The 60,948-nt window shown below is 32.1% G+C and overlaps 5 protein-coding genes and 2 pseudogenes across 8 annotated transcripts; 3 read left to right on the top strand and 4 right to left on the bottom strand.

Annotated features, from left to right (window-relative positions):
* The first annotated feature begins 7,780 nt into the window (after nt 1-7,780).
* LOC123196683 (integrin-linked protein kinase 1-like) lies at nt 7,781-15,246 on the top strand. 2 transcript variants are annotated; one of them, XM_044610752.1, is made up of 12 exons: nt 7,782-8,468; nt 8,888-8,962; nt 9,079-9,183; nt 9,977-10,062; nt 11,199-11,319; nt 12,132-12,211; nt 12,387-12,449; nt 12,565-12,686; nt 13,444-13,529; nt 14,017-14,141; nt 14,262-14,393; nt 14,857-15,246. In XM_044610752.1, the coding sequence occupies exons 1-12, from the start codon at nt 8,049-8,051 to the stop codon at nt 14,861-14,863; spliced, it is 1,422 nt and encodes a 473-aa protein (XP_044466687.1). In that variant the 5' UTR covers nt 7,782-8,048; the 3' UTR covers nt 14,864-15,246. The 2 variants fall into 2 exon arrangements, with proteins under 2 accessions (XP_044466688.1, XP_044466687.1); XM_044610753.1 differs by lacking the exon at nt 9,079-9,183 and having other exon boundaries at nt 7,781-8,468.
* Nucleotides 15,247-17,370: 2,124 nt separating this feature from the next.
* LOC123196665 (mitochondrial proton/calcium exchanger protein-like) lies at nt 17,371-26,235 on the top strand. 3 transcript variants are annotated; one of them, XM_044610729.1, is made up of 15 exons: nt 17,371-17,497; nt 19,902-20,564; nt 20,669-20,981; nt 21,584-21,730; nt 21,825-21,913; nt 22,051-22,143; nt 22,420-22,546; nt 23,443-23,507; nt 23,608-23,782; nt 23,990-24,184; nt 24,322-24,369; nt 24,488-24,634; nt 24,810-24,892; nt 25,311-25,426; nt 25,695-26,235. In XM_044610729.1, the coding sequence occupies exons 2-15, from the start codon at nt 19,972-19,974 to the stop codon at nt 25,772-25,774; spliced, it is 2,271 nt and encodes a 756-aa protein (XP_044466664.1). In that variant the 5' UTR covers nt 17,371-17,497; nt 19,902-19,971; the 3' UTR covers nt 25,775-26,235. The 3 variants fall into 3 exon arrangements, with proteins under 3 accessions (XP_044466664.1, XP_044466665.1, XP_044466666.1); XM_044610730.1 differs by having other exon boundaries at nt 17,376-17,501; XM_044610731.1 differs by lacking the exon at nt 17,371-17,497 and adding an exon at nt 17,669-17,687.
* A 22-nt stretch (nt 26,236-26,257) lies between these two features.
* Nucleotides 26,258-28,017, bottom strand: LOC123195688 (annotated as a pseudogene).
* A 14-nt stretch (nt 28,018-28,031) lies between these two features.
* Nucleotides 28,032-30,309, bottom strand: LOC123195460 (mogroside IE synthase-like). The gene is made up of 2 exons (XM_044609158.1): nt 29,545-30,309; nt 28,032-28,923 (listed from the first exon to the last, which is right to left on the bottom strand). The coding sequence occupies exons 1-2, from the start codon at nt 30,235-30,237 to the stop codon at nt 28,195-28,197; spliced, it is 1,422 nt and encodes a 473-aa protein (XP_044465093.1). The 5' UTR covers nt 30,238-30,309; the 3' UTR covers nt 28,032-28,194.
* Nucleotides 30,310-49,715: 19,406 nt separating this feature from the next.
* On the bottom strand, nt 49,716-53,570 carry LOC123195962 (UDP-glycosyltransferase 74E2-like). The gene is made up of 2 exons (XM_044609842.1): nt 52,858-53,570; nt 49,716-50,536 (listed from the first exon to the last, which is right to left on the bottom strand). Exons 1-2 carry the CDS (start codon nt 53,503-53,505, stop codon nt 49,814-49,816), a joined length of 1,371 nt encoding a protein of 456 aa, XP_044465777.1. The 5' UTR covers nt 53,506-53,570; the 3' UTR covers nt 49,716-49,813.
* A 1,789-nt stretch (nt 53,571-55,359) lies between these two features.
* Nucleotides 55,360-55,866, bottom strand: LOC123195687 (annotated as a pseudogene).
* A 4,500-nt stretch (nt 55,867-60,366) lies between these two features.
* On the top strand, nt 60,367-60,861 carry LOC123195686. The gene has a single exon (XM_044609500.1). It carries the CDS (start codon nt 60,367-60,369, stop codon nt 60,859-60,861), a length of 495 nt encoding a protein of 164 aa, XP_044465435.1.
* Nucleotides 60,862-60,948: the final 87 nt, after the last annotated feature.

Raw genomic sequence — 60,948 nt, 5'->3', positions numbered from 1 at the left:
CCAACAAAAATTGTTTTGGTTTAAATTCAATTTGTTTGCGCTAAACAAGAAGTCGAGCTTGAATCAATTTGGATCGAATTCACCCCTTAACAATCACTGCAATCATTAGTGGTAAGAATTTTACATATTTTAGTAGAGTTCTTTTTTAATTAAGTAATGTTATATATATATATCTATTTTTAAATACATAAATGAGTATACATATTTTATGTAATCATGTGATTAGATGTTACTTTATTATTAATTCAAAATTATTCAATCATTTGATGATATTTATGAAATGTATACTTATTTATGTATTTCAAATAGATATAACTAATTTTATTGTTTTAATTATGATAATTTATAGTCACAATATTTCTTTTATTGAATCTTAATCGGAACTGATATTCAAAATTATTTTTATATTATTTTTTAATTTAATTTAAATTTTACAATTAAAAATTCTCATATGCTAAAAATAAACCTTTAATATTTATAAAGTATCATGAAATTTGTAACATAGTAAGTCTATGTAGATAGGGATAGATTTGACCAGGTCGAGCTTAAACAAGATTTAGATCAAGAGTAGTTTGAAAATTCTTTAATTTTAAATTCAATCCAAATCCATTTGAATTTGAATATTTAAATTGTTTAAACTCAATGCATTTTAGAAAATAAGTTTAATTCTTAATTCAAATTCAGTTTGTTGAATCCAAACTTAAATTTGAGCTTCAATAGCTCAGATCGAATCTAACGCTACTATAGAAAATTAAATTTATCATAAATGTTTGCTATAAATCATGAAATTTTTTTTTTATAAAATAAATTGCTAGGTTATTGTTTTAATTTTTTTCATTGAATAATATGTGATTAATTTGATTGAATTAAAAAAAAGAATGACAAATTGACAACATCAATGGAACAGTTAGATTAAAATATTTGTTGGTATTCTTTTAACATAGTCTTCAAATTTTAGGGTTAGGTCTTTTGAGTATAAAAATAAAAGTGAACTCATGATTATTAGTATCATATGATACATAAAAGGTAAGTTACAATATGATACAGATAAAACAATCAATAATATTATGTGTACCTATTTTTAATACACAATTTATGTACACAATGATGTGTCATCATGTAATTAGGTAATTTTAAAACATGTGTCATTATATGATAAAGAAACATTCAATCACATGATAACACTTTATCTGTGTATATAAATTGTATACTAAAAATGAGTATACATAGTTTTATTGTAAAACAATACATATTATAAGATATATCGAATTAATACGATATAGTAAACGTATCGTGTAATACATTACAACATATATTATCGATATGAATCAATACACATTTTTAGAAAGCATGATGATGCAGTAGAGATGTATATAAAAATTTTAAATTTTTAAGACTATTTGTGAATTTTTCAAAATTATGTCATGTTAAGAGCATAATAATATTTTTACTCTTAACCCTAACTGAGAATTGTAACAAAAAATAAATATTAAGTGAATATTTAAATTTTTAAAAGTTAACAGATATGAGTTTAGATATATATTAAACCTTTGGTGGGAATAAGTCTTTTGGTCTTTATCTCATGGATATGACTTTTGAGTATAACTTAATTGGGTTTTAACAACATTTAAATAACTATATTGAAATTGGGGATATTGATTAAAATAATTTTGTATATATATTGTCACTTTTTTTATTTTTTATATATAGTTTAAAATATAAAATGTTTAAAATATCTTTAAAGTTTGTATTTACCTAGCTAAGACTCACTCAATCAAGCATAAATTCACTCCATTAAGATATAAAACTTATTCATTTATTTAATTAAGACTAAAATATGAGACAAAATAAAATAAAAATATAAAAATTTTTGATGACTTTGACAGTAGAAAGATTATTCAGTCGGTCAGGCACCCAATCAATCAATTTATTTTTAGAAAATTGGTTGTCTATCCAATTAATTTTTAAAAATTGATTGGTTGGGTGGTTGGCCAACGGCCAATCATTCGGCTAACCTTAAATCTCATAATCTTCTTTTTTTAAAAACAAAATCAATTTAAAAAATGATTATATTTGTATAATAGATAAAAAATAGCTATATATATATAAGGCAAAATAAATTACTATTTTACTTTGTATCTCTTGAAATTGCACATTTAAAATGATTGAAGTCTGATCTATAAATTTTTAGATTTTTTAAAATTAATTGAAGATAAAATTAATATTTTGCCTTTACATCATTATTTTTTTAAAAAGAGTTTGATTTTGAATGAAAAAGTATTGTTTATTTTGGGATGAAAAAGTGTTTTTAAGCCAAACATTTGGTGGAAAATGTAATTTACTCTTATATGATATGTTGCTAAACATATTATTAAACAATAAGACTATATACATGTAGTCTTGATTACTCAATTTAATATTTAAATGATTTGTCATTATGTGATTTATTAATTTTAAATTAATAATTAAGTAACACATAATCACATTATAATATATCATTTGAGTATTCAAAACTAAGTGTATAAATATTATCAATAGTTTTAAATATATGCTCGGACATATTATAATATAATTCTAATTTCCTCTATCCATACATGCAATAAAGTGATTTAGTTTTTCCACACGTATAAATCATATTTTACCATCTAAAACCGAGCTCTGTTCATGGAAAATAATTATTACACACTCTCGGAAAGTTAAATTATTAAATTATTTTTAACTATTCTACAATTTTAAACTATTACCCCAAATTAATAAAATTTGAAAATAGTCTTTTGTATATCAAATTTGTCATTAACATGATCTTCTTTCTTTTTCACTTTTGCCTTTTTCTTTCTTGCATATGGTTTTAGTGCATTTGGGTTTAGGTTTAGGTTTGGGTGGATGGTGGTTCCAATGGATTAAAGATTGATTGTGTTATGTGTGGCAATTTTGGGTTTGGATGGGTGATGGTTGTGGTAGCTAAGGGTTTCAAACATAAATGGAAAAGATTAAATTGCAAGTTTTTAAACTTTTAGAAAGGTCAAACAATTATCTTGGGGGATTTCAATGGGTTTAGGTAAATATCGAACTTGATGCATTGGAGCTTGGGTGGGTGACGGATCTAGTAGGTTTAGGTTTGGGTCTAGATAGGCGGTAGTTATGGTAGCTACAAACTTGAATTATAAGGATTGAATTATAAATTTTCAAATTTGTAAAAACACTAAATTGTCGTGTTTACAACATTAAGGTGAGTTCTATAAAGAAACTATTCTTTTAAATTATTTTTATATATTTTTTATAGTGAGATTATTATTTGCCCTTGCAATGATTTTTTTTTTTTAAAGGAAGAGTTTTAAACCCAAACCTTGGATGAGAAAATGTAAATTACTCTTATATATAATAAAACTAAGTGTATTTATTTTAGATATATAAATATGAATATAGTTATATATATCATTATATGATTGAGTAATTTTAAATTAAAGATAAAATAATATTTAATCATGTGATGACACATATAAGTATAGATACATAAAATATGTATAAAAAATATGTATGAATAGTATTGCTCATATATAATAAAACTTTTTATATAATTAGGACTAGAGTCAAACTGAGTTTGTATGAGTTCAAATGTGATTTGAAAGAGGCCGAAAGGAGTTCAACTCAAGTGATATCGAGTTTGGGTCTGAAAGTTCAATATTTTCAAGTTCAATTTGAACTTTAAGAGTATTCAACTTGTAAAACTCACTAATATAAAAAATTCGATATAAATTAATTAAAACGATGTTGTTTTGATCAATATACATCAAAATAATATCATTTTGGTATCAAACTGAATACAAAACTCGATTCAAATTTAAATTTGAATTTAATTCTTCTCAAATTAGTTAAATTTAAATACTTTTAAAATGAGATCAAATTTGAGATAAGAAGAGATTAGATATATATAATATTACTTATCATTAAATTTAATCAAATATTTAAAATTAGGTTGGCGTAATATTATTTATTTTTTATCACCTCAAACGCTTTAAATGGGTCCTACATAATTTTCTTTATTCTACTTTTTATATTTTGTATGGTAGAAGACAAAAGTAGAGAGACAAAACTTCGTCGACTCATTCCACCGATTGCTTTCGTGACACACTGTTCACAACCCATTATAAAATGTCGGTAATAACAATTTTCAGCCTTTTAAATTTTAAAAAACTATATTCCTTACCTATCATTTTCTTATCTTAGCCAATCTCATTGAATGAAATGACAAAAGTATCTTTTCATATAAAATTTATTATTCTCTTTTATTTTTTTTGTTTTCTTTATTTTATCAAATTTCTTAATAATAAAAAAAAATATAAAAAATATATTATTATATAATTAAATTTTTTATATATTCAAATTATATAAAAAATGTGTACACCAAATTTTTCCTTTTTTAATTTTCCTTTATCAACACTTTATAAGATAAATTACAATTTTTTTGAAAAATATCAAGAATATTAATAAAAATTTTAAAAAGGTTTCCAAAAATTAAAAAAAAAGTTTATATGTGTTTTTAAAAATTTTAATTTTTAATATATACATCAATAGTTTCAAAAATCATAATTATATTTAAAAAATTAACTAAAACACAATATTCTAAAATTGGTTAGAGTTTTAATATATTTTAAAAATCTAAGTAATAAATTTTAAATTGGTAATGATATATTGGTAATTTGACATTTATATCAAGTATTAATAATATTTTTGTAATTTTAATAAAAAGATAAAACAATTATTTAAAAAAAATCAAACGAAATATAATATTAATAATGTGTATTACTCTTACCTCCCCTAAGGTTTTAATTTATCAATAAGATCCCATAAGTATTAGAAATCAACAAGAACCTCTTCTTGCATTTAAGAAAGTCATTATATATACCTTCATTGATTATGTTAATTTTTATCAATAGATTTGGAGTTTATAGTTGAGAAAAAGCTATTAATAATAAATTTAGAAAGATCAACTCAACATCAATTTAAATTTAAAAAAGTTAGTTTAAAATTGATGAGTTACGTTTTTTTTAATTGTTTGAGCTCATCTTGATTTGTAAAACAAATTTGAATTTGACTCAAATGTAAATTGATCTTCATCTTGATCTAAGTTGAATCCAAATTCAAATGTTCGAGTCAATTCTAACTTCACATAAATGAGCTTAATCCTTAGCTTACCTCGAATTAAACTAGTCTATTCAAACTTGAACTTACCTTGCTTAATTCGAATTATAAATCAAATTTGAGTTAATTTGGATCACATCTAACATTAAAGGTAGACCCTAAGGCAAATGTTTGATATTTTGAAAGACAAAGTATTGCTTATTTAGATACATATCATGTATAAGAATAGACACACTTAACCAAGAATTCCTAATAAATAATCACTGTTTTCCTTCCTAATTATGTTAAGGCCAAAGGACTTATTCCCACCCAAGTTTTGATGCATTTCTAAAGTTATGCGTATGGAGTTTGAAAAATTTAAAGTCTCATACATGAGTCAACTGTCATTAAAATTTTTTATTAGAAACGGGGATAAAATTGTTATTTTACTAATAATATTAAAAAAAATAAAAGCTTATTAAAATTTCTCCCTAAATTTTAAAAACTAACAATTTCATCCTACCTAAAGTTAACATTTCCCCCCCAAAACCTAAGGTTTATTTTCATTCCCTCTCCGACCACTGATGATGTCACTTCAACACCCTACCTTTGCTGACAACAAGCAACCGGGATGATGAAGGCTTCGTTGTCCCAATTGTCTCGTGACCGACGAAGGTAGGATGCTGTTTTCTAATGTCTACGATGGAGGAAGAATCGAAGCTAGTCATCAGAAAATGGAAGAGGATTTTGAGACCCTTGGGTGGCAAAGTGATTTGTTAAAACTTAATTATGAAGGAAAATTGTTAGTTTTTCAAATTAAGAAGAAAAAATGATATAAATTTTTAAAATTTCAAGATTTATTAATAAAATAATGATTTTATCCTTATTTCTAATAAAAAATTTTAATAATAATTAACTTATAAATAAGATTTAAAATTTTTTAAATATAATTTTGAAAAAACATCTAAACTTGCTTGGGAAATAGTCCTTTGGCCTTAAGTTAATTTAGATGTTAGATTTCACTCTTAAGGAGGTCTTTGATAGGTCTTTAAACTTCAACGCTGAAAGAGAAAAATAACGTCTAAATAAAATAAGAAGTCCCAGTTGGCCATTGGCAACGTGACATTGAAGACATAGAAGAAAGGAGCGGGAAAAAGTTAAATGGGGGCCCACTTCCCATCACATCATGCTAAATAAATTATTGATGGGCCTGCCAGGCTCATTTCCTGTAAATGGGCTCCACCCAACCCATCTCCACCGATTAACTTGTATGGATCACTCTTTAGTCAGAGATTTAACTCGGAATTTCAAGTTAAAATGGAATCAGTCATTTATTTTTAACCTTGTATACCATTTTAAATAAATTTAAATTTAAATTATTATAAGTTTGATTTGATGTTGAACCATTTTTAAATTCAGTTCGTTTTAAATTTATTTTATTTATATATTTTTATATAAATATTAATAAAGTTATATATAGAGTATTGAGTTTTTAATTTAAAATTTAATAATATATTATTTAAATATTTAAAAGAATTGTATTACAAGGTGGCAAATATTCTAGATGATGGTGACTTAGAGGTCGGCCATAAGAAATTTGATCATAAAAGTTAAAAAGGTTATTATAATCAATAATGGTGTTTTGTTGTTAGTCAAGAACAACAAAGTTTGTTACTTTAAATTTAATAATTAATTCCTTTGATAATTCAAGGTTGATTGAATGTCGTGCCTTATGAAAAGGGTTAAAGTTTACAAGTCAATAATAAATGATTATATACACATATTATATTATCGAGTTTGATTCTGCAACCATGACGAAAGCAACCATCAGGGTAAGCCAAAATAAAAAAAATTAATTTCAATTTAACTCAAATACAAAAGAGTCCACGAATTTGAGCTCAAATTCTTTGAAGTTGGTGTTGAATTTTTGAATAAAAATAAGCATTATCAAAAATGAATTAAAAAAAAAAAGAAAAGACAAATATGTCTCAATTGCGTATGAAAAATAAACGGAAAGAAAAAATTGTCAATGACTTGACAAAATTTTGTTGAAATTATTCTAATTTAAAATTAAAATTATTTAAATTAAATTTAAGTTAGTTTTGCCCTAATCTACCATTAGTAACAAGTATAAATAATATACTAATTTAGGTGGTTTTACAAAACATTTAAATAGAGTATAATAATTGAAACTATAATTATTTGTATTAGATAATATATAATATGATATAAATAAAAAATAATTTATATTTTAAAATATATTAAATTAATATAATATAATAAAAATATCATACTATATAATATATATTATATAATATAATATATATTATTAATATAAATTAATATATATTTTAGATAAATAATAATATAAAATTAGTATATCGGACAAATTTTAAAATTTTAAAATATATTTTACTTTTTAAAAATAATAATATAATAATTATAATTTTTTACTATATTATTAACATTAATATTAAAAAAAAGGGGAAAGTTTTAATACATATATTATACGCTATTCGACTAAGGTTAATAGCTGCCAAAATCAAATAAAAACAAAAGCGAAATGACCGAAAAACCTAAGTCGTTGCCGCGTAATGTACGCCTGAAGTTAACGTTCTATTTAACTAAAAAACGAAATTTTCCGCGAAAAAATCTGTGCCAAAAGAAATAAAGTATCCAAATTCCCCTGTTTCTCTTTATTTATTCAATTCTCATCCAACTGTTGCTTCCCTCCCATCTTTCTCTCTTTCCTCTCCTTTCTTCTCTCTCCACCGCTCACCGGTCCTTGCCATGTGGACGCGACTCTAACCGATTCGTCGTCGTTTTTGATCAATCAACTCAAACTATATATCACAATAAACTAAATTAATTAATCAAGGAGAAATTTAATTATTAATCAGTTAATTAATTAATTAGCAAAAGCTTACATGGATAACATTGCGGCGCATCTGAAGCGCGGAATCTCACGGCAGTTCTCGATGGGATCGATGAGGCGGAGTCTGACGCGACAGATAACGCGGCAGTCGTCGTTAGATCCGCGGCGGAACAACATGCGGTTCAGCTTCGGGAGACAGTCGTCAATGGATCCGATACGGCGGAGTCCGGTATCAGACAAGTTGACGGTGCCGGAGAACCTCGACTCGACGATGCAGTTGTTGTTTATGGCGAGTAGAGGCGACGTGAAGGGAGTCGAGGAGTTGCTCGACGAAGGTATTGATGTGAATAGTATCGATCTCGACGGACGGACGGCGTTGCATATAGCGGCTTGTGAAGGGCACGAGGAGGTCGTTAAGCTGTTACTTCAGAGGAAAGCTAATATGGAGGCTCGTGATCGTTGGGGCAGTACGGTACGGTACATTATCTCTCTCGTTAGAAATTCCGGTAATGTAGCCAATTGCACTAAAAAATAATTTTTTCAAGAACTAAGTTTCAGTTAATGTCAATTTTTTTAATGTTTTGAAATTTTGTGTGCCTTTGGTTTAAGATCCGAGGGCTGACATTTTTCGTTTTAAATATTAAAAAAAAAAGAATTTGTTCGGTGCTGGGGCTGTGGAGACAGTTTCATCGAGAAAACATGAGTTGTTTGTATGAGAAATAAGAGTTTATTTTTATTTATTTATTTGTTTTTAGTTTTCTGATATTTTACGGTAAAAAATTAAAAAATTTACTTATTTATTTTTGGGAAAAATTAGTTGGAAATGAAGTAATTGTGTGGATAATTGAAGAACTGTGGTGCCTTGTAATGAAATGGTATTTATTTGGACAGGCAGCTGCTGATGCCAAGTACTATGGAAATGTAGAAGTTTACAATATTTTGAAGGCCCGTGGAGCCAAAGTTCCGGTAAAATATGAACTAAACCCAATTTGAATAGAAAATTGTTTTCTTTTTTGTTTGTCATTGAGAGTTATAATGTCTTTTAGAGTTGTAATTTACACACGCTTTATTTTTCAATTTAGAAATCCAGGAAAACACCCATGACTGTGGCACATCCTCGAGAAATTCCTGAGTATGAGCTTAATCCACTAGAACTTCGGGTTCGGAAGTCTGATGGTATTGCAAAGGCAAGGTTCTGTTCTATTTAGACCATTATAAATACGGTGGAATTGATAGAAGTCTCTGAAATTTTGTTTAATTGAGAATCTAGCTAATAGAAATGAAAAGAAATTGCAAACTCTTATCAATGCATAAATAATGCACTAAGTTAAGGAGTGGATATTAGGTCTGCCTTTAGGCCATCAATTGACTATTTTTAATGGTTTAAAATCTAAGATTTCTGATGTTATGCTAATATTGACTCTGTATTTCTGTCAGCTGATTGTAAGGAGAAACATTTTCCTCTAGCCTCCTATATAGACCTACTTCTCATTTTAGTGAGTAGTGCTTTTCTGGAGGCAGGGTTATACATGTATGCAAATATTATAATTACATACTTCCTTCACAGGCATTAGCAATGGTCTCTTTCATATAATATGCTTTTGATGCATTAACTTCTATATGCATGCATGTTTTCGCTGGATATACTTTATTATTAGTAAGAGACTGTATCGGATTCTGGAGTAATTGGGAACATAATAGTTGGAGAACTGTTTTAATTTAATGACTATGCTCAGTTTAATGTGGAGAGTGACATTTATGAATTTATCATTTATTAAAGATTGTGGATCAATTTTGCTTTTGTTTTGAATGAATCTTCTTGCTTAATTCCTTCATGATTTCCAAATAATGTGTACTTCACTCCCATATGATTTCCCGTGAATATATATTGAACTGTTGGTCCATAAAAATTTCTTATTATTTCAATTTTTTTTGTTCATATAGACTGTTAATAGTTTTCTTCCCAATACCTCTTAGCAGGGCTCATATCAAGTAGCAAAATGGAATGGTACTAAGGTTTCTGTAAAGATACTTCATAAAGAGAGCCTTTCTGATCCTGACACCATGTATGTGGCCAACCCATCCTTTTTGTATGTCAGTTTGATTTATATGTCAACTTAACATTGCAAGTTATGTGTTTCAATTAAATTTGTGAACATTTCTGCTTCCTGCACTTCCTAAATTTCATTTTGGTACCAAAAAAAAAATCAAAAGCCCATCAATACACGGTGGTTCTTTTCCGTATATCCTTATCTCACTGTATTTGATTCTACATATTGTTATAGCGGTTGGGAAATTTCTTCTTCTTTTTATTCCTTAATTTCTTTGGTGCCTCATGAGTCTCTTACAAGAGGGATCATGCTGTGCCAGTATACACATTAGTGGCTTACTCCTAGAGTTAGGAATTATAGAGACAGAACACTCTTGTACTTTCTTCAGTCTTCAGTTATGCCTTTATAAATTAATCAAAGAATAAAAATCAGGGGTTATATTGGAATAAATGCTGTAAAATCCTTTTTTTTTTTTGGTAAGTTGTAAAACAATGATTCCCCCTTGCCTAAATATCATACAACCTTGATGAAATAGCAAATTCTGTGAGGGTTAGCATGGAAACTTATCAACCATGCATTCATAAAACCATGGACTATGTTACCTTAACCTCCATTTCTGTTGCTATAAGGAGTTTAAAATGAAGCATTTTGTTCTTTGGTTTAATATAAAAGAAAGAAATGGAGTTTTCGGCCCAACCTTAAATTTTTCACTCTAAACCTTAATTGGTTGTTAAGTATACGAATTAGGAGGTAGGTCTCAAGGCCACCTCGTTAGTATTAATATCCCAAGAGTTTTCTAGTTGCCAATGCACACACCAAGGGATTTATGAGTTCAAAAAATGTTCTTTATTATAAATTCTCTGGTATACTCCAGGCCTGCAAGCATGTTCAAGTTCAATATAATTTTTTTTAAGCAAATAGATAAATATTTTATCTTTCCTTTCCATTTTATGCACCATCTCTGTTTTATTAATTGCTAAAGTGTGGATATTTTCATAAGGTATCACCTTGTAAACGTGTTATTAGCAAACTATAATAGTTGATCAAATGCTTTACATTAATTATATAATAATTTGTAAACATTTCAAATCTCCATCTTCTATATGGTATCTGACACAGACTCTTATCTAATTTCTATCTTTTTCAAACAGAGATGCCTTCAAGCATGAACTTACTATACTGGAAAAGGTCCGGCATCCTAATGTGATTCAATTTGTTGGAGCAGTGACCCAAAATTTACCCATGATGATTGTTTTAGAGTATCATCCAAAAGTAAGCTCATTTATCATTCTTTTCTCTATTTTTCCTTACAAACACAAAGACAGGCACACATATAACAATTTTTGTATGTCCATATAGTGATTTCTAGATTTCTGAACTCCTAGTTCAGTTGAAGATAAACATGCCAGGCCAACGTATAATATGTTGCAAAAGGATGTACTCTGTCTTCTTTCTTTACTTCTTTTCCCACTCCGTGTTCTACTGAAAGAATATTTGGAGAGTTAAGTGCAGTATCCTCTCTCAATTTTACTTGTCTCTCCACTTTAAGTTGTGTGATTTTATGAGAGGATGCTGTGGCTAGTGCACATTGATGGAACTTAGGGGATGAATGCTCGTTTTTAGATCAAAATGCTTATGCAATCTTATTGATAGAAGAAGCTATTACGATATTATTGGTTAAAAAAAAAAAAAAAACTATTAAAATATGATTGATTGGAAAAAATAAATAAAAGGAGAGTGGAAAAACTTTTTATAAAAAGTTAATGATCCATCTAAAGAATCATAACAAGATATAGACAGCATAAATTGATCAGCTCAATGTGAAGCTATGGCGATTCAAAAATCAATGTCAATAGCACAGAGATGCTCAGGAAATCAATTAAACTCTGTGTTTGTGTCTACATTTTTTTGAAATACGAGTTTTAGAATTGCTACCTAAAGCTTCTCTGTGATTTGCTACAATGTGGTTTTTATCCTCTATCCTCTGAGCCTGTTTTTAGCATGATTCATTGACTGTGTTTTATATTTATTCAATCAGTTTAAATTAAAACTCTAACACTGTTTATTTTAATGGTATTTTGCAGGGTGACTTCGGAAGCTACCTTCAACGGAAAGGACGTCTATCTCCATCAAAAGTTCTTAGATTTTCTCTTGATATTGCTAGGCAAGTGCAGTTTATATCTACAAAATTGCCTATATCATAGCACTTAATTGAAAATTCACCGATCTGTGGTGCATGCATCTATTATTGTGTTTCTTGTCCTAATGGATTAGCTTGTTTTGTCTAAAAATGTATGGAGGGGCTTGTTATGACATCTTGTTCAATTTCTTGTTATCAGGGGCATGAATTATCTTCATGAATGTAAACCAGATCCAATCATTCATGGTGATTTAAGGCCAAAGTAAGACAAAAAATGCAGAAGCTTTCCTTATATGTATAGAAGTTTCAGATTGAAATTTGATATTTTCTCTTGGGGTGCACTGTTTTTAACATTTAAAATTTTCGTAAGGTGCCAGAAATATTTTGCTGGATAGTGGAGGTCAGTTGAAGTTGACTGGATTTGGATTGGTACATTCATCAAAAATTTCACCTGGTATATCACCAGCAGAGCAGCCAGCAGTTCGTATGGAGTCTGCAAGTAAGAGCTCTTAACCCTGCTGCACTTGTTTCTTATGTTAACTTCAACTATATCATATACTCAGAAATGGCATTGCCTTTTGTGTTGTATGGAAACTTGAAATACATAAAATAGTGAACTCCAATATATGATGCTTCCATCTTCTTGGCGCCACTTCTTAGACCAGAACTTCCTTTTCATCCCATTTCATTCTTCATGTATCTTGATCTTTGAAAGTGACTTTGGCTAGTACCTTTAGTTGAATAACAGGAAGCTCCAAGTATATGGAGTTGGAAATATAGTTTCCAAAGAGTTTTTTGGTTTTGAACTTGTGCCAAAAGTTGGGCTCTTGCAAGAGTCACATTTTTGAAGTTTAAAAAATGGTGAACCAGCAGATGTACCTAATGGTTAATATGTTAATGTTTGGCTTCTTAAATATGTGTTGTTTGAGTAATTCTTACCCATAATGGTGCACAAATAAATTTGTTCTCGGACTTACATGTATGCAATGTTTGATGCAATCCTTTTATTATTATTATTTTTTTGTGAGAAACATTAAAACTATATAAAAAAAAACAATACTGAGGTAGGCACATTAGTGGATTAGAGATCTACAAAGAGAAAAAGTTCCAGGGGTAACAAATGATGGTAATTGTAGTGTATGATGTATACCCTTATGAATGAAAAGATTATTCATTAATGATTTACCTTGGTGAGAAGATATCAATGCTAATTACAAATTAGGGGTTATATTGATGATTTTACTTACTGTTTGTAGATTTTTATATGGCACCTGAGGTGTATAAAGGTGAAATGTATGACAGATGTGCGGATGCTTACTCTTTCGGAGTCATATTATATGAGGTATCTTTTGACTTGGAATTTTTGATACATTAACTACTATAACTTATTCTAATTTTTTAATCTATTTTAATTGAACACAGAAATGTTCTACCACTCAACTTACTCAATGATCAAGTCCAGGCAACATTTGATGATTATTATTTGAGTTTATGGCTATGTTACTCATAATATGTGTTCAAATTATTTAATTCAATATGCTAGCATTCTTTAACTGTGATTGTCACATTTCTTGGAAACATTCTTTCCCTATTAGAAATGACTTTCTTTTTTCATGTATGTGTAAATGTGGGTTTAATGTGTAATAAGTAAATCTTAGTTTCTGATTTGAAGACTTCTGATTATGATTGTCGCCATGTCTCTGCAGCAGCCACTTCATTATCAGTTTCTTATTTTTGTTTCAATCCGATCATTATATCAGTGTTTCATATTAGTCAAACTCAAGCCATCAATTTGTTTCTCTAATTCTTTTTCCCGTATGAACTCTCAGATGATTGAGGGAGTACATCCTTTCCATCCCAAAAGCCCTGAAGAGGTTGTAAAACTTATGTGTTGTGAAGGAAAGAGACCACCATTCAAAGTAAAAGCACGAAGTTATCCTCCGGATTTAAGAGAGTAAGTACTGTATTTGATATAAGATAAACCTTAATTTCTTATTGTTTCAAGTCGCTGAAATCCTGCCTTAATGTATAAATTGTTATTTAATTTCATAATAACGATAGTTGATTTATGCAGGTTGATTGATGAATGTTGGAATCCCAAACCTTTAGTTAGGCCAACTTTTTCTGAGATCATTGTAAGGTTGGACAAGATAGCTTCTCATGGCTCGAAATACGGTTGGTGGAAAGACACTTTCAAGTTTCCTTGGTATGCTTTTGTTATTCGATCTATCCAAAGATGCATACTATTTTACATGTTTACAAATATTAGATCAACATCAAAGTGTGTTACAAATTGTACAAATTGATGTAGCATAATTTGGCATATTTATGTGTATGTATGTATGTATGTGGGTGTGTGTGTGTATATATATATATATATATTTATATATATATATGGGGACTCCTAATTACATGATAACACATTAGTTTGTTTGTATCTGTTAATATTTACCATTTGTACACGAAGCATTATTGTATTTATGTATTCTCTTTTGATGGGAACAAATTAATGAACCGACTTTCAATTATCAACCCTCAAACAGATACAAAAATAATTTGCCCTAAGAAGGATTTGCAAGAAATTGTCCATTGGGCTGCAATTGATAAGAGGAGGCACTCAAACTGTTCAACTTTCTTTCTGTCTAACATTAAATGTGGAATGTATGCAGGAGATAGGAGGAGGCAGTCGGTTTCTTCACGAAAAGGAAATCGGATTAAGGTTCGGAAACTGATTGGTTTCAGTCAAGAGAGGTATGGAGATCTTATCTTCTACTAGAATTACGCTGGAAACAATAATGAGAGGATTTTTGTGTCGAAAATTGAATCGAGTTTCTTAAACACACCACAAAAAAGAAAATGAACAAATCGATCTTCTTCACTTGTCGTCTGTACTCTAATGGGCTGGAACAGTTCCGTTTCTGTTGTGTTGCTTAAATGTGTGATAAAGATTTTGCTTTAGATCAAATTGTAAGTTACACATAGATTAAAGCAAAATGAATGCTGTACTATCTAATGTATCATTAGCCTAAGTTTAATGCTAGTTGAACAAATTTAGATCACATAATCTCAATTCTTTGCTTGTATAGTAAGAATATTCAATTTGAGTTGCTTGAGTTTGGATCAAACAGTTTAAGTTTTAAGTAAATGTTTGAGCTTATTTTCATAAACGAGTCAAATTTGGGTCAAATCAAACATTCGAATTAAGATTGGATCTAAATCGGGTTGACTTTATCTCAATTTGATGTTTGATTCAAAACGAGTTGAATTCAAGCGGGGTAGTTTTAGATTTAGTTCTGATTGAGTTGGTTCGAATCTAGTGAGTTGTCAAAAAGTTTTTGGAGAATTTATCTTAATTGACAAATTTATCTTTTTTAGCAATTTTTCATCCTTTTTTTATTATTCTTTTTCTTTACTATGGTTCTTCTTCGTCATCTTTAAAGATTTTTTTTTTGGATGATTTCTTAATCAAGTTTGAGTTGGGTTATATAGATTTGAACAAAGCTCCAGTCTACCCATAATCAGGCTCACTTGATTCCACCCCTAATTCTATTTTTAAGGCAGCGTGTAAAAGTTAATATTTTTCCAGTTGGGTTTCAGTTTTAATTTATTGATTTCTTGGATTCAAGCAAAACATATGCCACAATGGCTGTAGTTGGAAATCTTACCCACCAACGGATTTAGCAGCAGTTTGGCCGTTGACCTGTAATGAATTTTTGACGTTAACTTGAAAACATCCAACACCTCTATATTTTTAAAAATTATCAAATGCCTCCCTTTTTATACTTAATCAAATAATCAAAGATAAAAAAGTATTCAAGATTTCGTACTGTTGTTACATACTTATATCAATATATTATCAGATATATGACATTATTGCTTATTTCTAAATTTATAAAGTAGTAATAAAATGTAAACTAGAATGCTGTATGATAACATTGTCCCGCAATATGACTTTCTCCGTACAAGCCTTACTCCGACGGCCGGCGCTCTTCATAGTGGCCCCTTTCTTTAATTCTTCCGTCAAGCAATGCTTATTGAATATGAAGAACACAATTTATTTTAACTTTGTTGTAGTTCGTAATCATTTTGTAGGATAGGATGTTTTTAAGCAATCTACAATGGGAACAAACGCACGGGAAAAAAAAAAAAGCTTAGAAAAATAACCTTCAAACAATATTTTAAAATATAAATTAGATTAATTAGTTCAAATGAGAATCAATAATCAACCTTGTTTGTCTCAAGTCTTAAATTGATTTGATAATTATGTTGATATCAATACAAATTGATATTGAGGATGAAAAGATTCGAGCCTCTATTTTAAGACATATTATTTATTTTAAGACATATTATTTAGGCCATGCTATATTACCACTTAAGATTTAAAATATTATTTAATAAATATATTTAAATAAAATTTTTAATTATATTATGCTATATTACCACTCATGATATAAGTGGTAATTTCACTCATCAATTAGGTCTAGTGTAAAAAACATTGCTATCAAATATATAGGGTTGGATATGAGCCGAGTCGAGCCCGAACAGGGTCTAGCTCGTTTTCAGTGAGCCCAAGCTCAGACTCGGGTTTGAGTTTGTTGAGCTCGCTAAACATATGTTCGTGTTCGACTCGTTTCATAATTTTAGTGTTCAGGCTCAGCTCGCACTTAGCTCGGATTCGCTTTGGGCTCTCATTTTAGTCTTGACAGTTCGATTTCAAGGAACAAACGGTGTTATTTGTTCCAAGTTAAATGTTTTTTCATTTGAGTGAAAAGCTAACGAGTCGAGCTCAACTCACTTAACGAGTGTTCGGATTCGCTCTCGTATTCATTTTTTGTTTAAAATTTAGGCTCGCGTTCGTATTCAAGCTCGTTCAAGGTAAGCTCGGGCTCAAGCTCGTTCGAGCAAAACTTGTTTCGAGCTCGAACAAGCTTATTTTGTATCCAATCCTACAAATATATACATACTAATTTCATTTTTTTGGTTGACGAAAAGTCAAAGGATCTTTCTGATTATTTTAAAACATCAAGGAAATTGGGAAATAATCTAAAATTCTGGGGATGCAACCATTAGATGACACGTAGTCCACTCCAATCCAATCAACGAGCAGATGATGTGTCGTTACTATCTAACTGTATACCGCGTCACACTGTAACTTATTCTATGGGCAGCACTCATATACCTCCCCTAAACCCTTGTCCTCCATTCTGTGTTTTAATCTCCGTGATTGTCTCTCCGACTCTCTCTCTTTATAATTAAAAATTAGAAAATTAAAAATTAAAATTAGAGTTCTACCGATTACTCTGCGTCACTGTAAGTACGCCACAGCCTTCATTGTCGCCGCTTCCAATTTATATATTTATTTTTAAATTGAATTTCTGAATATGACTGTTTGTTATTTAAATTTGAATTAGAAACATTATTCTCTATTTAGTTTTGTCTGTTTCTGTTTGGCAGCTCTGAAACTGTAGGAAAGCAAGAGAAAATAAATACAGATAATTTTGTTCGTTTCAATAGCTCATTCTGTTTTGGTTTTCTTTTCTTTTTTTCAAATTAATTAGGTTTAATTCATGTTTTCTATATGTTATACTTCAAGTTAATCGACAATCTGTATGCTGTAGGTTTTAAAAAAAAAAAATTATAATTGTTATTAATATCTTAATTTAGGAGAACAACATATTTAATTTTGAATAAATTTATTTTTTTATTTTAATTTTTATTTGGTTCCGGTTATACCTGTTTGGTAGGTCAGAAACTCTAGGAAAACAAGAGAAAACGTAGATAATTTTGTCCATTTCAACGGCTCTTACTGATATTTTTTTTCAAATTAATTATGTTTAAGTCATGTTTTTCATACGTTATGCTTTTAATTAATCGATAATCTGGATGCTGTAGACTGTAGAATTTTTTTAAGAATTACTATTGCTATTGATGTGTTAATTTAGGATAACAACATGTTTAATTTTGAATCAAACTTATTTTTTTCATTTTAATTTTCTATTTAGTTCTGGCTGTATCTGTTTGGCAGCTCGGAAACTGTAGGAAAACAAGAGAAAATACAGATATTTTTGTTCGCGTCAACACCTCATTCTGTTTTGGTTTTCTTTATTTTTTTTTTAATTTCAAATTAATTAGGTTTTAGTCATGTTTTCTATATGTTAGGCTTCAAGTTAAGTTATTTAATCAATAATCTGGATGCTGTTGATTTTATTCTTTTTCTTTTAAAATTATTATATTATTAATGTGTTAATTTAGGAAAACAACATATTTAATTTGAAAAAAAAAAAATTTTTATTTTAATTTTCTATTTAGTTCTGGCTGTATCTGTTTGGTAGCTCAGAAACCGTAAGAAAGCAAGAGAGAATACTGATAATTTTGTTTGTTTCAACAGCTCATTCTGTTTTGGTTATCTTTTCTTTTCTTTTTTTCAAATTAATTAGGTTTAAGTCATGTTTTCTATACCTTATGCTTCAAGTTAAGTTATTTAATCATTAATCTGGACACTTTAGTTTTTTTTTTTTTTAAATAAATATTATTGTTATTAATGTGTTAATGTAGGAGAATAACATATTTAATTTTGAATAAAATATATTTTTTATTTTAATTTTCTACTTCTGGCGGTTTCTGTTTGGGTTCTCAGAAACTGTAGAAGAATAGAGGGAAAGAGAATTTTTTTTGGGTACAACAGCTCATTCTTTTTTTAATTAGTAGGTTTATAATATATATATATATTTGTCATTGTCTTTAGCTATTCTAGTTTTTAAATCCATTCTTCTATAAATCCAACTTCCAAGTCTTTGTTTAATTGATATTTTAGACAATGTGTTTGTGTAGATTTTTTTAGATGAATGTTTAGAATTGTGTATTTTTTTAAGGTTTATTTTTAAGGAAAATATTGATTGGTATTTTTGTGAATGTTTTCTCAATTAGCTTAATTGAGTGGTACTAGTAAACACTATAAGTTAGTCAAGCTAAGGTTAGCAAGAAGACTCTTTATGAAGATGAGAGCTTATAGAGGTTGGTTCAAGATTAATCAGGAGTCACCTTGTGTGCCCATTCATAATAATTTGAAGAGCTTGAGTTGAGACTTGAGTTTGGAAATTAAACTTAGTTCATCCTCAAAGTTTTTTTTCTCTGTGTAAATTTCAATTTTTAGATTTCTGATTGCAAATATCAAAATTATTGAATGCTTAAAAACCATTTCAGTAGGCATGTTAATTTTCAATTTTTAACGTGTAATGGTTTGTAGAATGATGGGATAAAGGATTGTGATAATACACAATGGTTTAAGATTGTCAGTTCATACCGATTACAGTTAGCTGCCCGGATTCAAGGATTAGTTACTCTTGTTAATGTTTTTATTTATTTATCAAGTCATGTTTTATGTTTTATGTGTTTGTTGTATCTATGCATTTATTGGTTCTTATTGAGTCAAGTGAAATTTGTCCCAGCCTGACTAGCAAAAATACCAGTCTTAAAAGAGGTTTTGGCTCAGAAATATAATGCATGAGTGAGCTCTATACAAGTTGAACATGAGTTGCGCTTGAGCAGTATGATACAGGGTTTGGTTTATGGTTGTGAATTTATGCAGCCTGATTATAGGAGTTTTTACGTTTTGGTGTGTCTTATGAATATTATATGCGAGCTTTTTAGTAATTAGGCCCTTTTGTATTTGTCTACAGTGATTTTAATGGGTGTATTTTGAATGCTGTTGCAGCTAGCTTAATTGAGCAACTTTTTCTACGAAATGTGAATGTGCTCCTCTTCATAAGGAGAAATATTTGATAATGGCTTCTAGAGCTATATTAAGAAGGAAGAGATTTATCACTGATTATCTGAATGCCTCCACACGGTTGATCCAAAGCTTCCAATATATTAGGCATGTTGTTCAGAGTCATGATTTATGTGATTATAGCTCCTGTGCAAGCCACGCCTGTGTAGATTTTAATCATGCAGACAAGTCAAATACTTTTTCAGTGACAAGAGGAGAATTGCAGGGATTCTCTGGGTTCAGATGCTCTGGACTTAAACATCATGGAATCATGGTTTTGGGTCTTGGGAATGGAAAATCAGAATTCATCCCACCAATGGGGTTCACTTTGATGTCCCATTTGGTGCGAAATGGTTCCACAGCTACTGCAAAGAAACATGAAATGGTCAGTGATGATGAGGAAAATGAAGAGCTGGTTAGTAAAAAGAGGAAGCAAGCATCCCCAGAAGAATGTGATCAAGCGGTTGAAGGTTTGAGTACTGCAAAAGCCAAAGCTAATGCAAAAAAATTGCAGGAAACTCAAAAGCTTGCTAATTCTGTTTTACAGAGATCATGGGCCATGCTCCTGGGGATTGGTCCTGCTTTGAGAGCAGTAGCTTCTATGAGCAGGTTAAATTAGTCTCTTGAATGTGCTATTTTATTCTTTTATGAGCTTTATAGATTAAGAGGATCTGAAATGTGTTGCTTATCTGGTTTGCTCCATCTTCCTTCAGGGAGGATTGGGCTAAGAAACTTGTTCACTGGAAGCAGGAATTTGTATCAGCATTACAACACTATTGGTTGGGTTTAAAGCTATTGTGGGTTGATGTGAGGATCAGTTCAAGATTGCTGTTAAAACTTGCTGGTGGGAAGAGTCTTTCTAGGAGGGAGAGGCAACAGCTAACTCGAACGACAGCAGATATTTTTAGGCTAGTTCCTTTTGCAGTTTTTATCATTGTTCCTTTCATGGAATTTTTGTTGCCTGTGTTCCTTAAATTGTTCCCAAATATGTTGCCATCGACCTTCCAAGACAAGATGAAAGAACAGGTACAAATTGTAGTGGCCTATAATTAAACGTTTCTATCAGGAAGATTTTCTGGGTATCAATGAACGTGCTGCAAAGGAATATTTTTTTCTGGATACATGCATGCTGAATCTATGAAGATTATGTTTAAACCTTGGTTTCTTGAGTAGAAAGTTCGGCAAATACTGTTTATTGAGATGGTCATACCAGGAGCAATAATGCCTGTGCATTTTTTTATGTGTAGTCGTATTTTTAAGTTTCAAAATATATCTTGTAGGATGTTGGTCTTTGTAGATATATCCATTTCTTCGTGATAACAAAAAAGAAGGTGACGTAGTCATGTTTATGACACTTTGACTTAGTCTTTTGTAGGAAGTGGAATTGTTGTTTGGTCGGTTTGTCTTTATACTTATTCAGTAGGTTCTTGTTTTAAAGCTTCATTTAGCTCTTTTGCTTTACATGTTTGAATCCTCTGCTCATTTGCATTAAAATGTACTCTGGAATATTGTGTAACAACAAACGACACAACTAATAAAATGCATATGTAATGAAAGAGTTTGTAAGAAAAGGAAATTTTTTGGGTCCTGCAGCATGTTTAAAGTCATCTTAATTGGTTTTTGTGTAGGAAGCTCTGAAAAGGAAGCTGAATGCTAGAATAGAATATGCCAAGTTTCTTCAGGACACAGTCAAAGAAATGGCAAAAGAAGCCCAAAACTCACGAAGTGGGGAAATTCGGAAAACTGCAAGGGATCTTGATGAATTTTTAAATAGGGTAAGGGTTCAATCACTGCCATTGATATATTGTTTGTTCTTCTCTTTTCTTCTCTACTATTTACTTTTTACCCATACATTCTAATATTATGCAGGTTAGAAGGGGTGCTGGTGTCTCTAATGAGGAGATTTTGGGCTTTGCTAAGTTGTTTAATGATGAACTTACTCTGGATAATATCAACAGGTTGTCTTCTGTTCCATTTAATTTGCCATTTCATTTCAGTGCATTCGAATATCAAGTGTAGCTTTTATTTTTTTGCGCTTTTTGGGGGAGATTGCTTGACTAACATTTTCATTTCTGCTTTATTTCACTCTTCTTAGGCCTCGATTGGTGAATATGTGCAAATATATGGGCATCAGTCCTTTTGGAACAGATGCATATTTGCGTTTTATGCTCCGGAAAAGACTACAATGGTATGATGCTTCTTATCCATTTTATTAATGTACTTTCTATCTTCTTTTAATTTACAAAACAAAGGCTAAAATGAAATGGTTGGATTGACCTTTGAGGAGAGTTTGATTACTGACTGGCTCATTTGGCTCAGCTCTTCTTGGAGACAAGTACCACAAGATGTTTGGCTTTCTGTGTTAAAAATAGGTTTTTTACTTTGTATAACATTCATAGTTAATTGATAAATGCTAGTTCATCACATTTGTTTTTGTTTTTATTCATTTCTTTGTGCTTTACAGGATTAAGAATGATGATATGTTGATTAAAGCCGAGGGTGTGGAGTCTCTTTCAGAAGCTGAACTTCGTGAAGATTGTAGGGAGAGAGGCATGCTTGGATTGCTGTCAGTTGAAGAAATGCGCCAACAGGTTGCTTCATTAACCTCTGGCACATCTCTTTTCCTTGTGTCAATTAAGCATATACTCTTATGTTACTGCTTTGGCTAATATAAATATAGAATTATATGTGCAATAGAATTATAATGTATAAATGATGGATACAAGTAAATTGCAATGGTTTGTGTTGATGTTATTTCTAGATTGCACATTATTTGCTTTGGGACGACTTCATATTTTGCTTGTCAGTATTATTTTGAGGCACAATGGTTTCCTGTTTAGGAGGTTATTTCTAGAGTTAGATATTTATTCTCTTTGTAACAACTTCATGTTTCACTTGTTAATGTAGCAACATGATATGCTTTGGACAATTTTGATTATGCTGATTGGAGGAAACAAAAGGCTTAAATGAATTTTGAAAGTGTCAGGTGGATGCAGGAACCTTTAAGTCCAAATAAAAGGAAGAATGTTTGATTGTTGAATAGTTTATACATAGTGAACAAATATATTTATGATGCAACTTCAATGTACTAACATGTAGGAAAGTTGATTTTTACGGGCTGCAATGCACTCTGTTTTTATCATATGCATCACTTCATATTTTGTTTCGGTTTATTTTAGTTCAATTTAGCTTGTTCTGTTTGTTAAAGAAATATATTTCTTCTAAATTTCTTATATTTTTATTCTGTATTTTACTTGGTGGTGGTAATGAAATGGACAAAGTCATCCCATACTGAAAGGTCCTAGCACGGTATTGCATTTGATTTCCATAAGCCTTATAACCATGACATGAAAATATGTGCTATTAAGCATGAGAACCAAGATTAGTGTCAAATGTTGGAAGAAATTGTGCACATTAGCTTTGGAAAGTTCATTGATTTGGCAATTGTCAAATAGAAGTGTGGTTTAAGATTGTTACTTCTCTGCAGCTCCATGATTGGTTGGATTTGTCTCTTAATCACTCAGTCCCTTCTTCCCTTTTGATCCTTTCGAGGTAATTGTAAAGCTCCCTACATCATTCCTTTTTAATCCATTCTTATGCTTGCATTGGTCCATCTTCTAATGTATAATTACTCTCTTTGTTAACTAATCAGGTCTTTCACTGTGTCTGGAAAGCTGAGACCTGAGGAAGCTGTTCAAGCTACACTGTCTTCTCTCCCTGATGAGGTTGTGGGTACTGTTGGTGTTACATCTTTGCCATCTGAAGATTCTGTTTCAGGAAGGAGAAGGAAGCTGGAGTACCTTGCTATGCAGGAAGAATTGATCAAGGTGAAATTAGATAATGTTTCAGTTTATGTTCAGATTTCAATAAAGTTTGATTAACAGATGTGGTTAGAAATTCAAAAACATTATCGGAGCTCTGAATTAAAGAGATGTCTTGCACCCTTTAAGCTTTAGTCTTCGAAATTGAGCCTTGGAGCATCTTAATAAGCCCTAAGGTCTTCTATTGAATATGTTCAATTAATCATTTTGTAGGAGGAGGAAGAAAAAGATGAAAAAGATCTGGTGAGGATGAAGGAAAATCTAGTTAGCGAGGAGGATGTTGCATTGAAAGAGATGACTATAGCAACAGCAAGTGAAGCGCACAAACAAGCTAGAGTAAGAACATTGGAAAAGCAGGAGCAGCTCTGTAAGCTTAGTCAAGCGTTGGCTGTTTTAGCTTCAGCATCTGTAAGGACTGGATATTGAAACTTCTAAGTTAAAATAAGTGGCTGCTTGTTTTCTTTTTTCACCTACAAACACCTTCTAACTTTTTTAGTTGTTATCCTCTTCAATTTATTTTGATTTGAACTTCTCTAATCTTGCAGTCAGTGAGTCATGAGCGTGAAGAATTCCTGGGCCTGGTCAATAAGGAGGTATATGTAAACCTTGGATTTGCACGAATATACAGCAAAAAAATTTACTAAGAAATGTTTTAAATCTCTTGGCATACACATTACCTTTCCCCCCTTCTGATCAACTTAATATTTGCAGATAGAACTTTACAACAGTATGGTGGACAAAGAGGGCACTGACAGTGCGAAAGATGCCATAAAGGCTTATAAAGCAGCTAGAGAAGAAACGGACCATTCTGATGAAGTTGCTGAAAGGGATGAGGTTTCTTCAGTGCTTAGAGAAAAGGTTAGGCTCATTAGATGGTCCTCTTTTCCCATCACGTGCATTTTAGATATCATGAAAGGTTATTTTCTGGGAATCCTCTGGGGTTATCCTATTATTGTCCTCAGAGTCAGAACTAATTGAGGGCGGCTGATGTTTAGCCTGTGGTAACTGATTTGATTCCCTGTTCATGCTTCAGGTTGATGCTATGCTTCAAAATCTTGAGAAGGAAATTGATGATGTTGATGCTAAAATTGGTGATCGGTGGCAACTACTTGACAGGTTTTTCATCATTTTCTGTAATAATTGCATTTTTAAATAGTAATGAAAATGATCTTGGTAATAGGAACTGGTATGGCTCATATCTTAGCTACCAAAGTGGCAAATCTGCCAGGTTTATGTGTTACCATTAGTATAATGTTTGAGAAAGACTTAGACGGAATGAAAATTATATTATGTGGACCCTTGGTTGAAAATCAGCTTCACCTGAGCCATTGTTACCCTAGTCTATATTCTTGAGATACTACTATCCATTAAGATTCAAATTGTTTTGATTTACTGGACTTTAAGTTTGCCTTCTGTTTCCTCTGGCTGTTATCTGTTCCTCACAAAATTTTTTTACAGTTACTTAGTATAGTTCCAATACAACCTTCAACTCAAATTTTTTATGCATGTAGTAAAATATGCTGCATATGTGTAGGGATCTTGATGGGAAAGTTACTCCTGAAGAAGTGGCTGGTGCTGCTTTGTTCTTGAAGGATACATTAGGGAAACAGGGTGTTGAAGAACTCATTAGCAGTCTCTCCAAAGATAGAGGTAAGCCAGAGTCTTTTTCAATTTGTGGCACGGTTTCTGTTACATTATGTTACATTATGTATAATGCTTTTTGGTGATGCTTTTCAAATAGATATAATTTTACTTTCAATGAAGCCAAGGAAACTCTTTTGGGCAGTTTTATGGTAGAAGGAACTTGAATTATTTTAATAATTAACATTATCTTAAGAGTTATGTTTTTGTTTTCAAATAATTATGTTTGACTGTGATGGTTGATGGAAATTATCTCCTGTGTTGCTAATTGGAGCAGATGGGAAGATCCTTGTGGAAGACATCGTCAAATTGGGCAGTTGGACAGAAAATTCGAATTCAGCAGAACATAGAGGATAAATGGCTGGTTTGACCTTCTATTTCTCTTGACATCTTGATATTTCCCAGTTAGCTCTTCAGTTGGCAGATAATATGGCTTGAACTCTGATATGGTCCGGCTTCATCTTAGTTGCAGCTTGGCAATTTCTCGACTTTTCAGGTTCCAACGGTACCCTTTTTTTTTGAATACACGTTGGCTCTTATAATTTATAGACTACACCTAGGTAGTTTCTTTTTGTTATACATATAGAAGTAGTATTCTTATTCCTTTGCGCCTTTGATAAAAGAGGCAGACTTGCTAGCAATTAAAAAAGGCAAAATAAAAATAAAAATTCTGGGCTAGATAAAAGCAACTTTTATGTATACAGAAAAATAATGTTGTTGTTCTATCCATTGCATTTTAGTTCAAAATGCTGTTCCTGATATTGCCAAGTTTAAGCTGTTGAATGACAGATGTATCTAGCTTTTTATTACTGTCTTCAGATTTGATCATTCTCAAATTTTCCTGGATGTGTTGTGTTGTTAATGGAAGTTGAAAACTTGGATTGGAAAATTCTCAACCATGTTGTTGTAATTTCACACAATTAAAATAATAAATTTTAAAAAACAGATTTACTTAAGATGCCAACTCATAATGCTAGGTAATAGAGTAGATTTTGTTGTACTTTGAGATATCACTCAACAAATTTAGAACTTTAGCAACAAACTCTTTAATGTTCTTATCAGAATTTCCACCTTCATCTACAGCCTGTTTAGCCAATTCCTTCGACTTCTCTAAATTCCTTATGATATCCTTTCCCTCTTTCTCTATCCATGGTTTGCCTTATACAAGCCTCAATCTCTTCTCTTGTCACAATCCCTTATCCGTTCTTGCCCTCAACCTAATTCCCCACACATCCTCAATAAAATTGGCATTTGTCGTTTGATCCACATATTGTGGCATTGCCACCATTGGTACTCCCAGGCTTGCTGCCTCGGGTGTTGAGTTCCACCTGCAATGTGTTAGGAAACACCGAACTGATGGGTGAGCCAGAACTTCTAACTGATTACATCAATTCACAACCAAACCTTTGTCTGATGTTTCTTTGGAGAAATTTTTTGGAAGTTTATTGGTTTCGGTTTCCTTGACTACCCACAAGAAGAAGGTGCCGCTATTCTTTAGGCCTCATGCGATTTCCTCCGTCTGGTCTTTTGTTAGGGCCGCCAGAGTGAGACGTAAACGATTCAATTAACTATTATTATTTTTTAATAATAATTCTAGGTTTTATTATTACTATTATTATTTTTTAAGATTCAAGCTTTGGACTTGCTCATTCAAACTTCAGATTTTATGTTCAAATACGATTCAATTAACTATATCAGGATCCCCTGAGTAGAACCAAAAAAAAGAGAAAGATAATAAATTAAAGTGAACTTGCTGAGTTCGTTTTCCCTATGACTTATCTAAGTCTATAACCATCTACAGAATTTGATTTTCAGCTCTTGGAAAATCTCTTAGCCTCTAATTAACCCCTCCACATATCGGAGAGTATTATATTAATCTATGCCTTAACAACATATGGTGAAGAAATCTCTCAACAGTGAAAATATATTAATGAAAATATTGCATGATTGAAGGCGTTACTGATGAACTACTAGTTTGGTTTTTATGTTGGATTAGATGTTGATCCAATGATGAGGTTGCTTCTAAGTCTATCGATGATTAGATTGATGAATTATTTAAATAAATATTAAAAATGATTTTGATTATTTAATCATTAAATATAATCCAAATTTTAATTATATAAAAATGAATTTGGTTTAATGACTCATTATATTTTTTGATTAATAAAATTATGTATATAAATAAAATACACAAATAATAACATATTAAAACTATTTAATCGTATGATGATATATTATTATTTGTATATAAAATTATACATATAATACTATTTTTAATTAATAAAGTGTTTGGTACATTTTTTACAAAAACCAAACAAACATAGACATTATATATATACCAAATTACTGAAACACATTATTGATTTGTCCGTATTAATTTTTAAAGTAATAATTTAATTTTAATAATACTAAAAGATTATTTAAATCAAACATATTTTTATTGCAACTAGTGATAAAGGGATTTTAAAATAATATATATTATACTAAACATAACCATATTTTGGGTGAACAAACTTGAATAGATCGTACATGATTTAATTGTTTGTTTTATTTATTGTTTTCTTAGAATCTTAACAAACTCTTTGCCATATGGTCTCCATCTAGCTAATAGGAATAATAATTAATTATGTGGAAGCCTTTATTTCAGATATATTCTTAAGCTGACCGAAGAGAAGCCAGCAAAAGAATTTATTATTACAAGTTCATTTAAGATCATGAACATGATCTATATGCTTCAATAGACAATTAACAACTTATATTACGATGTAGAGTCATCATCACAAGCTGCTGCACATGATTTTTGCAACAAATTCTTCAATATTCCTATCCGAGCTTCCCCCTTCATCCACAGCCTCTTTGGCCAATTCCTTCCACTTCTCAGAATTCCTTCTCAAATCCTCCGATTTCTCTCCTTCCATGACTTCCCTGATACACACCTCAATCTCCTCTCTTGTCACAATTCCTTTCTCATTAACTCTTACTCTAACCCCTACCTGCCACACATCTTCAACAATCTTAGAATTAGTTGGTTGATCCGACCATTGTGGCATCGCCACCATTGGCACTCCCAGGCACAGGGCCTCAAGCGTCGAGTTCCATCCGCAATGTGTCATGAAACACCCCACTGACTTGTGAGTCAGAACTTCAAGTTGAGGACACCAACTCACAATCAATCCCTTCTCAGAAGTTTCATCAGAGAAATTTTTAGGAAGCTTTTCGGTTTCTGTTTCCCTCACCACCCACAAGAAGTTGCAGTTGCTCCTCTTAAGCCCCCATGCCACTTCCTCCATTTGCTCTTGTTCTAAGGATGCCAAGCTTCCAAATGATACGTAGACTACAGAGCCAGTCTCCTTGGAGTCTAGCCATGTCATGCAAGTGTCGGTGCTTGGTTTGAAGAGGCTGAGGCCATAATCTATGTCATTCTGTAGTCTCTTGTCTAAGTACATTGATGGAAGGGTTGGCCCAATATTCTTGACTGGGAATTTGCTTGCCATCCATTTCACTACCTGATAGAACTCAGCAAAACATCTTTTAAATAGCTAGCATACTAGAAAAATGTACAAGATAAATTATCTTTGAGATGGCAACTTAATTAACATGGTATTAATTTGAGAGCCAAAAGTTTTAGAGTTCAAATCTCACTTTTCAATGAGACAAAAGGAAAAGGAAAAGGAACAAATATCTAAATTTTATGTGAGAGAGTCTTTTGTAAGGTTAGATCCGAACCCAACCAGCTATGTGTTTGTCTCGATTTGAGCTAAAATTATAGCTTGGTAGCTTGATATGAATCCCCTAAGGTGATACTATATATTTCACTAGTGATATTATTCATCTCTTTATTATACTGTTCACATTGTCAATAATCATTTGACAAAATCTCTAACTCGAACGAGTTTCAACTAACCATTATAGATTTTAGCAGAGCTTAAGTCAGCCCATGTCTGGATATGAACCCAACCGTGGTCTCTTGGACTAATATAATTTTGAACCCTCACAAACAAGTAGTTTTTAGGTGGAATGCCAATTTGACAAGAAATATGCAAATATGAGCAATAAATAAAAATGCTATGAGTTTAATTATAAAGCTACCAATGATTATACAGATCTGTGTGTCAAATTAAAGTTACCTCGTCTTCAAGCTTATCAAAAGTGTTACAAAAGAGCCACTTGGGTTGTTCAATGTTAGAAAATTGACTCAAAACCAACTTCAACAGAGTAGGGTAGGAGTCAGTTCCATCAAGGAATGACGGTAGATCATTGAGCTTTAGTGGTGGCATCCCAGGAATCGACACTACTGCAGTTTCTTCCAAAGGAATTTTGAATCTCCCTTGACATAAATGATAGTAAATCGAATTAACAGCCCAAGATTGAGTGAAAAATGGAGCAGAATCTATACCAAATCTTTTAGCTACATCGAAACACCATGGGCTAACAGAGTCATAAACGAGGAAGTTCGGTGGATAGTCAGAAGTAAGTTGTTTCTGGATGAACTCAGATAGGCTTTGTGGAGCAAAAATATTGTAACATTCATAATAATCATCAGGATATGATGTTGCTGCTGATATTTTTTTGCCTTCTTCGATCCCATCAGAAATGATGGTGACGTTAATGGAGGAAGTGGCTTGTGTTTGGATGAAATTGGGAGTGGTTGTGGTAGATGAAGTGGTGGTGACTAGGGTGACCTTGAGGCCTTTAGAGGCCAAGCGCTTGCAGAATTGAAGAATTGGGTTCAAGTGACCTTGTACATGAAAGCTAAAACATAAGATGCGAGGCTGATCATGATCCTTTTGTATTCTATCCTCTCTTTGCTTGGCCTCCATTTTTCCTCTCTCTATCTCCCTCAGTTAATAATACACATTAAAGTGCCAGGGAAGAACATTTATTTTGATGAGATTTATATGCTAAAGTAGCGTTGATACGGACCACATAATTAATTGACATGCGTATTCCTATCAAATGAAGGATGAACAATGATCTAAGAAATGTATCCGCTCAAAGTTAATATTTCTTTCGAGTATGGGCATATAAAAGTTTTTTCAATGTTATTTGACATCAACCACCACGTGAAATAAAATAAATATAGTGAATGTTAATATGGTTTAACATGCTGTTTAAGAGCCTTTTTGGGAAATGAATTACGATGTTACTTTATAGAGTTTAAATTCAAGTGATGTCTTTAGAAATCCGGTATATTAGAGATAAGATAATGACCCAAAATTAATAAAATAATAAGTTAATGTATTTTATCGTATGCAAATGAAAACAAAAGGGCTGCTAATTAATAAATTGCTTTACCAGGAATGTCTATCCGTAGGTCGATATCCAGACTGTTGCTCTATAACTAGTTATATTATTATATGTATAAATAAATTATACAAACTTATCTATATAAATTAAGATGACAATTTATAATTCGATGATGTGATTGTTTATTTTTTTCTTATTTCAAAATAATTTAATTATATGTCAACACATCAAATTGTATGAATAAGTTGACATAATTTATTGATATATATAACATTACTCAAAACAATATATATAAACAAATTATACAAACTTATCTATATAAACTAAGATGACAATTTATAATTCGATGATGTGATTGTTTATTTTTTTCTTATTTCAAAATAATTTAATTATATATCAACACATCAAATTGTATAAATAAATTGACATAATTTATTTATATATATAACATTACTCAAAAACAATATATCTTTAAAATTGTTACAAAGCCAGGTGGCTTCCCACCAAAGCAAGTAAAAAAAAAGGTGGTGGGAAATCATTTATAGCAAGAAGAAAATGTTGAGGCTGACGCAGGAGAAGCAAAGAAAAAGGGTTGTTAGTCAATGTATTAGGTAAAAAGGGAGGCGGCAAACTGCCATATAAACCCCCCCTTTCTCTATCATTTTACACACAAATTTTCTCTTATCTTCTCTGCATCCGGTTCATATATAAAAGCATTCTCTCAATACTTTCTTACTTCCTTCCATCAATTCTTCTTTAATTTCTTCATCTGTCATATTGATTAAGTTAATTTTATAACACGTTATCAGCACGATCAGCTCAGGTATATTATATCTTTATATTATGTCGTTATACTGCTTAAATATTATAAATACAGATATCCTAGTTGTGATGTCCCAGTTAACTTTTAATTTCTGTTATATTTTTGCTTAATTTTTCTTTATAATTATACAATATTTGCAACCCGAAGTTTACAAAATTGTAAATCTGGACCTGAAGTTCTGAAACTCTTGAATCTAGACCTGAAGTCTGGAATATCATAAATCTGAACCTAAAGTTCTGAATCCTATTTGTAACTTGAAGTTTACAAAATTATGAATCTGGACCTGCAGTCCTGAATATCATGAATCTGGATCTAAAATCCTGAATATCATTCGTAACCCAAAGTTTACGAAATTATAAATTTGTGACCTGAAGTCATAAATATTATTTGTAACCTGAAGCTTACAAAACTAAGAATCTAGACCAGAAGTCCTGATATTATTTAAATATTTATTTTTATTGTATTCCATTTATTTGAATATTTATTTATTCGCATATTTATTTATTTGAATCTTTATTTTTATTTATATCCGATTTATAACCTGAAGTTTGTAAAATCAAGAGAATACATGTATATGGGCCAGAAGTCCCAAGTTTCATCAAAGTCTTTATTTTAGAATAATAATATCACCTTTGCAACCTGAAGTTTGCATAAAGTGTGAAAAATATGGACTTGAAGTCCAAAACATAATCAAAATACGTATTATAATATTCTGAAAACTAATTACAAAACCAGAAGTTTTGTATATATGGGATAATATATGGACCTGAAGCTTCCAAAATTAATCCCAATATTTCTCCTACAAAATTAGCTGTTTTGTAAATATGAAATAATATTTGAACATGAAATTTCAAAGATTAACTCATATATATTGTTTACAAAACCAGAAGTTTTGTAAATATGACAATAATTGAACCTGAAGTTCCTAAAATTGGATGGATAATATTAAATGGGCTTTTTGCATGAGTCTCCACCTAGAATTTATGAGCCTGGAAAACTAACTAAATAAAATGTCCTAGAAGGACAAATACAAGACTATTATTTTTCGGCGTTATATCCCTGAAGGATTGTAATCCGAAATATGGATATAATGATAAATCCATTAAATTTGTAGAGAAATTTGAAAGTTAGATTTGAACATCAAATTTAAAAATACTCCAAATAACTCTATATTTAGTATAACTTTGTAATATTCAGAATCTTTTTTTGAATGTGGAAGATAAAATATTTTCCACATTTTATTTTATGCTCCTGTAGTAGCAATATCGGAAAAGAAAATTCTAAATTAATATTTTCTCGTTATATATCATTCCCTGAAGTGAACGCAACTACCAGAAGTAGTTATTATGAGTATGAAATGCCCAAAATTTTTATAATTAAATCCATCATATATATTTATTTTGGAGTCATGCATATTATTTTGTATTTTATTGTCATGTTCTCTTCCTTTCAATATTTTGTGTACGTTATAACTAACGTAATTTTTAAATGAAAGGAAATGGACTCCAAAATTGAAACGTTGACTTCAAAAGCTGATGTGAGAGACATATGTTTGGTGGATAGTGTAACAACGCACACAATTCTTAAGGAAAAGAAAATTTTCTTATCTTTAGCATTAATTGAAACTAAAGTAACTACCATATCAGGATCAATTGATCTGATAGAAGGCTCCGGAAGAGCCACAATTATGTTAAACAATGAGACCAAATTAAGCATCAATGATGCATTATATTCAAGTAGATCCATAAGAAATCTACTGAGTTTTAAAGATATAAGAAAAAATGGTTATCATATTGAAACCATGAGTGAAAATGGTGCAGAATTCATCTGTATAACTAGTAATGCCTCTGGAAGAAGGCTTCTATTAGAAAAATTGCCTGATTTATCATCTGGATTGTATTATACAATCATAAAGACAATTGAAACCTATGCAGTATCGAACCAGAAGTTCGTTGATTCAAAAGAATTTATGCTTTGGCATGATCGTTTAGGCCACCCAGGATCTACAATGATGCGTAGGATTATTGAAAATTCACATAGACATACATTACAGAATCATAAAATTTTATTGTCTAGTGAACAATTCTGCACTGCCTGTACTCAAGACAAATTAGTAATAAGACCATCTCCCTCCGAAATTGGAGGTGAATCCCCATCATTTCTGCAAAGGATTCAAAGGGATATATGTGGACCCATTCATCCACCAAGTGGGCTATTTCGTTATTTTATGGTCTTAATTGATGCATCTGCACGATGGCCTCATGTTTGTTTATTGCCTACTCGAAATGTTGCATTTGTTAAACTGTTAGCACAAATTATCAAATTAAAAGCACATTTCACAGATTATTCAGTCAAGTTAATACGGCTAGATAATGCTGGTGAATTTACATCCAAAACATTTGATGATTATTGCATGTCAATGGGGATTGAGGTTGAACATCCAGTCCTACATGTCTACACACAGAATGGATTAGCTGAGTCTTTTATCAAACGACTCCAGGTAATTGCACGCACTTTATTATTAAAAAGTCAATTACCTACTTCTATGTGGGGACATGCTATATTACATGCTGCAGCATTAATTCGCTTGCGACCTTCTTCTTATCATCAATATTCTCCCCTACAATTGGTTCTTGGTTACCAACCTAATGTATCTCATTTGAGAATATTTGGTTGTGATGTATATGTCCCTATTGTGTCCCCTCAAAGCACAAAAATGAGACCCTAACGTCGTTTGAGAATATATGTTGGATATAATTCACCATCCATTATCAGGTATCTGGAACCATTAACAAGTGATCTTTTTACTGCACGATTTACAGATTATCACTTTGATGAGACAACTTTCCCATCTTTAGGGGAAAAGAAAATGCCTCATGAAGTTAGACATGAACTTACTTGGTATGCATCTACCATGTCTCATTTGGATCCTCGCATATCCCAAAGTGAAACTGAAGTGCAAAGGATAGTGCGATTACAAATTATTGCTAACCAAATGCTTGATGCATTTGTTGATATGGCAAAAGTGACAAGATCACATGTTCCAATTGTTAATGCACCAGCAGGAATCAATGTGACTGTTGAACAGTTCATTCGAGCCGTGATTGATCCATCTATCTCACACCAGAAGCGTGGTAGACCTGTTGGACCGAAGGACACTGTTCCTCGAAAAAGAAAGGCAAATAATCAAACAAATATTCCTCCAGAAGAGGTTATGGTCCCTGAAGAGACTCAAGCCCCTGAAGTGGCACAAGCCCCTGAAGTGGCACAAGCCCCTGAAGTGGCACAAACCCCTGAAGAACAAGAAAATGAGAATATTGAAATATCTTTAAATTATGTTCATACACGAGAAGTGTGGAATCGTGAAACATTTATAATTGATGACATATTCTTATTTGCAGTAGCTACTGAAATTCTGAATGATGATGATTTTGAACCACATACTGTGGCTGAATGTAAACAAAGACATGATTGGCCTAAATGGGAAGAAGCAATTCAAGCAGAATTAGCTTCTTTAGCAAAACGTCAAGTGTTTGGGCCTGTAGTTCTAACACCTCAAGACGTACAACTCATTGGATATAAATGGGTATTTGTGAGAAAAAGAAATAAGAAAAATGAAATTGCTAGATATAAAGCCAGACTTGTAGCCCAAGGCTTTTCCCAAATGCCCGGTATAGACTTTGATGAAACATATGCACTTGTAATGGATATAATCACATTCAGATATTTTATCAGTTTAACAGTCTCTGAAAGACTGGATATGCGTCTAATGGACGTAGTTACTGCTTATTTGTATGAAAATTTAGATACTGAAATTTATATGAAACTCCTTAAAGGATACAAATTGCCTGAAGCAAAAAGGGTCAATTCAAGAGGCTTGTACTCAATTAAATTACAATGATCATTGTACGGATTAAAACAATCTGGACGTATGTAGTACAATCGCCTTAGTAAATATTTGAAAATAGAAGGCTATGTAAATGACCCTATATGTCCATGTGTCTTTATCAAAAGGTCAGAATCGAGATTTGCTATTGTAGCAGTTTATGTTGATGATATGAATTTAATTGGGACTCCTGAAGAGCTCTAAAAAATTGCTAAATATCTGAAAAAAGAATTTGAAATAAAGGATTTGGGGAAAACAAAATATTGTCTCGGCTTGCAGATCGAGCACAATTCAAATGAAATACTTATCCATCAATCAGCGTATATTGAAAAATTATTAAAACGCTTTAATATGGATAAGACTTATCCTTTGAGCACCCTAATGGTTGTTCGGTCTTTTGATCCAAAAAAGGATTCATTTCGTCCTAAAGAAGAAGATGAAAAGATACTTGGTCCTGAAGTACCATATCATAATGCCATTAGAGCCTTATTATATTTGACCCAATGCATGAGACCGGATATATCCTTTGTAGTTAATTTATTGGCCCGATTTAGCTCTGAACCAACCCGTCGCCACTGGAACGGAATCAAACATATACTTTGTTACCTATGTGGAACTAGAAATTTGGGATTATTCTATTCTGTCAAATCCCCTAAAAATCCTAGTTTGGTTGGATATGCAGATGCTGGTCATCTTTCTGACCCCCATAAGGCCCGTTCACAGATGGGATATGTTTTCACTTATAATGACATAGCTATATCATGGCGTTCCACCAAGCAGACCTTAGTTGCAACTTCTTCAACTTATTCAGAAATTTTAGCTCTCCATGAAGCCAACAAAGAATGTATATGGTTACAGTCTGTCATCCATCATATCCAAAATGCATGCAATCTTCCTTCTACAACAAACACTCCTTCCATATTATATGAAAACAATGCAGCATGTATAGCCCAGATTAAAGATGGATACATCAAAGGAGACATAAGCAAACATATCTCACCGAAGTTCTTTTACACTCATAAGCTCCAGCAGAGTAAAAGGATTGATGTCAAGCAAATCAGATCCAGTGAGAATCTTGTAGATTTGTTCACTGAGACACTACCAACATCAACATTTGAGAAGTTAGTGTATAACATCGGTATACGGTGGCTCAACACTCAACCAAGTTAATCCTATTACAAAGAGGGGGAGCGTTCATCAGGGGGAGCATTCATCAGACAAAATTTTGAAGTTTATCAAATATTGGACAAAAGGTGCACTGTACTCTTTTTCCCTTCACTAGATTTTGTCCCACTGGGTTTTTCTAGTAAGGTTTTTAATGAGGCAGTTTAAGCACGTCCAACGCCAACTTACAGGATATTTAATAATTATGTCCTTTACTTTGGTTTTTATCCCATTGGGTTTTTCCTTAGCAAGGTTATTATAATTATCTATAAATGGTGGAAATCCAAGGGGGAGTGTTACAAAGTCAGGTGGCTTTCCACCAAAGCAAGTAAAAAAAAAAGGCGGTGGGAAATCATTTATAGCAAGAAGAAAATGTTGAGGCTGACGCAGGAGAAGCAAAGAAAAGGGCTGTTAGTCAATGTATTAGGTAAAAAGGGAGGTGGCAAACTGCTATATAAACCCCCCATTTCTCTATCATTTTACACACAATTTTTCTCTTATCTTCTCTGCATCCGGTTCATATATAAAAGCATTCTCTCAATACTTTCTTACTTCCTTCCATCAATTCTTCTTTAATTTCTTCATCTGTCATATTGATTAAGTTAATTTTATAACAAAAATAACATATAAATCAAAGGAAGGGCAATGCGATTTGACTGGCAGCCAGCTAACGGTCAAGCAACTTCAAAATTTTTCACAAGCACATGCATTTTGTCTTCTTAGCCTTTTTAGATGACAGAGGTCTTGGTTCGGGTAAATTCATTGTACTTTGACGAATTGGGATCATCTTCTAATCTCAATTAAGCGTTGACGAATTTTGTAACACATGTACAATTTAACCAATGTGACTTGAATCTGTGTATCTCTGCTTGCGTTCATTTTCGTTTACTAATAATCATAAGCTTATATTTGCATGGGCAAATGCTGAATCAGAGAGGATTCTCATTCTAATACATGCTGTGGGGATCATTAAAAAATTTTTGAAAGATCCATTGTCACTTTGCTTGTGGCTATAAGACACTATATTGACGCATACAAGGGTGTCTTGTTGTTTGACCGGTGGGCAGGGACCTCGCTCCTCATATTGGGGGCAAGGAGTAACACCCCCTGAGCTTATAAGTAACAGTTTGAACTTAACTATGAAGAACCGCTATAAGATTTCTCTTAAAAATAAGAATATAGTTGATTTTGTCTTAAGAATAAGAATTATAGTTGTATTTATCTTAGGAATAGGAAATCTAATAGATTTTTTTTTTTTTTCAAATTAAAAATCTTATTATGTAAACATAATATTTTCTTGTATGAGTTATATAACAATTTATTAATAAATACATTTATTATAATGAGAGAAGTGAATAATATTATAATAAATAGGCAAAATTTTTTCCGCGTAAACGTTTTTAAGCAAACGCACAGTAGTTTTACTTTTATAAGTAAATCTTTTTGTAATTTCAAAAATACCCTCCCAGCCCTGTATGCGTAGGCGTTGGAAGGAAGGCTTGAGTGCGCGGTGCGTGTGGTGCGTGAGCAGTGCACGCACCCTTTCTTATATATATATATATATATATACATATTAAATAATATAATATAATATTTAAAAAATATAATATATATATATATTAAATATTATAATATTTAATATATATATATTAATTATTTAATATATATATATAAGAAAGGGTGTGTGCGCACTCTGTTTATATATATTAATGAGGGTGCGCACACTGCTCACGTACCACGCGCACTGTGTACACATTGCGCTCACCACGTGCACTCCGCACGTACTCACGCACTCAAGCCTTCTTTTGAGCGCCTACGCATATAAGACTGGAAGGGTATTTTTGGAGTTACAAAAAAATTTGCTTATAAAAGTAAAACTACTATAGGTTTGTCTAAAAAGGTTTAAGCGGAAAATTTTTTGCCTATTTTAATTAATATCCAACTTTATTATACATAATTATGTTTTACTTAAACCAAGATAAATCACACGTACATTTTCTTTACTGTGTGGTTGTATAAGATTCCACACACTATCCACGAAAAGACCTATTTTGATAGTAAAACAAAGACCTACTTTGACAGTAAAGAATGATTATGGGGCTTATTGAGAAGTCAAGTTGTTTCATCAAATCAATAATCTAAAAACACAATTACCTCTATTTATCATACTTGTCCCCTCACACAATTAGTCTATAGGTATAACTACTATAAATAAGGTAATAACAGAATGGTAGAAGATAATATGTCAAGCCATAAATTTACAAGTACCTAATTTTGAATATTTAATTAAGTATCTAGATGGTATATCATCATATGATTGAGTGTCATATCATCTGAGTATCTAATTAGATATTCAAAATTGAGTATATATAACATTGCCCTATGTCAAATGTTAAAAGAGTATCAAACTAATAGAGTGATGGAAAGTGAAGGGAGAATAAAGAAAAAAAAATTAGAGATTTCTCTCTTTGATTTAGTATATAAACTAAGAGTGGTACCAGGGTTTTAGGGTTTCAAGGTGGAGTGATATAAAGGTTCAAAAGGTTAACATAAACAATAAGCTTGTGTTAATTATCTATTAATGATTTATAATTCATAGAGATATACTCATTTTCTTGAATCACATTAAATTAATACGTGATAGTATTATTGTTATTTTTTAATTTTTTTTAAATCAAGACTAGGAGTGGATTCAAGCTAAGTTGTTAGACTCGAAATCATATTTGGCTTAATAAGTTGAACTCAAACTGGACTTTGAGGGTTTACCAGTGATTCATATTTCTCATGTTAATGTTCACCTCTTTGACATTGTTATTCACCTTTCTGATGTTATTAGCCTCTATTCGAGTTTGGTTTGAATCTATCCTGTAGCACCCACAAGAAAGTCTAAAGGTATTTTGGTCTTTTCCCTTGCATTAATTTGAGTTGAATAATGAGTTTTCAGTGAGGTGCATGCCTGTGTATATTGTATAAAAGCATACATCATCAGTATAGTTTGAATTTAAGATAAAATAAGAATAACGGTAAAATCAAAAACTACCTTAGTTATATAACGCCAAACACACAAGTGTATATCATATAAATGCTCGTGTATCATGTTCAGTAGTGAAAACAAAAAAGGTGTTTAACCTAATTTGCATTATTTTACCCACTTAGGTCGTACACCAGAATAGAGAGGAGAGAGAAAAGAGTTTTTGGATATTGAGAGGCAGTTGTTGTCCATAAAAAAAACCATAGTTGCATAAATATTAGGTTAATTGTTAGAGGACAAGTGTAGTGACTTTTCAATTGAATTTCTTGAGGAATCATGCTACATGATGTTTGAGTGATTGCGATTGAGATGTTGAACCTACTGTAATGAATATTAGCTTAATTATAATGAGATTTATCTATTGAATATATGAATATTTGATCTTTTACATGTGTGAATATAGTGATTGAATGGAAATATGTTGATGAACTTAATGTTAAATGCCATGACCTGTTATTATAAGTGAATATATATAAGTTTTTGGTTATGAAATGAACAATAGGATGTATAAAGACTTGTTAAAGAACTTTTGTATATGAATGGATCATCAAAATTAGGTTGGAAAAGAGTAGAAAATAGTAAGTTGCGATCTCTAGATCTTGATACAATATCGTGTATAGTATCATACAGGTATACTGTAATACCCTTAGGTATGTTCCAAGGGTATTTATGTATTTTGATTCTGTTTTGAGATATTTCCAATTTTAAATATATATAACATAATTACAAAAAGATAAAGATAAAAAGATAGATATGCATATAAAGAGAGAAAAAATAAAAAAGGAAACTTCAAGCCTTTTTCCATCATCTTCTCCCATCCATTTTAGCAATCAGCCTTCTTCATGCTGTTTTCTTTTGTTTTGTGAAGAAAAAGAAAGGAATTGAAAGGGTTTTGGAAGACAAAATAAGAAGAGAAAAAAAGAAAACACTTTGGAAGCCTTGATGGTTTTGGTGATAAAGGAAGCAAGACAAAGAGGAGGGAGCCAACTTGCAAAGATTGACTTGAAACAAGGTAAGAGGTGTTATCCTTGGTATGTTTCATATTTTATGCTTTTGGTTCCTTGGTTCTATGTTATAAATGATGTTTTTGAAGTTGAGCAATATTGTTTTGCCATTTGGGGTATCTATGTGTGTTAGTTTGTTCATGGTAGAGAGTTGGATGATATTTATCATTTTGCCATTAAATTAATCCCACGTTTTAGTTACCTTATCTGATAAATCATGAGCACTATTATAGCTTGTTGGAAAGCGCTTTGAATCCTCTTTTCAATGATATATAACTTGTATGAGTTAGGGATTGTTTGGACTGTTAAATTGCATGAATAAAAAGACTATCTTACCAAATAAACAATGAATACAGTTTTTTGCCACTGATTTCATCCTACGTTTTGAATGCCTTATTTGATGAATCATGAGTGCTACTATAGTTTTTTGGAAAGCTCTTTGAATCCTCTTTTCAATGATATATAGCTTGTATAAATTAGAGACTGTTTGGACTATTAGATTGCATGAAGAAAAAGATTGCTCTAACAAGTGAACAATGATTTACAGTTTTGGAAAGAATGAAAGAAAGAGAAGGAGGAGAAAAAGAAAAGGGAGAAGAAAGAAAGGAAAGGAAAGAAAAAAGAGAAAAAGAAAATAAAGAAAAACAAGAAAAGGAATTCGGGGCTCAAGATTCAGGGGTCGTCCCAAGAGTATAGTCTGGTGGGTTATGGATAGATTTAGATGAAGGCAAGATTAGTCAGAGATAAGCACGCATGCATGCTATGAACTATGGGGGGGTATTTTACACTACACCGCCCGTAGTAGGGCACGTCTGTAATAGGACACATTTGTAGTAAGACATAGACTCGTAGTAGAGTCCACTTACAATAGAACATGCTTGTAGTAGAACACAATTCAAATTCAGAAATTATGTAGTGAGAAAAAAGAAAAGAGGTCGAGCTTAGAAAAGTGTCAAATTCTTATAGTCAGCTTCCAAAAAGTATCAAATGAACATCAGATGGGACAAAGTATGATCTAAATAGTAAAGAATGAAATATATTATCCTCTCGATTTCTTATAGAGGTTATGATGTGAGGTTGAGTTCTAGGAGTAAGTTAGAATAGGAAATGAGATAGTTTACTTAATTCTTTCCCCTTATTGAGTGTTCTTATCTCTCATTTCCTTTTCTTTCATGATTGCAGGTACAAGTGATCATAGTAGCTATAAGGTAGGATCAAGTCAGCGAAGATAGATCTAGTTAGAGCAAGTTATCTTTAGTTTATGTTACATGTATGCAGTCGCATGTCTTATTGACTTTTGACCTTCTTGAGATGGTTGTACAGTTGTTTATGATTACTTCATGTTTTTAGATGCTTTCAGATGAGTTTTTATATGGGATATATATATCTTTTGTTTGCTTCCAGATTTTTAGTTTTCTTAGAATAATTTCTAAACACTTTTAGTAATGAGGTTAGTTTAAAGTAGTTTTTTTTTTAAATAATAAATGCTCTGAATATTAATTCGTAACATTTCTCTTTCGGAGGGTAGTAATTCTTAGGAGGGATGTTACATATATATATCCTTTGCATGGAAAAGAAAATATAGGTTGCAATGCATTCGTCCAAAAAGGAAACATGCGCAGTCTTGTGGTATGGGACACATATGCCCGTGTATGTCTTCTTTAATGGTGGACGTCGTGTTAGAAATTTAACACACCCGTGTATAGGTGTTAGTGAGCACATAAGGGTGCAACTAGCGCAACATGTTCGTGTGTATATAAGTAGAGGAATATAGAAATGTATCTCCTATACACACCCATGTACGTACTAAGAAATAAAAAAGACTATTTTATCCCTATGTTATGTGCCAGAAAAGGAAGGAGGAAATGAAGAGAATAAGAAGATTTTAACAAGGAAACAAAAGTTAGTTAGCCATAGAATAGTGTTCGATTATATGGATGACAACATTGACCCCAACTGAGTCAAATCTAAGTAAAAAATAAAGAAAGTTAAGGAAATTAAGAGATACGTGAAAGTAATAGGGTTTTAAAAGAGATAGATATCTATGAGATACATCATGCACTTGACACCAAATTAGTCATATAGCTCAGTTTAGTTTAGGTGTGGATGGTAAGGGACTGTGGCCTTTTATTTAGTTTGTCATGTGGTTAGTAGAATGGATCATGTACGTACTCGTGGTTGTGGTTATCCGAGGATGGTTTTTAGATAACAGTCTTATAGTTAAACATATATGGTAAATGAGGGATTGCAACTAGATTCCCCATGTGACTAGAGTATCATAGTTCGTCAACCTAACAAGTCGTATGATATGTGTGTAAGACATAATAGTTAGTAGACATGCAAAGTGTTAATTGTTTTTACTAAGACATTAGATGTGTCGAGATCAGTTTAGACCTTAACAGTCTTTGTTAATGGCCTATGTTTAGAGCACACATTTGTTTATGAAATTTAATAAATTGAGGTATTTCGGTTAATTTTTTATTGTAGCTTTTTTGCACGTATTTAATGAAGCATTCAATATCATGCATTTAAATTCCATCATTTTCGTTAAGAGATTAAGTAATGCACACCTCTTTGGACTATATTCCGTGTAAGGGTATATTCCTATAAAGGGTTGTTACCTATCAGTAATCAAAAGAGAGAAATAATATTAAAAAAAGGGAAGTTTTTTTTCTTAATAATTGGGAAACCTTGCCCAACTTGGTCAGCTAGGTAAATTTTGAGATACAACGTTTGCTTCCCCTGGCCATCTTCGATTTCTTCCTATTGCTCGCAACTCTGGGAAAAGTCTGGGTTCGGCAGAACTTGGTGATCCTTATAGAGCTGAATTGATTTGTCCCTTGCATTTAGATGGGCTATAGATGTTGCTTGTTCTACCTTTTTGTTTTTTATAATTTGGGCCTCCTTCGGCTTTTGATTAGAATTGAGCTTAATTTAAGTTGTTGGACATTGTGTCGGGTTGTTTTCATATGACATCCCTGTTAGAATATTCCCTAAAAACCAATCGCTTTAATTGGTTTTAAGGATTGTATATCTTGCATATACATTATTAATAAAAGAAAAGTTCTGTCATACTTCACATGTTTTCGACGTCACTTATATATATATATATATATATATATATATATATATATATATATATATATATATATATATGTTGTAGTTGTATATTACATCCATATTAACTACATGCATACGACATGTGAAAGGTCCTGATGAGTTTTAATAAACGTCATCAAATCGTTCCCTGCATAGGCAATCTGTTTGGGCAATAGTATTACATAGTGGGTGTGTGCTATATCACCACAGTATATCAATGGATGATATTATACATGATGGATATACACATGGGTAAACAATGAAACCATTTGATGGTTAGAGAACTGATCAAAGGTTATTCTATTATATTGTTTATCGAACGTGACCGCTGAACGATGATCACATGGGTATTAATATGTAGTCAATGATACATCGTGAATCATACTAGTGTATAGATCCTTTGACTTGAGATATCACAATTGTGCTTCATTCCGGAACATATGGTTCATACGGTGTATACCACGAGGCTAATCATGTCTCGTTCAGAAGCCGTTTTGATCATATGTTACTTGAACGAGAGGACAAGTGATGATCATACAAGGATCCGTCAGCTCGACTACTCCCGAGTTCCCATACGAATATCAAGAAACATGAAAATCTAAGACATTAGCCAGTGTAGATAAAAGATCACAAGAAAAGAGTTTCGATATAACACGTTATGATGTATTACTTGATATTTGAAAAGATTAAATATTGAATTTTGACATTCCATGAATCCAAGTTTAATCGGGATGTAATGACGGTGGGATTGGACTACATGGTAAGTGTGAGTAAGAAAGGTTCATTTGATATTATGTGAAACTTGTATTTCATTGTGATGTAGGGGTCATGAGACATTGCTAGATGATACCACATGATCAGTGGGAGCTTCATTTTGTAGCAGAAAATGAAGTATATCGGTTAACGATAGTTTTAGGTTATATAATGATATAATGAAACGTATCGTCCGATATGGGACCCACGGTTACGTCATTATGAACCTTGAAGGTCACACCTATATTTCAAGGAAGAAAATGGTGTTATGAAGCTGAAAATATTTATCCACGGTTGGCTAGCACTTTCCGAGGATAAAAGTTGTATTTTTCGAATAAGATTCGGAAAAGGGGCAAAATTGTTATTTTTCATCTTTTAAATTGTTTAGAAAGTTAAAATGATTAATTTTGGGCACAAATGAATTAACATGTGTCAAATTCTCATTTCTCTTATGTATCCACCAATGAGAATTAAACATATATTTTAACTTGATAATTATCAAGTTTTAATACAATAAATGTGAGAGAAAATAAAAAAAAAATACACATTTTTCTTTTCTTCTTCTTCTTTGCCGGGAAAGGCTTCTCCTTTCTTCCATTTTTCTTCCTTGAATGGTGTAAGTTAAGAGATCACTTATTTAAGTGATTCAAGCTTCCAAACTTCAAATTAAATTACAAGGTTATAAGTGATTCAAGCTTCCAAACTTCAAATCAAATTACAAGGTACAGGGTAATTTACATGTTTCTATGTTTTATTTCTTGAAAAATCATGTAAACTTTTCAATACCATTGTTACATATGATGTGAACATAAATTAAAAATTTTAATTTTGTTGCCAAAATCCTTCAATCCCATTTATCACTAGAGTTTTGTTATCCCTTTTGTTTAAGATGAGCTTAGGCTGTATGCCTTCGAGCTCTAGTGGTTGTGTGCAATGTATATATTTACCTTTATTTAAAAAAAAAAAATCTAACATGGAAATTGTAATACCAAAGGTTTATAGTGTAAATTTCCTTTTTCAACTTGACAAAATAAAATTTAAAAAACTAGTAGTTTTTAGGTGGAATGCCAATTTGACATGAAATATGCAAATACAAGCAAAAATAAACAAAAATGCTAAGTTGACGTTAGTTTAATTATACAGCTAACAATGATTATACAAATTCTGAGTCAAATTAATTTTACCTCATCTTCAAGCCTATCAAAAGTGTTACAGAAGACCCATTTGGGTTGTTCAATATTAGAAAACTGACTCAAAACCCATTTCAACAAAGAAGGGTAGGAGTCAGTTCCATCAAGGAATGCTGGTAAATCATTGAGCTTTAGGGGGGACATCGAAGACAGTGACACTACTGCAGTTTCTTCCAATGTTTTTGAATGCCCCTTTGACGAAAATGATAGTAAATGGAAATAACAGCCCAAGGTTGAGTGAAAAAAAAGAGCACTATCTATACCAAATCTTCTAGCTACATCGAAACTCCATGGGAGAACAGAGTCGTAAGCGAGGAAGCTAGGTGGATATTCAGAAGTTGTTTCTTCATGAACTCAGATAGGCTTCGAGGAGCAAAAATGTTGTAACATTCATAATAATCATCAGGATATGATGTTGCTGATCTTTTTTGGCCTTCTTCGACCCCATCAGAAATGATGTTGATGTTAATGGAGGAACTGGCTTGTGTTTGGATGAAACTGGCAGTGGTTGCGGTGGATGAAGTGGTGGTGACTAGGGTGACCTTGAGTTGAGAACTTTAGAGGCCAAGCACTTAAAGAATTGAAGAATTGGGTTCAAGTGACCTTGTACATGAAAGCTAAAATATAAGATGAGAGGTTGATCATGATCCTTTTGTATTCTATCCTCTATTTGCTTGGCCTCCATTTTCCCTCTCTCTATCTCCCTCAGTCAATAATACACATTGAAGTACCAGTGAAGAACATATATGCTGATCGCTATGGTAGTGTCGGTAAAGACCACAAAATCAATCTTGAGAGCTACTACTGTATGAATTAAAATAAATATAGCAAATGCTCGGCTTATAATAATTTTTTAATGTGATTCAATCAGTTATTTAATAACCTTCTTCAGGAATGGATTGTAATCTTATTAATTACATTTTAGAATTTGAATTCAAATGATGACTTCCAAATCTGTTACATTGAAAATAAGATATCGATTGGGAATTGATAAGATAAGAAGTTAATAGATTTTATCTTGGGCAATCAAAAATTGAGGAATGCTAACTGATAAATTGTGTTACTAGGAATGTCTATCCGCAGGTCGATGTACGGACAATTGCTTCTGCAACTAGTTATACCAATAGAATAAAATTATGCATACAAATGAATCATATAAACTTATTTGTAGAAACCGAGGTGACAATTTGTGATTGAGTAATATGATTTTTTTACTTTTTATCTCACTTTCAATAGTTAACAAAACTGGTAAAATATTAAAACTTCCAAAGTGAAGGTTTAGGTTGGACTCTTTGTCATACTTGTGAATCATTGATTTAACTAGTGCAGTAGTATGAGTTTGATCATTGTACCATAGGTTTATCCGTTTAACAAATATAAGTGAGGTCCCAGGTTATAAAAAAAAAGAAATCATCTAATCAGATGTCGTTACATTAAATTATATGAATAAAATTTGTATAATTTGCTTGTATATGTACTCATTACAACAACAAGAATATTTGATGGTACTTTTTCTATGAATTTTAGTGATATTTATAAATGTCACTAATATTTTTATGGATTTATAAACAAATGTTGTCAAATCTTATATTGCTATAAATTTTAATGACAATTATTTACATTTATAGTATAAATACAAAATAATAATTATTAAAAGTTTAACAATATTGTGATAAATTAATATTTATGGTATTTAAAATTTCCATTAAATTTAATTTTTATTTTTCCAAAAATTGGTTAAAATACACTTCCGTGGCATTTGCTATTACTGTTACAGATTAACTATTATAATTTAAACTAGTATTGTCTATCTGCAAGTCATTACGTGGGCTTTTGCTCCTGTAGCTAGTTACACCAATAGAATAAAATTTTACAAAATTATCAAATTTAAACTATGGTGATAATTTGTGATTAGGTAATATGATTTTTTACTTTTTCTTTTATTTCAAAGTTATTCTATAATCAGATGTCATCACATCAAATTATATGAATAAATTTGTATAATTTATTTATCAATAAAATTATGTGTATCTATTTTTGGTACATAATTTGTATACACAGATGATGTGTTATTATGTGATTAAATGTTTCTTTATCATATGATGACACATGTTTTAAAATCACCTAATTATATGATGACATATCAGTATGTACATGAATTATGTATCAAAAATAGGTACACATAACATTGCTCTTTATTTATATATATAATTATTACTTATAACAACATACTTTAAAATAACATACAAATCAAAAGAGAGGTAATGCATTTTGTGTTCTTAGCCTTTTGAGACGACGGAAAGTCTTGGTTCGGGAAAATTTATTGTACTTTGATGAATTGGGATCATCTTCTAGTCTCATGACAGCTTTGAAGAATATTGTAACACATGTACAATTTAACTAATGTGAATTGAATCCATGTTTTATAAAGGGTAGACTAAAATTTTTATCCCAAAAAATCAAAAAATCATCTTTAAAAGTAAAAAACTTCTGTACAAGTAAAAAAATTTGTTTTTAAAAGTCAAATATTTCGTCTTTAAATTAAATATTTGTTGTAGTGATGCATGTTAGCATTTCCGTTAACTAATAATCATAAACTGATATTTGCATGGAGAAATACTAAATTAGGGAGGATTCTCAGTTGGGATCATTATTAAAAAATCTTGAAAAATCAGGTGTCACTTTGCTTATCGCCATAAGACAATATGCTAACGCATACATGGGCTTTGTTATCTAGTCAGTAGGCAAGGGCCTCACTCCTCTGATTGGGGGCAGAGCCAACTGCCCTGAGCTCGTAAGCAGCAGTTTGAGGTAAACCCATGAAGAACCTTTTTAAGATTTTTCTTAAGAATAAAAATTATAGTAGTATTTATCTTAGGAATTGGAATTATAACAAGGTTTTTCTTAGATTAAAAATCTAAGTATATAAACATATTATTTTCTTATATGAGCAATATAACATTTTATTAACAAATAAATTTATTATAACAAGAAAAGAAGATATTATAGTAATATTGACTTTGCGGTATATAACTATGTTTTAGATAAATTGAGATAAATCACAAACACTTTTTCTTTATTGTGTGGTTGTATATTAACTTATTCCACATGCTCTTTTATTCGTTCAAACTCGACTACGAAAAGATATATTTTAACCATGAACAATGACCTACTTTGACAATGAACTATGAGTGTGGAAGCTGTTAAGACGACAAGTTGGTTTGATAGAATCAATAATCCACAAACACAATTACCTCTATCTATCACACTTGTACCCTTACATCCTCACACACTTTATTTATAGGTAGAAAGTAAGAGAGAACACTTTGTTCAAAGAATTGACAATATACTTGTCACCAATCATTATAATTAAGGTATAATATAATGGTAGAAGATTATATATGAAACAATAAAATTACATGCACATAATTTTGAGTATTTAGATAATGTGTCATCTAGATGATATATCATCATATGATTAAGTGACACATCATTTAAATATCTAGTTAGATATTCAAAATTGAGTGTACATAACATTACCCTATTTCAAGTGTTAAAAAAGTATCAAAGTAGTAGCAAGGTGGAAAGTGAAGGGAGAATCAAATAAAATAGAGATTTCTCTCTGAAATGGAGTGCATAAACTGAGGGCAGTACACTTATTTTGTAGGTTGACAATAAATTAAAGTGTGATTTTATCCTTGCTATTTATTTATATATTTTTTATTAACCAAAAGTAAGAGTGAATACAAGATAAGCTAGTTTAGGTTTGAATTCACATGTGGCTCGAATAAGTCAAACTCAAATTAGAGTTTGACAGTTCGACTCAAGTTTGAGGGTTTACTAGTAATTCACTATTTTGTCATTAATGTTCACCTTTCTTATATTAGTTACCATTCACATGTGTCTTGTTTGAGCTCGAATGTAAATCTATCCCTAACTAAAAGAGGGACAAAAGAGAATTTAGAAGGCCATAAAGCAACCCACCAGTCCCAATGAATCACAACAAAAAAAGAACTCAAAGAGCAGCAAAACATATCATAAAGAAGCTAGACTAAATAACAAACCTTAACACATCAAAATTAAGATAATCAGGCCACAAAATTTGAAATTCTGTCAACCCTATTTTTTATATATAAAACAGCTGACTTCGTATACATTCTTTAATCAATAATTAAATACTTATAATATATACTATATAATCAACTGCATACAACTTTTGCAACAAATTCTTCAATATTCCTATCAGAGCTGCCTCCTTCATCCACAGCCTCTTTGGCCAGTTCCTTCCACTTCTTAGAATTCTTTCTCAACTCCTCCGATTTCTCTCCTTCCATGACTTCCCTTATACACATCTCAATCTCCTCTCTTGTCACAATTCCTTTCTCATTGACTCTTACTCTAACCCCCACCTCCCACACATCTTCAATAAACTTAGCATTAGTTGTTTGATCCGAAAATTGTGGCATTGCCACCATTGGCACCCCCAAGCTCAAGGCCTCAAGCGTTGAGTTCCAACCGCAATGTGTCATGAAACACCCCACTGACTTGTGAGCTAGAACTTCAAGTTGAGGACACCAACTCACAACCAAACCCTTCTCAGAAGTTTCATTGGAGAAATTTTCAGGAAGCTTTTCGGATTCTTTTTCCCTCACCACCCACAAGAAGTTGTAGTTGCTCCTCTTAATCCCCCATGCTAGTTCCTCCATTTGCTCTTTTTCTAAGGCTGCTATGCTTCCAAATGAAACATAGAATACGGAGCCAGTCTCCTTAGAGTCCAGCCATGTCATGCAAGTGTCAGTGTTTTGATTGAAGAAGCTCATGCCATAGTCTTTATCATTCTCCAATCTCTTGTCCAAGTACATGGATGGAATGGTTGGACCTGTTGTGAAGATTGGGTATTTACTTGCCACCCATTTCACTAGCTGCATAGTAGAAAATTTATAAACTAATTATACTCAAGAAAATCTCCAAATTATATTAGCATGCGAATGATTTAAAAAAAAAAAAAAACTATATGTATATACTTTTGATATACAATTTGAATCACAGATAATGTATTATTATATGATTGAATGTTATTTTATTTTTAATTCAAAATTATTTAATCATAAATGTTATATCACTTGTGTACATAAATTGTCTATAAAAAATGTGTATTTATTTAAAAAAAATGCCAAGTTTACTTAATTTTGTAATGAAAATATATCAAAATTGTTACAAATATATACAAAAGCCAATTTTCTTTTTTAATATTAAAAAAGAGTAATACTACATGCACTAACAATGCATACAATCACTTCTATAAACGATGAAGTGTTATCATAAGACTAATTTTTATTTTATCTCTAATTTGAAATCATATATTCATATGATGACATATGTTAATGTTTGTATCGTGTTTATATGCATTGTTAGTGCATAAAGTATCATTGATAAGAAAATTGACATAGAAATGGAAAAAAAAAAAGTAAGAGATTTCAAAACGTACCAAAAAGCTTAATCAAGTTAGTTTAAATTTGTTAGGTGTCATCTCTCCCAACCGAAAAATTAGCTCAAGAAGTGAGACTTTCCCTCACACTAACCCATAACTCATTTTTCAATTGATGTGAGACAACCCAACAACCTTCCAACCAATTATTCAGAACTAGGCTATTGGTTGGACTTCACTTCAATCGGTCATTTTCGTGAACTCTTCGGTGGAGTTGTTGCAACCAAACTCTGATACTATTGTTAGATGCTATTGGGATTTTCTTATCCCAAAAACTAGTTAAAAAAGTAAGACTTTTCTTTATACTTATATACTAACACCTAATCTCTTTTCATACTAATATGAGATAATCCAATAATATTAATTTCCCCTTAGTTGATGTTTGAAATTATAATTTTATAATTTTGAATACATTTTTAGTCTTCTATTCACAATGATAGTCCAACTTCCACATACCAGGATGAGATTAAATTGGTTTAACAGAAAAACCAAATTCAATTTCATGATATCTTTTTCTTTCAAAAGGATAAGAACTTGTTAAGAGTTATTGACTCTCTTGCACCTTAAAAATTGGTTTAAAGGTTGAGCCTTTTCTTTATACTTATATATTAACACTTAACTTCATTTCCAACTTACGTGAGACAATCTAATAAGTTCTCTCTCACACATCAAGCCATTGTAACGAGGTTTTCCCTTATATTTATACAGTAACACTTAATCCATTATCTAATCCAAAAAGTTAAACAATTTGATTCTTAAGACAGTTTCAGCCAACTTTCCTTTCTGCTTTCATTAATTTTTTTTTTCATCTAGATATAAAGAATTTTTCGGATTATGTATCTCAAATGTCAATTGCTTAAATTTGACAGAAACTACTTAGAACAACTATTTTACATCAAGTAAAAGATAAGTTGAGACGATAAGTCATCGTTCTCGAATATTTTTCAAAAGCCTACCAAACAAATCATAAGAAACAAACTTCTTGACATCACTGCTTATGTAATTAAAGTCATTAAAACCATATGCACAGTATCTACTTCAATCTATAAAAATAATGCCATCTCATAATAACGAGCCAACTCCCAAATGTAAATTGCTTAAATTTGACAGAAACTATTTTCCATTGGTTTTTACGCCCTAGTTAGACTTTCCCACCTTAGATTAAAATTAGGTCAAATTATATTTTCATCTGTTTTCAAAATATATAAATAATGTAATATTAATATCACTTACATCTTTAAATTAAAACCCTAAAAAATAAATTTAAAAGATTAAAACAGAAGCTAATGGTGAAATTTGCCAACAACAATTATGAGATTTGGACTAAGTCGCATCCTTCCAATTCAGTTCAAACTAAATTACACAATTTCAATGTAATTCTAATCATTTTCGGCAACATTAACCTTCAATGACTATGTTAATATTTAAATTTTTTTTGTTATAATTATTAATTATAAATTAATAAAAACATATATATATATATATTTATAAAATAAAGTTTTGTGACAAAATTTTAATTTGCCTTAGTAAACAATTAAAATAATAAAAGGTATTTGTACCTTTTTAATATATCTTCCTATAAATTAAATTTTACTGATAGAACCTAACAAATGTTGTAAAAAATGTCATTAAAGTTCAAGGACAGGGAAGATCATCGGAACAAATAACCAAATGGGAAATAGTCGTTTCCCCTGAAAAATAATAATTAATAGTAGTAGTAGTAATAATAATAATATATAAATAAATTAAATTTACCTCATCTTCAAGCCTATCGAAAGAGTTACACAAAATCCACTTTGCTTCTTCAATATTGGAAAACTGATCAACGAACAAGTCTCTCAAACTCGGGAAAGACCCATATCCTTCAAGAAACGACGGGAGATCATGGACGCTTAACGGTGGCATCGATGGCAACTTCAGCGGAGTCTCTTCTAAAGGAACTTTGAACGTCCCTTTACAAAAATGATAATAAACGGCATTAACACACCAAGGTTGAGTGAAAAACGGCACTGCATCGATGCCAAGTCTTCTTGCGAGGTCAAGAGCCCACGGTGCAAGCGAGTTATAAATTAGAAGCTTAGGAGGAAACTCAGAACTAAGTTGTTTCTTTATGAACTCCGCCACTCTTTCGGCTACGAAGGTCTTGTAACGATTAATGAAGATATCGGCGTTTAGTGTTTCGCCGTCTTTGAACCCGTCGGAGATGTGCTCAACAGTGATGGAGCCGTTCTGGGTTTGGATGAGGTTCGTTGGGAATAATTTGGTGGCGATTAGGGTCACCCTGAGACCCTTAGAGGCCAAACGCTTGCAGAATTGAACAAGAGGGTTGATGTGACCTTGCGTAGGATAAGTGAGACATAAGATATGAGTCTCACTGCATACTCTTTGCTCTACTTTTTCCATTAGTTACTCTTCCGTCTTTCTCCCAGTTCAGACTCTCTCTCTCTCCATGATTAACCAAAATAGAGTTGATCAGAATAAACTAATTTCTTTTATGCATCATCATATGCGTCATTTGAAATAGGCCAAAGAGCTATTTAGGTTTAATGAAAGGACACCATCAAATTTTAAAAACTCAAACATCCACCCATTTATTAAAATTATTATTAAACTAAAAACTATCACCCCCCCCCCCCACATGTTTATAAGTAAAACATTTCCTCCCAAGGTTTGAAAAATTGTCATTTCCCCCTAGGGTTTCATTCATTCTTTGACGACATTCTCTGATCGATCTTCCATCTATCAGTGCTCCCTTTAGCCTCCACGAAGAAGACGCAGTCACGAAGAGGCCATGAAGGCAACGACTGGATGGAATGTCGTCCAAGATCCATCACATGACAAATCGTCATGCTTCTTGCAAATCCATCCCACAACAGATCTCAACCATTTCTATCATGCTTCTACTCATCGGAGATGCTTCTGGACGATGCCAAGATCTGTCAAAGTGGAAGGAACACCGAGATCCGAGATCTAGAACCAGAAGTGGAAGCAACGTCGAAGTGGAAGTAGTGTCTGACACTGACGATCTTCAACTAGGGTTTAGGGTTTTAGACTAGGAGGAAGAGAGAACAAGGCTAGAGATTGTGAACTCCACCGCCTTTGGTTACAGTTTCAAAACTTTAAGGGGAAAAGGTGATTTTTTAAATCCTTACGAGGGAAAATTTAGATTTATAAACCTAGGAAGAAATAAATTATTTTTTAGTTTTTTTAATTTTTAACTAAATGACAATTTTACCCCATTTATAATAATAAATTTTAATAGATGGATGAGTATTTGAATTTTTGAATGTTAATAAGTGGGAATTTGTCTTTTCACTAAACCTTGAGTGCCACATTGTCCTTTGGCCTTTGAAATACGAAGTTATGAATTTAACTTTCTTTAACTAATAATGTTTTTTTATGTATCTAAAAATATTCATAGGAAATATGAAATTTTGTGATCAAAACTTCTCTTCGGTTAAATTCACAGATTTGATATATATACCCAAAAAGTAAGTAATTGTCAATAGCAACAAACTATATGTTAGTGGTCAAATGTCTCACAAAAGTGCATGCTGGGAACTTTTTTATCAGAAAACAACAGGAAGGATAGTTATTGGCAGTTGCTAATGTTCCCTCAATCTCCTTAATACGAAGTAACAGTTTTTTTATTATCATTAAACTACCTTTTATGATATTTTTATGATATCAATATTTATAATTGAAATGAACTTACTCACCTATCATATCGGAGCACATGATTTATCAATCATAACTCCCTAAAATTTTCTCATCTTAATCAGTAATATAATCGTGGACATAATCCAATCACATTAAAAAGCTTCCTGTTTTCATAATTTATAGACTACACCTAGGTAGTTTCTTTTGGTTGTACATATAGAAGTATATTCTTATTCCTTTGCGCCTTTGATAAAAGAGGCAGACTTGCTAGCAAATTAAAAAAGGCAAAATAAAAATAAAAATTCTGGGCTAGATAAAAGCAACTTTATGTATGCAGAAAAATAATGTTGTTGTTCTATCTATTGCATTTTAGTTCAAAATGCTGTTCCTGATATTGTCAAGTTTAAGCTGTTGAATGACAGATGTATCTAGCTTTATTACTGTCTTCAGATTTGATCATTCTCAAATTTTCCTGGATGTGTTGTGTTGTTAATGGAAGTTGAAAACTTGGATTGGAAAATTCTCAACCGTGTTGTTGTAATTGCACACAATTAAAGTAATAAAATTTAAAAAACAGATTTACTTTGAGATATCACTCTACAAATTTAGAACTTTAGCAACAAACTCTTCAATGTTCTAATCAGAATTTCCACCTTCATCTACAGCCTGTTTAGCCAGTTCCTTCGACTTCTCTAAATTCCTTATGATATCCTTTCCCTCTTTTTCTATCCATGGTTTGCCTTATACAAGCCTCAATCTCTTCTCTTGTCACAATCCCTTATCCGTTAGCTCTTGCCCTCAACCTAATTTCGCACACATCCTCAATAAAATTAGCATTTGTCGTTTGATCCACATATTATGGCATTGCCACCATTGGTACTCCCAGGCTCACTACCTCGAGTGTTGAGTTCCACCTGCAATGTGTTACGAAACACCGAACTGAGGGGTGAGCCAGAACTTCTAACTGATTACACCAATTCACAACCAAACCTTTGTCTGATGTTTCTTTGGAGAAATTTTTTGGAAGTTTTTGGTTTCGGTTTCCTTGACTACCCACAAGAAGAAGGTGCCGCTATTCTTTAGGGCCCATGCAATTTCCTCCATCTGGTGTTTTGTTAGGGTCACCAGAATGAGATGTAAATGACCGAGGCTAGTTGCTTGGAGTCTAGCTATTTCATATAAGTTTCCATGCTTGGTTTGAAGAGGGTGAGGCCATAATCTTTGTTATTCTTCAACCGATTGTCCAAGTATTTAGAAGGAATTATTGGTCCAACAGCCTTGACTAGAAGTTGACTTGCCATCCATCTAATTACCCATCACAAGTTTCGCCCATTCTTGGTTAAACTCATCATTGAAGCGACATCAAGGTGGTGGTGAATTCAATTATGAGTTTGTATCATGTTGTTTTAAAATATCGAAAATATCATGGTGGTTGTTGCCTGTTGGAACAATCTATTTGGGTTACCATCTTGACGAAGCCCTCTATCAAGCTAAGGGTAGATTTGATAAACCAAGAAGGTCAACTCGAGTGCCTATCAAGAACTCAAGGTATGAGGATTGAGGCAGAGGCAATTTGCGTGGGACATACAAGGCGGCGTACGACGTATGACGTAGACTGTGTTGTATGCAGATTATGGCTTAAGAATAGGTCAATAGGAGAATATTTTCATTCAATAATTGTTGGCTATTTTATTGTCAACTAGTCGTTCCTTTTGTTTAGAGAAGTAGTTGAGTCCTGGGATGTATTTAAACTCTATTGAATAGCAATAAAGGGGAATAGAAATTTCAATAACATTACAAGGTTCATTCTCACCTTAAACAGAGTACTTTCTTTCAAAATTCTAATTAGCTTTGACTGGGACCAATCATTTGGTATTAGAGCTATACAATATGGCTACCAACAAGGAAAGAATTAAGAATTTAGAAGTGGGTCTTGGGGGACTTCAGGATAAATTGAGTTGAATGGAGTTCGACATTACTAACAAATTACATCAGCTAGAAACTGCCATAGCAAAATCTCTGAAGTCTTGCTTACAAGGGAAGACCCTCTCTCTAGCAATATTAACGAAGGCAGCGGGCAGACCTCTAATGGGTGTTCTCGTGAAAACACAAAAGGCAGACGACCAATGTTTTCCTCTAAGTTGGCTAAGCTGGAATTTCCCACGTATTCTGGCGATGACCTAACTGAATGGTTCAACCGTGTCAACCAATTCTTTGAATACCAGGGCACTTTGGAAACACAAAAGGTAGCCTTGGCTTCTTTTCATCTAGAAGGAGAAGTAAATCAATGGTGGCAATGGATCCGTCGGGCTTATTAGGAGGAAGGGAAGGAGGTTTCGTAGGGCATTTTTGTAGAAGAATTATGGTCTCGTTTTGGTCCTACGAATTGTGAGCATTTTGATGAGTGTTTATCAAAAATAAGACAAACAGGATCCTTACGCGACTATCAGAAGGAATTTGAGAGATTGGGAAATAAAGTGCAAGGGTGGACTCTAAAAGCATTGGTAGGTACCTTCATGGGAGGTTTTAAAACTGAAATAACAGATGAAATTCGAATGCTTAAGCCAAAATCTTTGAAGGAAGCTTTCAGTTTAGCCAGGATGAGAGACGAGCAGTTGAACCAGCAAAAGAAGGCTACACGTCCATTCAATAGGACTACTTTTGACTCTTTGTCGATGAAATTGAAATCTACTTCACCAATGAAACGACTCACTTAGGATGAGATGCAAAAGAGGCGAGCTCAAAACCTTTGTTAGAATTGTGATGAGAAATTTGTGCATGAGCACAAATGCAAAGGACCACAATTGTTATTGATTAAAGGAAATTTTGATGACAACGAAACAGATGATGAAGAAGGGGATCACACCAACCTCCGAGGTGAACCTAAAATTTCACTCTATGCTCTCACTGGGTGGTCGACAGCTCAAACCATGCGAGTCTCTGCTAAAGTGGGTTCTTATGAATTGATTGCTCTTATTAATAGCAAGTCAACACATAATTTCATCAATGAGAGGGTAGCCGAATTGTTACGATTACCAGTAGTGCCAACTGAACCCTTTAATGTGAAAATGGCTAATGGCGATCCTCTAAAATGCCAAGGGAGATTCAAGAATGTTCAAGTCTTATTGCAAGGTATTCCATTTATTGTAATCCTTTATTCATTACCATTGATTGGATTGGATATGGTGCTCGGGGTTCATTAGCTCGAACAATTGGGCATGGTGGTTTGTGTTTGGAAAAGGATGATAATGGAATTTTCATAGAGGGACCAGCGTCGTCAATTACAAGGAATTGACAATCAACCAATTCAGCTGACGACGTTTAAAACAATTTCAAAAGAGATGAAGCAGGAAAAATCAATATTTGCTGTTTGTTTGCAACTAACCAGGGAAGAAGCACCTCAAAGAATCCATCTAGAGATCCAACAATTATTACAATAATTTGCGGACATTTATCAGGAACCAAAACAACTTCCATCAAAAAGGAAAATAAATCACTACATCAATCTCAAAGAGGGGACCGAGCCAATTAATGTCCGACCATACAAGTATGCCTATTTTCAAAAGGCCGAAATAGAAAAACAAGTGCATGACATGTTAAAATTGGGGCTAATAAGGTTTAGTACAAGTCCATTCTCTTCTCCTGTTTTGTTAGTTAAAAAAAAAGATGGCACTTGGTGTTTTTGCAAGGACTATAGGGTTCTTAATATTGTAACCATCAAAGATAGATTTCCTATTTCAACCATTGATGATATGCTTGATAAGCTTTATAGGGCAACCTTCTTTACTAAACTTGACTTACGATCAGGTTACCACCAGGTACGAGTACATCCTTTAGACATTCACAAAACCGCCTTTCGTACACACAATGTCATTATGAATATTTGGTTATGCCTTTTGGCTTATGTAATGCTCTTTCAACTTTTCAAGCTATTATGAATTCTATATTTCGTCCATATCTTCGGAAATTTGTGTTAGTCTTTTTTGATGATATTTTAATTTATAGCCCTAATTGAACCATGCATCTTGAACATGTTAGAAAGACTTTTGAAATATTAAGGCATCACAAATTTTTTATTAAGCTCACTAAGTATGCACTTGGCCAGCAAGAAATTGAGTACTTGGGTCACATTATAACCTCACAAGGTGTTAAGGTGGACCAAGGTAAAATTGAAGCTATGCTCAAATGGCCTAGACCTACTGATGTTTCTGAGTTGCATGGATTTTTAGGCCTTACAGGTTATTACAAAAAGCTTGTTCGCAATTATGGAATTATAACTTGGTCACTTACCAATATATTAAAAAAGGGGCAATTTAGATGGACGAAAGAAGTTGAGGATACATTCAAAGCCTTGAAGCAAGCTATGATGTCTACTCTAACACTTGTTATGCCTAACTTTATTGAACCATTTATCATTGAATCTGATGCGCTTCAGGAAATGGGATTGGGGCAGTGTTAACTCAATAAAGGAAACCTATAGCATTCATGAGTTGAGCCTTGGGAGTCATAAAGTAATCATGGTCTACCTATGCTAAAGAAATGCTCACCATTGTTCAAGCTATTTGAACTTGGCGTCTTTACTTGTTAGGCTGAAAATTCTACATCCAAACTGATCAACGTAGCCTCAAGTATTTGATGGAGCAGCGTATAGTGACATTAGAACAACATAAGTGGATATCTAAATTATTGGGGTATGATTATGAGATCACTTATAAGCCAGGAAAGGAAAATTCTGTTGTTGATGCTTTGTCCAAAGTAATAGGCAGCCCTAGTCTTAATACTATTTTTGTCCCTCAAACATCTTTGTGGAATGCAATCAAGGACGAAGCCAACAAGCATCCTTATATGGTCTGTATTGGCAAGCTTGCAACTGAAAATCCTGGAGCTCCGTATAAATGGTGAAATGGATTGGTATGTCACAAAAATCGTGTAGTTATTCCTCCTAATTCCCATATTGTCAATCAACTATTGCAAGAATTCCATGATTCTCTATCTGGAGGACATTCTAGAGTGTTGAGAACATACAAGCGGTTGGCACAACAATTCTATTGGCCATCAATGCATAAGGTGATTCAACAATATGTAACCTCTTGCACTGTTTGCCAAAAGAATAAATATGAAACTTTATCTCCAGTGGGTCTCCTTCAACCACTAGCCATTCCTTGTCAAGTATGGGACGACATCACCTTGGATTTTATTGATGGGTTACCACCATCCTAAGGCAAGAGCACTATTTTTGTGGTAGTTGACCGCCTAAGTAAATCAGCTCATTTCTTGGCTTTGTCACATTCATATACAACAAAAATGGTGGCTGAAAAATTTATAGAAGGAATTGTCAAGCTTCATGGCATGCCAAAATCAATTATCAGTGACCGCGATCCCATTTTTATAAGTCACTTTTGGTGAGAATTCTTCAAAATGTTAGGAACAAAACTGCATATGAGCTAGGCCTACTATCCTTAAACCGATGGTCAATCTGAGGTGGTTAATAGGTGTGTCGAACAGTATCTAAGATGCTTTATGTCTCAACAACCTCAAAAATGGAATTCTTTTCTTTCATGGGCTGAATTTTGGTACAACACTACATATCATAGCTCTATTAAGATGACACCATTCCAAGCTCTCTATGGGAGGCCTTCGTCGAGTATTCCACATTATCAAGCTGGGGTATCTTTCATCGATGAAGTGGACCAAACAATGGTATCACGAAATACCATTTTACAACAGCTCAAAGCCAATTTACATGCAGCGGCCAATCAAATGAAACAAGTGGCAGATTCAAAAAGAAGGGACATGGAGTTTCAAGTGGGGGATTTAGTCTTCCTTAAACTCCATCCTTTTCACCAACAAACTGTTTATAGAAGAGCATATCAAAAGCTGGTTAGTCGCTTTTATGGTCCATACCAAATTGAAGCAAAGGTTGGCAAGGTAGCTTACAAACTCAAATTGCCAAAAGGGTCTCGAATTCACCCTGTTTTTCATGTCTCAATGCTTAAACAACAAGTGGGGGACACTAATGCCACTAGTACTGAACTACTACCTATAGCTGATGATAGTGAGATTATTATGGAACCGAAAGCTATTTTGGATATCAGGTAGGTTAAGAAAGGGTCAAGTTTTGTTGAGGAAAGCCTTGTCAAGTGGAAAAAGCTTCCAAAAGAAGAGGCTATGTGGGAAAATACACAA

Source organism: Mangifera indica, chromosome 14, assembly GCF_011075055.1.
Source record: "Mangifera indica cultivar Alphonso chromosome 14, CATAS_Mindica_2.1, whole genome shotgun sequence".
Taxonomy (NCBI): domain Eukaryota; kingdom Viridiplantae; phylum Streptophyta; class Magnoliopsida; order Sapindales; family Anacardiaceae; genus Mangifera; species Mangifera indica.
Note: the sequence above shows the minus strand (reverse complement) of the source record. Positions and strands in the feature narration are given on the sequence as shown.

Excerpts from the sequence above, each read along its gene's own strand:
- LOC123196683 (XM_044610752.1), top strand. The coding sequence starts at position 8,049 with ATGGATAACATTGCGGCGCATCTGAAGCGCGGAATCTCACGGCAGTTC. Across the intron at positions 8,963-9,078 it reads CCCGTGGAGCCAAAGTTCCG|AAATCCAGGAAAACACCCAT; the intron begins GTAAAATATGAA and ends TTTTCAATTTAG. Across the intron at positions 10,063-11,198 it reads CTTTCTGATCCTGACACCAT|AGATGCCTTCAAGCATGAAC; the intron begins GTATGTGGCCAA and ends TTTTTCAAACAG.
- LOC123196665 (XM_044610729.1), top strand. The coding sequence starts at position 19,972 with ATGGCTTCTAGAGCTATATTAAGAAGGAAGAGATTTATCACTGATTAT. Across the intron at positions 24,635-24,809 it reads CTTCAGTGCTTAGAGAAAAG|GTTGATGCTATGCTTCAAAA; the intron begins GTTAGGCTCATT and ends TTCATGCTTCAG. Across the intron at positions 25,427-25,694 it reads CAGTCTCTCCAAAGATAGAG|ATGGGAAGATCCTTGTGGAA; the intron begins GTAAGCCAGAGT and ends TAATTGGAGCAG.
- LOC123195460 (XM_044609158.1), bottom strand. The coding sequence starts at position 30,237 with ATGGAGGCCAAGCAAAGAGAGGATAGAATACAAAAGGATCATGATCAG. Across the intron at positions 28,924-29,544 it reads TTGATAAGCTTGAAGACGAG|GTAGTGAAATGGATGGCAAG; the intron begins GTAACTTTAATT and ends GAGTTCTATCAG.
- LOC123195962 (XM_044609842.1), bottom strand. The coding sequence starts at position 53,505 with ATGGAAAAAGTAGAGCAAAGAGTATGCAGTGAGACTCATATCTTATGT. Across the intron at positions 50,537-52,857 it reads TCGATAGGCTTGAAGATGAG|CTAGTGAAATGGGTGGCAAG; the intron begins GTAAATTTAATT and ends TCTACTATGCAG.
- LOC123195686 (XM_044609500.1), top strand. The coding sequence starts at position 60,367 with ATGACACCATTCCAAGCTCTCTATGGGAGGCCTTCGTCGAGTATTCCA.